At 56.7% G+C, this 52,726-nt stretch overlaps 2 protein-coding genes and 1 long non-coding RNA gene across 6 annotated transcripts; 1 reads left to right on the top strand and 2 right to left on the bottom strand.

The window, feature by feature from the left end:
• The first annotated feature begins 4,671 nt into the window (after nt 1-4,671).
• Nucleotides 4,672-22,695, top strand: LTBP3 (latent transforming growth factor beta binding protein 3). 3 transcript variants are annotated; one of them, XM_027579719.2, is made up of 28 exons: nt 4,673-5,514; nt 8,529-8,858; nt 8,997-9,199; nt 9,377-9,482; nt 9,699-9,791; nt 9,967-10,089; nt 10,597-10,755; nt 10,842-11,027; nt 11,579-11,595; nt 11,670-11,742; nt 11,892-11,990; nt 13,855-13,980; nt 14,080-14,211; nt 14,330-14,458; nt 14,689-14,811; nt 15,074-15,196; nt 17,936-18,058; nt 18,257-18,376; nt 19,231-19,359; nt 19,639-19,806; nt 20,196-20,279; nt 20,574-20,702; nt 20,807-20,944; nt 21,048-21,188; nt 21,350-21,511; nt 21,598-21,678; nt 21,785-21,916; nt 22,047-22,695. In XM_027579719.2, exons 1-28 carry the CDS (start codon nt 5,199-5,201, stop codon nt 22,196-22,198), a joined length of 3,897 nt encoding a protein of 1,298 aa, XP_027435520.1. In that variant the 5' UTR covers nt 4,673-5,198; the 3' UTR covers nt 22,199-22,695. The 3 variants fall into 3 exon arrangements, with proteins under 3 accessions (XP_027435521.1, XP_027435522.1, XP_027435520.1); XM_027579720.2 differs by lacking the exon at nt 15,074-15,196 and having other exon boundaries at nt 4,672-5,514; XM_027579721.2 differs by lacking the exon at nt 21,048-21,188 and having other exon boundaries at nt 4,672-5,514.
• LOC113914479 lies at nt 19,944-20,831 on the bottom strand. The gene is made up of 3 exons (XR_003517461.2): nt 20,691-20,831; nt 20,437-20,607; nt 19,944-20,229 (listed from the first exon to the last, which is right to left on the bottom strand). It is a non-coding gene; the product is annotated as an uncharacterized LOC113914479 (long non-coding RNA).
• SCYL1 (SCY1 like pseudokinase 1) lies at nt 22,563-34,590 on the bottom strand. Of its 2 annotated transcripts, none has more exons than XM_027579722.1 (18): nt 34,389-34,590; nt 33,899-34,039; nt 33,581-33,703; nt 33,275-33,501; nt 32,772-32,862; nt 32,540-32,695; nt 29,855-30,013; nt 28,875-28,982; nt 27,999-28,112; nt 25,843-25,998; nt 25,164-25,352; nt 24,967-25,042; nt 24,520-24,684; nt 24,132-24,274; nt 23,402-23,473; nt 23,098-23,310; nt 22,955-23,009; nt 22,563-22,828 (listed from the first exon to the last, which is right to left on the bottom strand). In XM_027579722.1, exons 1-18 carry the CDS (start codon nt 34,497-34,499, stop codon nt 22,704-22,706), a joined length of 2,424 nt encoding a protein of 807 aa, XP_027435523.1. In that variant the 5' UTR covers nt 34,500-34,590; the 3' UTR covers nt 22,563-22,703. The 2 variants fall into 2 exon arrangements, with proteins under 2 accessions (XP_027435523.1, XP_027435524.1); XM_027579723.1 differs by having other exon boundaries at nt 23,402-23,470.
• Between the last annotated feature and the right edge of the window lie 18,136 nt (nt 34,591-52,726).

Below are 52,726 nucleotides of genomic sequence, written 5' to 3'. Positions count from 1 at the left end.
TGGTGTAACCTCGGCCAAGTCCCTTGCCTTCTCTGGGCCTCAAGAACCCCCTCCGCACAAATTAGCCTTCCCTAACATTTAAGCAGTCCGAACGTTTCTTGGGTCTGGCTCCCCTGCTTCCTCTCTGTCCTATTCCAGCAGAGCTCCTCGTTGCCCGCAGGGCTCCACCCCACCTATCTTTAGGACATTTGTAGGACCCTTCCCTCTCCTCCCTTCCAGGAGCACTGTGTTGGTTCTGGATCGGGTCACCTGATGACCTAAGTCTAATCGTTTTGTCTTTCAAAGCCTCAGTCCCCCTGCTTTGCAGGGTCCCCGGAAGGATGATATACCATAACAGTGCCAAGTGCACAGTGCACGGTAAATGGCGGGCACTCTCGTGGTCTCACTCCATTAGGCAATCAACAAACTTCAGCACCCTCTGTGTGCCAGGCCCTGTGTTGGGATCTGGAGACAAAGGTGTGCCTTCCTGGGAGGGTGGGGAGACAGACAATAAGTAAGTAAACATACCTATTAAGAGGCATGTTTCAGGCTGTGATGAATACCAGTAGCAAACAAACAGGTGATGGGACCCAGAGGGCCAGGGGTGGCTTTAGAGAAAGACATAGAGGCGGGAACCCTAGACAAGAAGGCTCACACACCCCCACCCCACCTCCCAACCCCTCAGAGGCAAGAGGGGAGCAAAGAGAAGCCACTGGAGGGGTTGTGGTTTTTTAAAGATTTTTATTTATTTATTTGAGAGAGAGTTGAAGCACAAGCAGGGTGAGGGGCAGAGGGAGAAGCAGACTCCCTGCTGGTGGCGGGGGGGGGGGGGGGGAGCGGGGAACGACTCCATCCCAGGACTTTGAGATCGTGACCTGAGCTGAAGACAGATATTTAACCAACTGAGCCACCCAGGTGTCCCCCACTGGAGGTTTTTTAAGCAGGGGAGTAGCATAGTTGGAATCAGAAGTTTTTTGTGTGGTTTTTTTTTAAGATTTTATTTATTTATTTCTTCATGAAAGGCAGAAGGAGAAGCAGGCTCCCCGTTAAGTAGGGAGCCCGATGCGGGACTCAATCCCAGGACCCCGGGATCATGACCTGAGCCAAAGGCAGCCGCTTCACCATCTGAGCCTCCCAGGCGCCCTGGAATCAGTTTTGTTTTTTTTTTTTAAGATTTTATTTATTTATCTGACAGAGAGAGAGAGAGTTAGCGAGAGCAGGAACACAAGCAGGGGGAGCGGGAGAGGGAGAAGCAGGCTTCCCGCCGAGCAGGGAGCCCGATGCGGGGCTCGATCCCAGGACCCTGGGATCATGACCCCTGCCGAAGGCAAACGCCCAACGACTAAGCCACCCAGGCGCCCCTGGAATCAGGTTTTAAAAGGTGACTCTAGCACCAAGTAGAGGAGGGACCAGGGCAGGCACAGTGGCTGTAAGGAGACCTCTTAGGCGGTGGAAATGATCTAGAATGATGGAAAAGGGCACGGTCTCCTTGGACTTGCAGAAGAACTCCATCTAGGAGGCATGGAAGCATGCCTGTGGATTCTAGGGGGTGGGATGGCTGGGTGTGGTGACCCAGGAGATGAGGACAGACAGTGGGCAGGCCAAGGATACCTCGGGAGTTGGACTGTCACGGTCTGCCCTGCTAGTCCACTCTGCCTCCTTGTCCTCCCTGCTCCGTGGCTAACCTCGTGGGCTAAAGCCCCCCGGGGGCCCCTGTCCGCAGGCTTCCTTTGGGGTTCAGCCCCTGGGAGGCCTGGCTGGACAAGAGGAGACTAGGGTAAGATTTATTTCCCCAGCCCCTAACCCAGGCAGCAGGTGGACTGGTGCCGAGGGTCTCTGCTGCAGGCCACCACTCCAGCTCCTGTGGCCCGGGCTGAGCTTAGTGGGTCAATGGATCCCCCCCTCCCAGTCCCTCCAGTGGCCAGGTCTGTTGGCCCTGGTGGTCTCCGAGCCCTCTGTAAACAGCCCCTCCCATCTAGCCCCCTCGATCACCCACGTGAGGGTGCCCTCTGTTCCCTGCTGGCTCCCCGCTGGGCTGGAGGAGTTTGGTAATGACAACAGATAACATTTCCTGAGCACTTAGTATTTGCCGGCCCCGGGCTGGGTGCTTGCATTCACTGCCGCAAGTCACCCCCCATCCCGCTTCCAGCCGCGGGAGACACTGTTGGCCCCGCTCTCCTCCCAAAACACTCCTCTCACTCTTGCCCATCATGGCCCTGGTTTTCCTCTGTGCTCTCTCCATCTGCTCCTTCTGAATCGCTTCTGACTCTGCCTTCTCTCCCTGATCTGGGAGTGGGGACCTCCCCCTTCTCTCCCAGGCTAAGCCCATCCTTTCCCACGGCCACGGATGCCCCTGTATGCTGGGGACCCCGAGTCTATGTCTGCAGGCTAGACATGCTGTCTGAGCTCTAGCCCTCCGGGTTGAGATGTCTCTATTTGGAGGATACAAGCATCTCAAACTCAGCAAGCCCCAAACAGAACTCCAGACTCTTCCCCGTTGTCTCCCTCTCCTCTGCCACACCTTCCTCACCCACCCACAGGCTCAAGCCAGACCCCCGGAGCCATTTGTGCCACCTGCCTTTCCGGTCACTGCCACTCACCCAGTGTCTAGATTCCACCTCCCAAATACATCATCTCTCCCGGGACGCTGGCAACAGCACCCCCTCTTGCCCTGATACAGTCCCATTGCAATGAAAAGAAAACCCCAATTCCTCACGGTGGCCTCCCACCTCCATATTCTCTCTCCCCCTTCGCACTCTGTTGCTTTGCTTGCCTTCTTTTAGTTCCCAGAAGAACTGAATCTCTCTCCCCTCCCCTCCCTCAGCCCTGCATGCCCTCTGTAAACTGTCTCTTGACCCCTGGGCCCCAGTCCCTCAGGCCCCCTGCAGGCTTCCCTCCCGCTCGGCAGGGCTGTGAACTCCTGTTCCTCTCCCAGCCTCCCGCTTGCAAGTCCCTTTGCCAGAGGGCTTTCCTGGACCTCCAGGTGCCTGCAGGCTCTTGCTCCCAGTTCTTGTTCTTCTCTGTCACAGCACCGGCCTCTATTGTAGCCACCGTCATGTGTGAATTGATTTGTGTCACATGTCCGGGCTCTGCCCGTACAGAGGCTCCAGCAAGGCAGGGACTGGTCCTGTCTCTTAGCAAGAGCTTGGTAGGTGGTAGGTGCTCAGGCTGTTGAGTGACTAGATCCCCATTTCCCAGGTGGGAAAACTGAGGCTTGGAGATTAAGACTCTATCCCTGGTCCGTTTGTGCTGTTCCCAGGTGAGCCATAGCCTGCTCTGGGGTCAGAGGAGGGTCAGGTTCAAATGAGTGTGAGGAAAAAATGACTCTAAAACGCTCAGCCCTGCACCTGGTGGGTGGTAAGCACTCAGTATTATTCCCTACCCCAGTGGGTGCCCTGCACCCTGAGGGAAGGCGGGGCTGCCCCTCACACCCACTTTGGGATTCCAGCGGTAGGGATCCCCTGAGGATGTGGCCTCACCCCATCCCTGCCAACACCAGACTGTATGAACGGGTCAGAGCCCACGGAGCAATTCAGGCAGGGGCTCCACTTACGGGTCTCCCTCAGCCCCTCCAAAGCTACCCGAATAAATCCATCCTCCAAGTAAAAGCCATGAGTTCCCTGGACAGGTGTTCCTAAAGGCAAGGCCCCAAACCCCCTCCCCTCGGTCAGACTGCCACCCCTAGTGCCCAGCAGGAGAGGGTCTGGTGCCACCCTGACTTGGCAGTGTCCTGCTCTGGATACCCTGGTCACACCCACCCCCTGCTGAGTTCTCTGAGTCAGACACTGAGTCCTGGGGTCTCCTGGCCATGCCCGGTCGCTAGGGCTGGGGCCCCAGGACACTGCAGCCCTCCAGGGCCTCCCTTCCAGAGCAGTGGTCAGGCCTGGCCCCTCTGCAGCCTTATCAAGCTCAAGGCCCCTCCCCAGCCCCTGCCAACCCCTGCCCTGGGGCCCTGCTGTGCCCCTCCCCAGGCCCCTGGGCCCTCAAGCAGCACCCCCCTCCTCCCGGCTGTTAGCCTGGGAAGGGGGCCAGGCCCTGAGCTCAGACCTTGGCGATTCCAGAGTGTCTGAGGCCCAGAGCCAGCCCCGCCAGCCCGGCCAGACAAGGCGAAGGGGGTGGGGGCAGGGTGGGCACCAGGAAGCCATTTAGAGTCAGGGGTGGGGGGGGTGGGGGGGGTGAGGGGGTGGCGGTTGGCAGGGAAGCTGGGTCTCCAGCTTTGTTCTTTCTGCTCTCTTCTGGACCCCTCACGGAGTCCCTGGCCAAAGGGTGCCCTCTCCCTGAGCCTCTCCTCAGAGGGGAGTGGACCGGCACTAACGAGAAGTGACTCTGGGGTGGTGAGCCCCCCGCCTGCGCAAGGGAGGCTGGGAAAGGGCTGAGAGGCCAGGGTTCCAGCCCCACCTGGCCGCCCCGCGGCCGCGTGACCCGGGCAGAGCCCGGGTTCCTCCCCCAGCCTCGGTTTCCCGCTCCGACGCCGCCTCGCCGCCCCGCCCGGAGGAATCCGGCGGGCCGGCCGGCGTCCCAGGTGAGGGCCCTCTGGAAAGCGCCCAGCGCGGCGGCGGCGGCGGGTTCCGGCGGGGCGGGCATCTGGGGCGGGGACCGCCCCCCGGCCTCCGCCCGCCCGCACGCCCTCGCTCCTCCGGGCGGCCGCGGCGACGCTTGAAACAGAAAAAAAAAAAAAAAAAAAAAACTGTCTCCCTGGCCCGGGGCCAGCGTCCCAGCCCCCCTCGCCGCCGCCGCCGCGCCGCAGCCAGGGAAAACAACTGCTCACTTCTCCCTGCGTCCGCCCCGCGCGCTCCCTGCTTCCCGGCGGCCGCGGGAGCCCAGCCCGGCCGGGGGAGGCGCGGAGCGGGCCGGCCGCCCGGCCTTCCTCTCCCCTCGCTCCTCCTCTCCGCCTCAACTCGCTCGGCCTCCGCGCGGCCGCCTCAGTTTGGGGCCTTCGCAGCCCCCCCCCTCCGGCCCCGGCTCGTGGCGGGGCTCCTTCCCGGGGCTGTGGAAGTTTCCGGGCTCCCCGCAGTCCAGCCTCCATCTCTTTGCCTCGCACCGGGCCCCCCCCCCGCCCCGCCCGCGCCTGCCGTCCCCTCCCTGCGCGCTTCCTCTGTTCCTCTCCCTCGCTGCCCTCTCTCCCCTCTCCCGGGGCTCCCGGCTTGCTACCCCACCCCCCCGGGCGCCGCGACCATAGCCCCGGCCCGGGCGCGCCCCCCCGGGTCCTGCGGCCCCGGATGCCCGGGCCCCGCGGGGCTGCTGGCGGCCTGGCCCCTGAGATGCGCGGGGCGGGGACGGCGGGGCTGCTGGCGCTGCTGCTGCTGCTGGGCCCGGGCGGCGGGGCCGAGGGGGGGCCGGCGGGCGAGCGGGGCGCCGGCGGGGGCGGGGCGCTGGCCCGCGAGCGCTTCAAGGTGGTCTTTGCGCCGGTGATCTGCAAGCGGACCTGTCTCAAGGGCCAGTGTCGGGACAGTTGTCAGCAGGGCTCCAACATGACGCTCATCGGAGAGAATGGCCACAGCACCGACACGCTCACGGGCTCCGGCTTCCGCGTGGGTGAGGGCCGGGGGCACGGGCCGGGGGAGCGGGAAGGCCGGCGCCCCGACAAATGCGGGAGCCAGGGCGGAGCAGGGTATATGACACCGGGGGGCCGGGGCTGCAGAAAGCGGGGCTCTGGCGGCCTGGGGCCCCAGGGACAATGAGGGGCTTGGGAGGCTGGAGTCCTGGGGCCAGAGTCCGAGGGGCGGCCTGGACCAGGACTTCAACGCTTGGGGTTAGCGTTGAGGCCTGAGGTGTGGGGTCATGCTGGGCTCCCGGATGACACAGGCCTCTGGGAAGGCGCTGGGTCCTGAGAGGGAGTCAGGGTCAGCGCACAGGGGCTTTTGAGGGCCGTGAGCTAGGGCCAGGAGGTCGCAGAGAAGGGGTAAATATTCCCCTAAGAAACGGATTTGCTGGAAGAAACAGGAAAAGTCCTTTCAAAATGTCTACAGCAGGGCCTACCAGGGGTAGACACCTGCATGCCCTGGGAGGAACCAAGGCCAGGGCTGGGGTCCAGAGGTTAGATATTGGCAAGGTCCCGGAGGGAAGAGGTGCTGAGGCCTAAAGAGTGGAGTGCAGGCCTGGAGTTGGGGGCTGGTTTGGGTCCTCAGTCCCCCTTTTTCCTGGTGTCCCATCTCTGCCTTCCCCATGAGCTCTCAAGACCTCTACCTCAGAGTCTCCCCTCCCCAACAAGCCCTCCTGACTCCCCAGCTCCACTTGGAGTCTACCCCTTCCCCAGCGGCTCTCTTCAAAGGGCCTGGGGCTCTGCTCACCTCCCACCAGGGCCCTGTGGGCCAGGCTGGGGGAGGTGTCCCAGCAGTAATTATCCTCCTGGACAGGGTAATTAGGCTGGGCCCAGGAGGGCACCAGCAAAACGGCCCCTCTTACACATTCCTATACTCACATACCGACTCACAGACCCAAGGAAACCCACTGATACGGTTCATAGTTCTCGTGAGATGTGTGTGTGTGTGTGTGTGTGTGTGTGTGCATAGGCTTTAGAGTGACACTCTGTGATTAATTACATGTTTCTTTGTGTTGTCTTGGGTGCATGTCTCCAGTCACTATGGGAGTGTTTCTGTGAGCTTGTGTTGGTGCCAGAATGAATGTGTGTTTGTGTGTGTGCGTGTGTGTGTGAGAAAGAAAGAGAGAGAGACAAGATGACCACGCGTGTGAGTGTATGTGGGCCCAGCCTCCCAGACCCCCTGGCCATCCTGCCCAGGCTGCTGTCTCCATCCGTGTTGCCCACATCCCCCAGGCTTGGTGCCCAGGCCGCAGTGGGCGGGTGTCATTGAGAGGTCACCCTCACCACTATGGGTGACTCACTGGGAGGCAGGAAGGAGAGGATCCTGCCTCCCCCAGCCCAGGACACACCCCTCCTGCCCTGAGAGTCCTGGCAGGATGAACTGGGCTGGGATGCTCTTAGCCAGGCCCTGATGGCCATGGATGTGGGTTGTCCCTCTGAGGCCCTGCAGGTGTCCAGAAGAATATCACCCCCACCTTTCCATTCTGGGAAGTGAGGGCAGCCATGGGGCAGGCAGGAGAGGGGCTGGGTCTGGTGTGTGAGCTCAGGGCCCCAAGGCTGAATGTGGGATGTGACTCCGTGTCACAGAAAGACAGGTCCCAACCTCTCACTCAGTCGCTCCTTCATTTATCCCCCCCGAACCTCCTCTGGGACCCAGAGCTGAAGCAGACCCAGCCCCTCCATAGCCCCCTTTTACAGTGTGGGAGACAGACATAAATATAACCAAGTCAAGTGCCAGGCAGAGCTGGGCAGAGGGTGATAACTTAGGAGAGGGAACAGAACGGGGTGTGTGTGTGTGTGTGTGAAGGCTCCCTTCCTGGAGAAGCTGAGGCTGGAAGGATAATATTTGAATATGTAGAGGTGGGGGGACAGGGCCCTGAAGGGAAGGAAATGGCATGAATAAAACCATGGAGGCAGGAGATGTGATACATTTATAGGAGGAGGGAGAGGAGTCCTAGGGTGTGGCATGCATGTAGAAAGAGCAGAGGGGGATCGGCTTATAGAAGGTTCATTCTGGGCCATGGAGAGCCTTAAATGTTTGGGCAAGGAAGCAAGCAGTGATCGGGGGTGTGACACGCCAGGGCTCTGCCTGAGGCGGGTTTCTCCGGGGGGGCTGGGCTGTGGACAGGCAGGAGAGAGGCAGGAAGCCAGCAAGGAGCATGGGTGGCAAGGCTCAAGGCACAGGAGGGGCAGAGGGCGTGAGGAGGGGAGATGGACTCACGAGACTGTACAGAGGCCCGAACTGGTAGAGTGAGAACAGGAGAGAGGGAGTCTCTGAGACTCAGTAGAATGACCTAGGCAGTCAGGGATTTCCCAGGGGTAGTCCAAGGGGGGAGGGGGAGGGGGGGAAGCAGGATGCGGGTCTCCCCAGGGTCAATGTGCCCAAGAGAGGTCCCAGAGAGGTAGAAGCTAGAGATGTGGGCATCGCTGATAGTGGTGAGGTGTGGGCCCTGGGATGGCAAGACAAAGGGGGGGTGGGGAGAGCTCAGAGAGGGCTGAGGTTTGAATAGGGGAGAATTTAGAAGAGAGGAAGTGCCAGATAGAGATCACGTTCCCAGGAAAGTTTGGAGGGGAAAGCCAGAGGAGAAAATGGCTGTTCGGTCATCATCATCATCATCATCATCATCATCATCATCATCTGATACTACTTATTAAACACCCTCCTGGGCCAGGCACTGTGCTAACTATCTGAACAGGCATTACCTCATTTACTAGACACAACAAACATCCCTACAGATGAGAACACTGAGGCACAGAGAGGGGGAGAAGGTGCTCAGGGCCACACAGCTGGCACATGGCCTCCTGGCTAGGATTTAACCAGGACTTAAGACTCCAGAAGCCAACGTGGGTAGAAGGATGTTGGGGGACCTAGAGAGCCACGGGTTCCAAAACCCAGCTTCCCGAGGAGGACAGAGCCCGTGCATAGCAAGGAAGTAAGGAGGAAGGGAAAGAGACAGGATGTGGGTGAGGGACTGGGCCTGGTCCCTGATCCACCTCCCCTCCTCAGTGGTGTGCCCTCTGCCCTGCATGAACGGTGGCCAGTGCTCCTCCCGAAACCAGTGCCTGTGTCCCCCGGACTTCACCGGTCGCTTCTGCCAGGTGCCCGCTGGAGGAGCTGGTGGGGGCACCGGCGGCTCAGGCCCTGGGCTGGGCCGGGCCGGGGCCCTGTCCACAGGCGCGCTGCCGCCCCTAGCTCCAGAGAGCGAGTCTGTGGCCAGCAAGCACGCCATCTACGCGGTCCAGGTGATCGCGGACCCGCCCGGGCCTGGGGAGGGGCCCCCTGCCCAGCATGCAGCCTTCCTGGTGCCCCTCGGGCCGGGACAGATCTCAGCAGAAGGTACCGGACCACCGGGCGAACTCAGGGAGGCCGAAGTGGGCGGACACTAGGGTGGCGGGACCTCGAGGAGCCCCGCCCACCCCGCATGACAACCTACGGTCCGGGGCAGCCCTGAAGCCACCGTGCCCCGCCCCCCAGTGCAGGCCCCGCCCCCCGTGGTGAACGTGCGCGTCCACCATCCGCCCGAGGCCTCGGTCCAAGTGCACCGCATCGAGGGGCCGAATGCTGAGGGCCCCGCCCCCTCGCAGCACCTGCTGCCGCACCCCAAGCCCCAGCACCCCCGGCCACCCACCCAGAAGCCCCTGGGCCGCTGCTTCCAGGACACACTGCCCAAGCAGCCCGTGAGTGAATCCACAGTCCAGCTGGACCGGCCCTTGGGTCTTAGGGTTGCCCTGTTCCCACTCAACGGGGATTGCCCAAAACGGGTGTCCCTGGGCGGACAGGGGGAGGTAAAGGCCCCGAGGAGGAAGGCCGGGTGGGGCTGGGCGCCCTGTGACCCCTGTCCCAACTTCCCCTAGTGCGGCAGCAATCCCCTCCCGGGCCTCACCAAGCAGGAGGACTGCTGCGGGAGCATCGGCACCGCCTGGGGCCAGAGCAAGTGCCATAAGTGCCCCCAGCTGCAGTGTGAGTGCCGGGGCTCAGGGATGCCTGCCACCGCAGGGTGGACCCACACCCACCTCTTCCTCCCCTGCAGGGGGAGGACGCAACCGGTGCAGCCTGAGCCTCTCACTGCCCGCCAAATTCCCCTCAGCCTCCGCTCTGCTCCTCGGCAGCGCCCTCCTTTCCCTCTCTGCAGGACCCCCCAGTGTCCTCCCCTGCCACGCTCTCCTCTCTCTGCAGACACAGGGGTGCAGAAACCAGGACCTGTACGTGGGGAGGTGGGCGCTGACTGCCCCCAGGGCTACAAGAGACTCAACAGCACCCACTGCCAGGGTATGGCCAGCCAGGAGATTCTGTGGGCTGGAGGGACAAGCCCGTTGTCACTGGGGGAGGCCCCAAGGTGGGTGAGGGAGGAGGCAGGGCTGGGGCAGGACCCTGAGGTTCTTGGAGCAGCTGGCTGTCACCCTGTGGCCGCACACCAGAGGGATCACACTCCCGCTTACTGCAGACATCAACGAGTGCGCGATGCCGGGCATGTGTCGCCATGGGGACTGCCTCAACAACCCAGGCTCCTATCGCTGTGTCTGCCCACCTGGCCATAGCTTGGGCCCCTCCCGAACGCAGTGCATTGGTGAGAATGGGGGGCTCAGGTCCCTGGGAGGTCACAAGGCAGGGACAGGAGAGGTAAGGCTCCAAGCAGCAAGGATCAGAGGTCACAGAAGTCAGAGTGGGGTCAAGGGTTGACTGCAGGAGGAGTAAGGCCCAGAGCTGATAGGATCAGGGACCAGGGGGGTCAGATGTCACATGGGATCTGGTTGGAGGTCGCGCGGGGTCAGGGACTATATAGAGTGAGGGTCCTATGAGATCATGGGCTTGATGGGTAGGAGGAATGAATTCTAGAACATCCAGAATCAGGGGTCAGCGGGGCCAGTGGTCACAAGAGATTTCAGGGGTCACATGAGGCCAGAGAAACGCAGGTTCAGGGATCACATGAACTCAGGGTCGTGTGAGGTCAGAGGCCACATGAGGATCAAGAGTTGTCTGAGCCAGAGAGGCGAGGCCTGGAGCAGCTGGGAAGAGGGAGGACATGGGCAGTGTTCAAGCCCAGATGTCCATGCCTGCCCCTGGCCCCCCGCAGCAGACAAGCCAGAGGAGAAGAGCCTGTGTTTCCGCCTGGTGAGCCCTGAGCACCAGTGCCAGCACCCACTGACCACGCGCCTCAGCCGCCAGCTCTGCTGCTGCAGCGTGGGCAAGGCCTGGGGTGCCAGGTGCCAGCGCTGTCCCGCTGATGGCACCGGTGAGCCTGGGGTGTGTGGGGCTAAGGGGCCGTTTATGTGCCCGTCCCGGAAACACTCACTTCTCTGCCCCTTGCTCTGGCCGCAGCTGCCTTCAAGGAGATCTGTCCAGCCGGGAAGGGGTACCACATCCTCACTTCCCACCAGACGCTCACCATTCAGGGCGAAAGTGACTTTTCCCTTTTCCTGCACCCGGATGGCCCACCCAAGCCCCAACAGCCCCCGGAGAGCCCCAGCCGGGTGCCGCCACCTGAGGACACCGAGGAAGAGCGAGGTCTGGCCTGACCCTTTCCATTCCCTGACAAATGCGGAACGCCTAGACCTGGCCCCTTGACTCCTGATCCACAGATAGGACCTCAGAGTCTAAACCCTAACTCCTAATCCTTGACCTAACCACGGACCCCCAGAGCTGGCCCTCTCATCCCTAACCAAGGTTGTAACCCCAGGATTTGTCCCCTGATCAACAGGATCTGACCGTCCATTGCCCTCCAGATCTATTCCTCTGACCCTGGAACCCCTTTGATTTCCAGACCAGGGCATTGATCCAGCCCAAATGCTGTCCTTAGATCTGACCTTCTGACTCCTGATCCAAGGATTTTGACCCTAGCTATAACCTCCTAAGCCTTGCTCTATAACCCAAGGACCTTGACCAACCATTGTGCCCTATACCCGTTCCCCTGACCCCTGGATCTAACTCTTGACCCTTGACCCAGAGACATGATTTTTGAACTCTCAGAGACCCTGACCACAAATACCAACTGCCCATGCCAGTCTTAACTCCCTTCTCCCAGCCCTGCACTAATGCCCCATCTTCCTCCCTTTTAGGGGTGAGCACGGACTCAGTGAGTATGAGAGCCCAGGTGGGAGGAGCAGGGAAGCAAAGGCGACAGTGGGCTCATGCTGCTGTCACTCACAGCCAGTGATCGAGGAGCAGTCAGCTCAGCAGAGCCACCCGATCGCCACCACGTCTCCCGCCAGGCCCTACCCGGGTGAGCTGGGCACTGCAGGGAGCAGTCCTCAAGGGCTGTCACTGCGGGTGGTGGACAGCCCACACCATCAGGGGATAGTGAAGTTGGGCCTGCCTGGAGAGGGGTGGCTCTCCCATCCCCCACACCCCCTGACGGCTATCTGCCTACAGAGTTGATCTCCCGGCCCTCACCACCCACTGTGCGCTGGTTCCTGCCGGACCTGCCCCCATCCCGCAGTGCCGTGGAGATCGCTCCTACTCAGGTCACAGGTAAGACCTGCCTGCCTAGGCCACGACCCAGAGAAGCCACGTCCCTGGCTTAATTTTACTCCTCCCTTATCCACCCCCTCCAATCATTCCTGAGCGCTAGCACTTACCCGGGGCTTACTGGGTGCCAGGTCCTGGGCTGGGCTCTGGGGAAGCCATCATGTGCAGCAGAGACCCCATTCTGCCCTCAAGTGATCCAGGTATTGTGGTGCCCCACCCAGTCTGAAGGCACTTAATCATTCATTCATTCATTCATTCATTCATTCAACAAATATTTATTAAGCACCTACTATGTGCCAGGCACTGTTTAGGTGCTGGGGATAAGTGGTAAACAAAAGCCAGAACTTCTCTGTTCTTGCAGAGTAAACAGACAACAGACAGATCAGTGACTAAAAACCTAGTGTGTCTCATAAATGCCATGCAAAAATAAATCAGAGAAGGAAAGAAGTCTGGGGGGTTGTGATAATACATAGGGGGGCAATGAGAGAAGGCTTTCTGGGCCGGGCTTTAGAGCGTGTTAGAAATGAACAAGAAGTGCGGGAAGCAGGGGAGTGCAGGTTGGGAAAACGGACATTCCAAGTGAAGCTCAGGCAAAGGGCACATGAAACACTGGTGGAGGAGGGAGAACCACACAGAGACCAGTGTTTTTGAACCCAGGGAGGGCCGGACGCACAGAGCCTTGTTAAGAGGCTTGGGTTTGATCCCAAAGGCTGTGGGAAGTGTCTGTAGGGTTTGGGGCATCATGATAATTGCTAGCTATGGCTGAGTAATTGCCTTGTGCCAGGCACTGACTGAAGGGTTTTACGTACTAAATATCACTTAACCTTTTCATACTGTGAAAGTGGGTACACTTAGCTTCATCGTTCAGTAGCTTGCCCCCCCACCGCCGTCACACATCGGAGCCAGATTCTAGTCCGTGTCTGTGTGGACTCCAAAGCTACAAGGGAGCCACCAGCCTGATTGAAATCTAGGAGGCTCGATGTGCTCTGGGGGTGAGGGCCCAGGGGGAAGGTGGCTATCCTGGAGGCCTGTCCAGGCGAGAACAAGGCTGTCAGCCCTGGGGGCTGTGGGAATGTGGGGGAAGAGGCACCTGGGGAGGCTTCTCAGAGGAGGGGTTGTTAAGGAGGTCTAGGGAGAGATACTCTAGGCGAAAAGAGCAGCCTGCCCTGTGTGTTTAGGGTGGGGCAGAGCTCAGGATCAAGTCCTGGGCTGCAGGAGGGGGAAGGGGGGGGGCCTGAAGGAGGGAGCGGTGGGAGGTGGGAGTTCAGGACTGGTGACAGAGTAAAGGGGGTTTCTGGATCCGACCACTTATACATGACCAGGGGGCAAGCAGATGCCCAGGAAATAAATGAGCTCCTGCCTGCCTTGGGAGGGGGAGGAAATTGGCCATTCTGGAATGGGGGACCCGGGTCCCTGAGGTGAGGGTGTTGGGGTCACCGGGCTAGAGGATAGGGGAGGGGAGTGACTAAGGCTGCAGGGTTTTAAATACTGAGGGGATTGGAGGGGGTTGTCTCAGAGCCCATTGGGTACGGGGTATTGGGATGACCGGGGGGCCCTGAGGGGAGGTGATGGAGTTTGGGGTGACTGGAGACAGAGCATAGTGAGTAGGAATAGAATTATCAGGGATTGAGTTGAGCATAGGGATGGGACCTGGGGTCGCTATCTGGGGTCGCGACGTTGGGGTTATCTGCGATAGAGGTGTAGGACATCCTAGGATTGGGGTAGGAGTGTACAGGGACCGCATGGTGTGACCAGGCTCAGGTATCTGGGTCATTAAGAATGGGGCATCGAGGTCCGTCCGGGGAACGTGGCAGAAAGTGAGTGCTCCCTGCTGAGGCCCCTGCTCAACCACCTCCCCACCCCCCAGAGACAGACGAGTGTCGTCTGAACCAGAACATCTGTGGCCACGGAGAGTGCGTCCCGGGCCCCTCGGACTACTCCTGCCATTGCAATCCGGGCTACCGGTCGCACCCGCAGCACCGCTACTGCGTGGGTGAGCGCGGGCGGCCGGGGGGGGGGGGTGGCCCGGGGGTGGGGGGGGTCTTGGGTCCCAATGCCCCTTGACGTCTCCCCACCCGCGCGCCCTTCTCAGACGTGAACGAGTGCGAGGCGGAGCCATGCGGCGCCGGGAGGGGCGTCTGCATGAACACGGGCGGCTCGTACAACTGCCACTGCCACCGCGGCTACCGCCTGCACGTCGGCGCCGGGGGGCGCTCGTGCGTGGGTGAGCGCGGCCGGCGAGGCGCGGGGGGCTGGGCGGATGAGGGTCTCCCCTCCAGATCGCCGCGTAACCGCCTCCGCCACCCCCGGCGCCCCCCTCGCGCTCCCTTCCTCCCGCTCAGACCTGAACGAGTGCGCCAAGCCCCACCTGTGCGGCGACGGCGGCTTTTGCCTCAACTTCCCGGGCCACTACAAGTGCAACTGCTACCCCGGCTACCGGCTCAAAGCCTCACGACCGCCCGTGTGCGAAGGTGGGGGAGACCCCATCCAGGCCGACAGGGGGTCCTCAGCCGTTCTCGACCTGGGCTGAGGGCAGGGGTCCCGGACTCTGGGCCTCTCAGAGGTTGGGCTGCGGGAGCCCAGAGGGCCAGGGTCGCCTTGTTGATCTGTAAGGGAAGGAGGCCCTGCTGAGGACACTGAGCGCCTGGCCCGCCACCTTGTCCCCAAATGGATCTCCCTCCCTCTCCCCCCACCCGCGCAGACATCGACGAGTGCCGAGACCCTAGCTCCTGCCCGGATGGCAAATGCGAGAACAAACCCGGGAGCTTCAAGTGCATTGCCTGTCAGCCCGGCTACCGCAGCCATGGGGGCGGGGCCTGCCGCGGTGAGAGCGGGCCCTGAGTCCCGGATTGGGGGGGGGGGGGGCCAGGTTCGACGGCAAATGGGCGGGGCCCGTGCGGGCCCGTGCGGGAGTTCTCCCCGCGACCCGGCAGTGTCGGGGTCCGGTTAGGGCCGGGGCGGGGCTGATGGCGGTGAGAGGCGCCTGGCAGGTGGGGCCTCCCCCATCCTGGGCGGAGAAGACCCCCACCTCGGCACAGTGCCCGGTCCAGTGGGGCGGCTACCGAGGCGAGTCTTCGCCGCCGCAGACGTGAACGAGTGTGCCGAGGGCAGCCCCTGCTCGCCTGGCTGGTGCGAGAACCTCCCAGGCTCCTTCCGCTGCACGTGCGCCCAGGGCTACGCGCCTGCGCCGGATGGCCGCAGCTGCCAGGGTGAGCCCCAGCCCTCCCCACAACGCTGCCGCACCCACTCACGCGTGGGAGCTGGGGACCGAGTCACCCCGTCTGTCCCACGGTGGGCAGGAGATAGCTACTTCACCCTCCAGGTCTCTGACCCATTCACTCATCTTCTCAGCGAACCTGGCCGTTGAAAGGGCCACCAGGATTTCTATGTAGGAAGGGTCTTAGGGAGGCAAGGCTTGAAGCTGCTTTTGCAAAGCACGTTACCTAAATTTAAAGGGGAAAAAAAGACATAGAAGAATGGGGAGGGGCGCTAGTAGTCCCACTGTTCTGCTTATGCACCAAGAGGCGGGCTGGGGCTGGGATTCAGAGAAACTGAGCAACTTTACACACAGACTGGAGAGCGCAGGGCTGTGGGCCTGGCTGGAATGTGGGTGCAGGGCTGGGAGGAAGGGAGGCCTGAATTGACTTAAAGGACCACTAGGAATTAGCCAAGCAAAGAAAGCATCAGCGGACTCGGAGGTGAAAAACAGCTCAGGCTGTGCTGGAAACTGTAAGATGTAAGCAGAGGATGGGGGCTGAGGCTGGCTGGTGAGGGGCAGGGCTCCACCCCCTGAGAGGCCCCCTGAGCCCTGCCCAGGAGGTAGAGCTTCATCCTGACAGTGTTCTGAGGCACCTGAAGCATTTTAAGGGGAAAGGTGACAAGATTCACCATTTGCTTTGGAAAGTTTCCCGCTGCTGAGTGTGGACAGTAGCCGGAGGTCTGCTAGGGACTCAGGGCACAGATGGTGGCCATGATGGGAGTAGTGGCCTCAGGACGGTCATGGGATGATGTGATATTAGAGAAATGTTAAAGCGCATTACCTGGGCTTATTAACTGGACGTCCAGGTGAGAGAGGGGGCAGCGAGGGACCCTCCAGGTTTCTGGCTTGGGTGACTCTGTGGGTGGTGCTGCTCACTGGGATAGGGTCTCCAGGGGTGGTGCAGACTGGAGAAGGAAGACACCAAGTTTCATGCTGGACAAGTGGAGTGGGTGTCCCTATGGGCCTGGGCCTCTGGGCTGAAGATGCCAGCAGAGGGTGGGCTATACAGATTGGAAGCCTTGGGCCAGACACCACCCCCCCGGAACTGTAGACTGCCGGGGGCTGTGGAGCCTTGGGGTGCGCCTGCTCAGTCAAGGAGGGTGGGTCCAGTGAGGGGAGCCTCAGCAGAGCCTTGTGGGCAGTGCCACATCAGCAGAACGTAGGGGAATAGGAGTGGGAGATGGGGGAGGAGGGATGGAAGGAGGCCCAGGGAGTCCCAGCTGAGAAACCGGGGAGAGGTTTTCAGGGCAGAAGAGGATGAGCCAAATGTAACCAAGAGGTTCTTGAAAAGTAAGAACTGAGTGGTGAGATGAGAAAGTCCCTGGTGACCTTGGTAGGGTGGCTTCTGTGGCATGACGGGCCAGGAGATGCAGGCAGCAAGTGAGGAAGAGTGAGACATGGGGCTACCAGAATGGGGTTTAGGGTTGTAGGCTGAGGAGGTGCCAGGAAAGTGGGTGAGGGAATGACAGGGGCAGCTGGGGAAGGAGCCACGGACAGAAGGGACATCTCTTGCCCTAACGGATGTAATGATTTTCAGGAGCTTAAAGATTACCCTTAATTTTCTCAATGAGCAGTGAAGGGCCTGAGTCCAGTAGGGGACTTGCAATGACCAGTAGAGGGTTGGGACTGCCCAAGGGCATGGGAGCTGCCTAGGGGCTTTCCAGAAGTCCAGCCTGGGGAGGAGGGGCAGGGTGGCGCCAGCCACACTGAGGATCGGGTGGGGCCCGAGGCCAGAGGGAGTGGCTGTGGCCCAGGGTGCTCAGCCTGGCGGGTGCCAGCATCCCAATTCAGCACCCAGGATCTGGAGGCCCAGAGGCAGGCCTGGCCTCCTAGACCAGTGCGGAGGAGGGAGAGGTATTCGGGAGTCCCTGGGAAAGAAGGTGGGATAGGGGACTTGAGAACAGCAGAGGCAGCTGGGAAGGAAGCAGCCTCTGAGATGCCCAAAGTGGGGCAGATCCCAGCCCCTCGTCCTGACAGTGAGTGGCTGCCACTGAAGTGAAGGTCACAGAGACGGATCAAGGGTGTAAGGTCAGAGGCTGGGCTTGGCTGACCATATGGATGCTGAAAAGTCCTAGGGCAGGGAGCAAGACAGAGGAAGGGAGACTAGGGAGGTGAGTGCTGACAGCAGGAGAGAAGGTGGAGGCTGGCATGTGGGCTGGTGCACCTCAGAGACAGAGCGTGGCCTGGAAGGGCTCTGACGTGTGGCCAAGAACCAGCTTCTGCCAGAAAGAACTGCAGAGAAGCACGCTCTCAGGGGAAGGCCAAGTTCCTGTACTGCACAAGCAGAAGACATTATTCTGCGAGCAGGACAAAGACAGAGAGGGGCTTATTTACGTGGGAAGAAAGGGAGCCACGGAAGGTGGGGGAAGGATGAGAGCAGCTGGGGCAAGGGAGACCAGGGCGGTATTTGAAGAGGGGGTGGGGAGGGTGCCCTTGTTTGGTGAGGAGGGATGAAGGTTGGGGGGGCTTGAGCTCTTTGGAATCAGACGTGGCCCGGGGTCCCTGGCAGCACCTGGCCTGCTCCCCAGGGCATGGTGTGCCCCACAGAGAAGGGTGAGGGGCCCGTGCTTCCCTTAAGCTCCACTGGCCTCAGCTCTGGTGCTCCAAGCCATAGGCGCGAGTGGGAAAAGGGTAGCAGAGGACTGAGACCATCCCACGCTGGCCCTCTGACGCCCCTTGTGCCCCTCAGATGTGGATGAGTGTGAGGCTGGGGATGTGTGTGACAATGGCATCTGCACCAACACACCAGGCTCCTTCCAGTGTCAGTGCCTCTCTGGCTACCATCTGTCAAGAGACCGGAGCCGATGCGAGGGTAAGCGGGGCAGAGAGCTGGGAGTTAGCCTCTTCCTCCCTACCCCAGGACTTCCACTGCCCAGGCTCCAAGCCAGGCACTCCCCTGTCCAATCCCCATCCAGATTACCCCATTACCATGGGGTAATGGGCCTGACCCAGGGCTCTGGGGGAAGCCAGGTCAGCCCCTGAGATTCCCCACCTCCTTGCTCCCCTGCAGACATCGATGAGTGCGACTTCCCCGCAGCCTGCATTGGGGGTGACTGCATCAACACCAATGGCTCCTACCGATGTCTCTGTCCCCAGGGGCATCGGCTGGTAGGCGGCAGGAAGTGCCAAGGTATGGGGGGATTGGCTGAGAGTTCCTGAGGAGGGCTGGCAGGGAATGGCAGTAATCTAGACACACTGTTGATCTGTCTTTGCATCCATCCGTCCATCCACACATTCACTCCCCCTTCAACTCCTTCACCTAGAATAGCAACAGTAATAATGAAAGTATGTGCCGGCTCACCCTTTATGTGCGGTAGCCAGCGGGAGTTTACTGAGAACCTACTATTTACCAGCTTCTGTACTATGTGCCAGGTACGGAGCAATGACCCAGGGCCCCCACTAGGGGAGGCTGACATGTGAATTGATTCTTAACCGTTCAGGGTGCCAAAAGAGGTCTGGATGAGTGACTTATTGGCAATGGAGAGGTGACAACTGAATTGGAACTTGGAGCATGCATAAAGATGGTCCCCTAATGCATAAATAAGGTCCCTGCGCAGAGAGAAGCACGTGTGGTATTCCAGGCCCAAAGAACAGGGTGTGCAAACACAGAGATCTGGGAGGACTTAGTTGTGTTTTTAGGGGAGAATGCCCTGAACATAGAGTTGGGGGTGCCGGTGTTTAGAGTAAAGGATGAAACTGAAAGAGATCAGGAGGCCAAACTGAAAGTCCTCAGTTGCGGGGCTGAGAGTTGGGACTCCCTGTGTCACCAGTGACAGCTGTGGCAGGTCTTAGGAAGCAGACAGTGAATGTGCACACCTCTACCCACGTGCACGGACACACCCGAGTGGACTTTCTGTTGTGTGTACTTTGAGATCAAAATGGAAGTTTGGGTTCTGAACTGGTGTGAGTCCCTGGAGGCACACCCCCAGGGAAGGAGGGGCTGATTTCCTTGGAGCAACTCTTCCTGCTTCCCTCGCTGGCCAGACATAGACGAATGCAGCCAGGACCCCGGCCTGTGCCTTCCCCATGGGGCCTGTGAGAACCTGCAGGGCTCCTACGCTTGCGTCTGCGATGAGGGCTTCACGCCCACCCAGGACCAGCACGGCTGTGAGGGTGAGTGCCCTCTAGCTCCTCCTCAGATGGGACAACTTCCCTGAGCTGCAGCTGGGGTTCAGAGACGGACCCTGGTCCCACCCTCTGGAATCTGGAGAACAGGGAGAGATCCCTTTTGCCTGAGAGTCCGGCGGGGCTGGACCTTGCAGGAGGGCCCTGAAGGCCACATTGAGGGTGGAGCTTGGCTCTGACCGGCAGGCTGAGGGGAGCCAGGTTGGTGGGGAGCGTGGATTCGCAAGACTGTCTGCAGGACCCTGAGCTGCCCTCCACTCCCCTCAGAGGTGGAGCAGCCCCACCACAAGAAGGAGTGCTACCTTAACTTCGATGACACGGTGTTCTGCGACAGTGTACTGGCCACCAATGTCACCCAGCAGGAGTGCTGCTGCTCGCTGGGGGCTGGCTGGGGAGACCACTGCGAGATCTATCCCTGCCCAGTCTACAGCTCAGGTCAGGAGTCTTAGTTTCTTCATTTTGCTTTTTAATTATATTTTTTAAAAGATTTTGTTTATTTATTTGACAGAGAGAGATATAGCGAGAGAGGGAACACAAGCAGGGGGAGTGGGAGAGGGAGAAGCAGGCTTCCCGCCGAGCAGGGAGCCCGATGCGGGGCTCGATCCCAGGACCCCGGGATCATGACCTGAGCCGAAGGCAGACGCTTAAGGACTGAGCCACGCAGGCGCCCCTCAGTTTCTTCATTTTGGAAATGTACTGGGGAAAGGGCCCCTCCCGGGGTCGGTGGGAGATGAAGCGGAGAGCTCCCGACCTGAGCCCAACGGCTAGTGCGCACGCGCTCAGTCCTGCCTCCTTTCTTCCCCACGGCCGCTCTCTCCCCGCAGCTGAGTTCCACAGTCTCTGCCCAGACGGAAAGGGCTACACCCAAGACAACAACATTGTCAACTACGGCATCCCAGCCCACCGTGGTAAGCCCCAACACGGCTCCGCCCACCGGGCACGCCCCGCTCCGCCCACCGAGGTTTGGACCGCCCCGATCCCGCCCGTGCTCGTTAGGTCGGTAGCGAGCACTGGGGTAAGCCCCGCCCACACCTTCAGCGTCTGCCCCGCCCCTATCACGCTTACGTCAGCGCCCGGAAAAGCCTTCTCCCACTGAGTTTGCTCCGCTCCCGCGGTAAGCCCCGCCCACACTTCCCTGGCTGCGGGCCTGAGCCGCCCCGCAGGTAAAGGCCACGGGGCGCCCACGGCTTGTCACTCCGCAGACATCGACGAGTGCATCTTGTTCGGGGCGGAGATCTGCAAGGAGGGCAAGTGCGTGAATACGCAGCCGGGCTACGAGTGCTATTGCAAGCAAGGCTTCTACTACGACGGGAACCTACTGGAGTGCGTGGGTGAGCGCAGACGGTCCCAGTGGCCGTGGGACAGCGGCCGGGAGACACGCACAACCACCCGCCTTCGGGCCGGTTCCCTCCACTCGCGCCTTTCCTCCCCGCAGACGTGGACGAGTGCCTGGACGAGTCCAACTGCCGGAACGGAGTGTGTGAGAACACGCGCGGCGGCTACCGCTGTGCCTGCACGCCCCCGGCAGAGTACAGCCCGGCGCAGCGCCAGTGTCTGAGCCCGGAGGAGATGGGTGAGGCCCGGGCCTGCTGGCTGGGGAGACAGGAGGGGAGCGGGGAGCGGGGACCGGGCCGAGCTGTGACCGCCACCCCCACACATGCCCTCGCTACCCGTAGACGTAGACGAGTGCCAGGACCCGGCAGCCTGCCGCCCTGGTCGCTGCGTCAACCTGCCGGGCTCCTACCGCTGCGAGTGCCGCCCGCCCTGGGTGCCCGGGCCCTCCGGCCGCGATTGCCAGCTCCCAGAGAGCCCAGCCGGTGAGGGCGAGAGTTGTCCTGGGCCGATTCCAGGGCCCGGTCCGCTGTGTGGAAGCCCCGGGGTCGCGGCCCCTCTCCCCCGCGGGGGTGGGTGGGAACCGGGGGCCGACTGTCCTCCCCCACCTTCGGGCCCCTCGCTGATGCCTGGTCTCCCTCCTCAGAGCGTGCCCCGGAGCGGCGGGACGTGTGCTGGGCCCAGCGTGGAGAAGATGGCATGTGCGCGGGCCCCCTGACAGGGCCAACCCTCACCTTCGACGACTGCTGCTGTCGCCAGGGCCGCGGTTGGGGAGCCCAGTGCCGCCCCTGCCCGCCGCGCAGCGCCGGTGAGCCAAGCCCGCCAGGGACCCACGGGCGGTTGGGGCGGGAGCCTGGGTGCATCCACGTCACTCACCGCCCCTGTCCCTCCCAGGATCCCAGTGCCCGACGTCGCAGAGTGAAAGCAATTCGTTCTGGGACGCGAGCCCCCTGCTGCTGGGGAAGCCCCCTCGAGGTGAGCGTAGCGGGAGGACACAGCGGTGCGGGTCCCTGGCCATCCGCTGGCTGGCCGCAGGTGGTGGAGGTGGAGGCTGACGTCTGCGTTCTCCCCGCCCGCGCAGAGGAGGACAGCTCAGAGGAGGATTCGGACGAGTGCCGCTGCGTGAGTGGTCGCTGCGTGCCCAGGCCGGGCGGCGCCGTGTGCGAGTGCCCGGGCGGCTTCCAGCTCGACGCCTCTCGTGCGCGCTGCGTGGGTGAGCCGGGGCGGGGGCGGGGGGGGGGCGGGACCGCACGGGCCGCGGGGGCGGGGGGGGGTGCACACGCTAAGGGGGCTGCGTGCTCTGGCGCTCTAGCGAAGCCGGCACCTGTCGCCCCCACCTCCAGACATCGACGAGTGCCGAGAGCTGAACCAGCGCGGACTGCTGTGCAAGAGCGAGCGCTGCGTGAACACGAGCGGCTCCTTCCGCTGCGTCTGCAAAGCTGGCTTCGCGCGCAGCCGCCCGCACGGGGCCTGCGTGCCCCAGCGCCGCCGCTGATGCGGGGGCCCGGACCTTGGCCATCAGCGAGGGGTTTACGCCTGACCCTCCGGGCGAGTTCAGCCCCCATCACCTGCCCTGACTCAGGGCTCGGACCCGGGGACTCTCCAGGGCCCTCAGAGAGTTTCGAGTTTCGAGGGCGGCCGTAGCAGCGCTGCCCAGTTCACAGGTGGAGATCGGGTCTCGGGCACTGGTGGCCTTCCTCCCAGAGGGCATTTCCTGGACCCTGATAAATCAGATAGTGCCTCTTTACTCTTGGCTTTCGAAGCAAATTGATGTTCATGTCTGTGGCGGGCGTGGACTCCACAGGGCAGCGCCAGACCCAAGCCTCCTGGGAGGGGCTGCACTGAGCCCAGCACAGGGGTGTGAAATAGAATTTATTGTGGCTCTGATTATGTACACGTTGAGACGTGCCTGGCCGGAACTGGCCGGGCTGGCATGGTTTGTACAATAAATACATCCGCGGGGCCCGCTCTCCGCGGCTCCGAGCGCCCACACCGGCAGTTCAGTCCAGCTTGCGGGTTCCCAGCTTCATGGGGCCCTTGGCCGCCTTCTTCTCGGCGCGTTTGGCCTCCATCTCCCGCCGACGCTCCTCACGCTTCTTCCGGGCCAGCTCGGCCTTCCCTTGTCCTGGGAGCAAGAGGAGGAGGAGGTGGGCTGAGGGCTTCAGAAGCACAGGGGGCTCGGCTGCCCAGCCCGCACCTGCCCCAAGGTCAACAGCCCTAGCCGGTCAGCCCTCCGAGGGGAAGCACTTACGGCTCTCCGTCTCCAGACCCTCCCAGTTGTCATCACCCCATGAATCAGGTCTCAGCTGAAAGGCAAGTATGGCTGGAGTCGGGATGGACTCCCAGCTGAGGTCCACCCCAGGCTGTACCCTCGCCCGGACGGGTGCCACGTACCTGGGCGCCAGCTTCCCGTCGTGCAGACAGGGCAGCAAAGGGATCACCTTTGTCACCAGGCTCCGGGCCACCCCAGTTATACTCGCTGGCCAGCCGTGTGCCCTCAAGGGGTGGCTCTGGGGGACTTGGCTCCTGCCAGCCCTGCTCCCATGAGCCCTCAGCTTCCCAGCTGCTCCAGTCTGACTCAGGGGATTTGGCGGCCAGGTTGCTGGTCTGCAGAAGGTGGGGAGGTAGTGCCAGATGGAGTAAGGGTGGGGAGCTGGCCCCACCCCCCACAGAAACACCCGTGTCCCACCCTGCTTACCTGCCCGGCACGACTAGCCTGGCCCCCAGGACTCCAGTCTTCCTGCTGGGCCAACACAGATTCGGCCTCCTGCTGCAGTGTGGGAAGGAGAGGGCGGCCACAGATACTCCAGCCCCCACCCAAAGGGCAAGGAAGCCTGCCCGCCCCTTCCCAGCCACAGGCTCCACCCTTTCTTCTTTTGCGTTCCATCTCTTTTGCTCCTCAAGCCTTGTTTCCCATCTCTGGAGTGGACGTGCCATCACTCCTCTGAGGCTGGGGAATAAGATCTAGCTGGGCCACACCCCTCCCCACAGCCCCAGGCCAGAGACTGCTGTCAGCAGGTGGAGATATTGGGCCCAGAGGTCTGCCCCCATTCCCTTCAGGGTAGCCCCACTCCATCCTCAGCCCCCGCCCCGCCCGGTAGGCCTGGAAATGGCCTCTCCTTGCTGACCACTGGAGCTGGTGGGGGAAGAATGGGGAGCAGAAGAGAATGAGGAAGACCAATGGGCTGTCCCCAAAAGTGCCCACCTGGACTTCCATTTCCAGCCCTGCTCCCCAGGAGCCCTCGGAGTTTAGCGGGTGTCAGCAGGCAGCTCTTACCCGCAAGGGCCACTCCATGACACCTGCTCACCAGGGGTGCTGTGCAGATGCGGACAGACGTGACCCCAGCCAAGGCTACCGGAGCTCCTTGAAGGCAGCCTACGACCTTTGAGCTGGAGTTGCCTACAGAGAGCCCCTGCGCCCCACTCACCTCCAGGCTGCCCCAGTCTTCATCGTCCCATCTGTCGGCAGCACCGCCGTCCTCCGCTGTGTCTGTGCCCTCCTCCTGCGTCTCCCAGTGGCCTGGGCTTGCGGGTGTGGCAGGGACAGGGGTGGGGGCCGGGGTAGGGAGTCCTGAGGAGCAGAGGCTTACTGAGCCCCCATACACTGGGACCCAGGAAGGTCTCCAAACAGGGAGAGGTCGCTGGGGGAGAGGGGAAGGTGTAGAGAGGAAAAGCCCGGGAGGGGACTAGACCCTGCCCTGCCGCCCCCTCCACGTCCCCACCGCCACCCCAGGGGAAGCCAGACAGGGACAGCTCCTGGGTGCCAGCACCCCCGAGCCCTCTCAGTCACCAACACAGCCACTCTGGGACACTCACCCTCAACCGTGGGTCTCTGGGGGACGTTGGGCTCAGCTGGCGCGGCTGCCGGGTGTGCACGGATCAGCTTGGAGGTGAGCGAGGAGACCCCTGTCACAGCCCAGCCTGCCCAGCTGGCTGCACCTCCTCCCATCCCAGGGCTGGAGGCTGCATGGACATCCTTCTCTGGGCAGTGACAGAAGACAGCGACAGGGACGGTCACCCCAGGCTCTCATGGGGAAGGCGACAGGAAGGCAGGAACTAACACAGAGCAACTTGTAGTGGCCCCCCTTCTCCAGGCCCCTGCTCCCCGGTCGGCGAGATGGGGGAGGTGAGGAGCAATGGTGTCAGGTCTGCTCCCTGTGGTTCTTCTAGCTTTCAGGTACTCCAGGGAGGTGGGAGGGGGGCCGTGACAGGTGACAGTCAACGATGTGGGAGGAAGAGGGAACATGAGTGTGAGCCACTCACCCACTTCAGCCAGCTGGGTGGGGTCCTCTGACACAGACTCCAGTTTGGACAGGAAGCTTCGAATGGCCTTGAAGGCCTGTGGGGTAGTAAGGGGCAGAGCTGGGGCCTCCAAGGTTCCCATGAGCCCACCGGGCCAGCCAGGGCCCAGCTACCCCCCAGAGCCCCAGCTCCAGAGCCCGGGCCCAGCTGTGCTTCACCTGGTCTCGCACAGATTTCTCAGGATCCACGGTGAGGCCACAGAGCACAGGCAGGATCTTGTGGGCACAGTCGTTCATCGAGTAGAGGTTGTGGGTGGCAGCAAAGCCCAGGACACCCGCCACTCGGGAAGGTGCAAATGGGTCCTTAGTGGCCCGGCTGAAGGCGGAGATGAGGACCCTGTGCCTGGTCTGGGGAGGGGCGGGGGAGAGGGCTCCTGAGTGCAGGGTCAGTCCTGGGACCCAGAACTGCCAGACCTGCTTCCCAGAGCACAGCCATCCACGGGCCCCCCCACCCCCAAGTCGGAAAAATGTGAGCTAATCACTAACAAATGAGGAGACTTTTTACTTAAAACTCGATCTTGGCTTCTCCCCCCAGAGCAGTGGGTTCCTGCTGCCTCAGGACAGCGGAGACTGGGGTCTGTGCCTCTCTCCCCACCCGTGCGGCTGACACCTCTCCTTCCTCCCTCCCTCCCTCCCTTCTAACCATCTGGGCACTGCAGGCATCTGCATTTACAAACCCTGGCCAGGGGAACGCACTCGGGCCCCAGGGCCAAGCAAGCCTGGGTTCGGTTCCCAGATCCACCACCATCGGAGGATGACTGCACAAGGAGGTTGGCCCTGGAGGACGCTGCGGTCCGGAGGCAGCGACAGAGGCCCCAGCAGTGGGCCGGGCACTCACACTGGCACTGAGGTAGGAGCCGATCTTGCCCAGGCAGACCGTAGTGTTGCAGCGAATGGGGCCCTGATCATCCTTGGCCTGCAGCCGCGCGAAGTGCTTCATCAGCTCCACGTTGAGGTTGGCCTCGTTCAGCTTCGGGGCCAGGAGCAGCATGGACTGCGGGGTGGGGGAGGGTGGAAACTGGGGGCCACAGCCAGCAAAGGGCCACATGGAGGAGTGGCCTCCTGGGAGGGTGTGGAGGCCAACAGTGACACTGGGCTCTGACGGGACCCACCAAGGCTCTCTCAGACCGACCTCCCAACCTGATCCTGGCCCACACCCAGAACGCTGAGGAAGGGGACACTTCTCTGTCCCCTTGACCCCAAAACCTCCGAAGTTTGTTCCCACTCCTGTCTCCCGCCTTTCTCCTTCTGCTCTCTCTTGCATGCACCCGACTCAGACTTCCACAGAAACACCCCCCACCACACTCTACCAACTGGCTCGAGTGGAGGTCACCAGGGACCTCCGTGTTGCTAAATCCATTGGCCAATTCTCCATCCAAACCAAATTTGATCCCTCAGCAGCTGTGACACCCCCAAGTTCTCCTTCCTCCTCGAGACTTCCATCTCTGGCCCTCCAGGACCCCGCCCTCTCCTGGTTCTCCTCTGACCTCGATGGCTGCTCCTTCTCAGTCTCCTGCGGCCGAGATCTTACCGTTCCGACCCTCAGAGCTGCTCCCTGGGCCCCTTCTCTTGTACACCTCACCCCCTTTGTGGCTTTGAATGCCCTTATTAGCCGACGATGCCCAGGTGAGCACCTCCGGCCCAGGCTTCTTCCTTAAACCACACACACGTATAACCAGTGGCCGAATAGACACCAGCACCTGCCTAACAGACGTGGCCAAGAGCAGACCGACCACTTCCCGCAAAACTGTTGCTCCCAGTCTTCTCGGTAAATGGCAACTTAACTTTCCAGTTGCCCAGGCCAGAAACCTCAGAGCCATACTTGGCTCCACAGCCACCCATCAGCACATACCCTCTGCCCCACCTTTGGAACCTGGCCCCTTCTGTCTACCTGCTCCTACCATTCAGATCTGAGCCCCCATGACCTCTCAGACTCCACATCCCTGCACCATGTCCCTTCAGCCACGTTAAACTTCTTGCGGCTACTTCTCCACTCCAGGTACGTGCTGGCCTCAAGATCTCCGCAAATATTCCTTCTGCAGGGAACACATTTCCTCCCCATCTCCCCGTAGCCCGATCCCTTGCCTCCCTTCCTTAAATGACACCTCCTTAGCAAAGTCTTCCCTGATTGCTGTTTTTAAAACTGCAAACCCTTCTCTTCACGCTCTGTGACTTTTTTTTTTTTTTTAAGGGAAGAGCTTTCTTTTTTTAAGAAAAGATTTTATTTATTTGACAGAAAGAGAGAGACAGCCAGAGGGAACACAAGCAGGGGGGAGTGGGAGAGGGAGAAGCAGGCCTCCCGCTGAGCAGGGAGCCCAATGCGGGGCTCAATCCCAGCACCCTGAGAACATGACATGAGGGGAAGGCAGACGCTTAATGACTGAGCCACCCAGGCACCCCCACTCTGTGACTCTGTGACTCTGCGACTTTCTAACCTATCTTTTCTTTTTTTTTTTAAGATTTTATTTATTTATTTTATAAAGAGAGCGGTCGCGCGTGCATGTGAGCAGGGGAAGGAGCAGAGGGAGGAGCGGAGGGAGAGGGAGAAGCAGACTCCACGCTGAGCGCAGAGCCCCACGCGGGGCTCAATCTCAGGACTCTGAGATCATGACCTGAGCCAAGATCAGGAGTCAGACAGTCAACCTACTGAGCCACACAGGCAACCCCCTAACATATCTTTTCTAATTCTGTTTCCTGTCTGGCAAGCCCACTCCCCGTCACCTCAAAAAGCAGCTCCATGAGACACCCTGCATCCCGGCACGGGCCACAGGGCTGGGCACTGAGAGACCCTCAGCCAGTGTCTGCTGTGCGGAGGATACAGACCATGCCCATCCTGCTCCCCACCAGCTGCTGAGCTGCACCGGGAGCCTGGACCTACATGCAGGATGGTGCCTGCACCTCCCTTAACCTGCTCAGACACACAGACCCAAACCGAGGCCTCTGTGTCCTCGTGTGAACCCCCCACCAAGCCTTGGAAAACCAGGGCACACCTACCTTGACTGTCTGCTCTCGGATGGCAGGGTTGGTGTCCAGGAAGCCGTGTACAACGTGAGGAAAGATCTGCGTGTTGACTGTTGGCTCATCCAGGTACTGGATAAACTGTTCCATCTGTGGCCCAGTAGGTGTGAGAACAGTCAGCCCCTCCTTGCCTGACCACGGCCACTGGCCAATTTCGTGGCTTGGTTATTCCCCCTACACAGGCACTGGCCAGCCAGGTGAGTCTCCTGAGCCCTCCACCTCGCATCTGGCCTTTCTCTAGTCTTAGGACATTGTGGAGTGATGAGGAGAGGCCAGGAGGGTGCTGGGAAGAACTGAGGACTGGGAGCTGGAGGGTCTGGCCTCTGGTCCTGCACCATGCCCCTTCTTAGAGCCTCTACTGCCTCTTCTGTAAAAGGGGTTATCATCCCCACCCAGAAAGTGGCATGGGGAGGGCCTGCATGTTTGGCAGCTGGAGAGGGAATGATACCTGGGAGCCTCTAGGACTTCCTGGCTCATAAGAGGCCCCCGCCCTCAACCCCATAGATCATGTCTGATGCTCCCAACTGCCCTGGTGTTGGCAGGAGAGACACTATCCCCACTCTAAATAACTCAAGTGACCAAGCCAAGAGATTGGGTTGCAGGGGGAAGGCCTGCAGTTTGGGCAGGCTGTGCCTTCCCAAAGCTACCAATGAGCCCTGTGATGGTCTCGATTTCCTAAGAGCCTAGCCTTACCAGTCCCTCACCTGTGTGTGTTTGGGGAAAAATTCCGGGGTGCCAGGGCAGGGGCTCCGGCCACCTGCCTGGGGCTGGAGGTGAGGCAGGGGTCTCCCCACCAGCCAAGGTGGGGTCTGGGTGGGGTAGAGGGGGACAGGGTCTAACCATAGCCCCTACCTGCTGTAGGAGGCGGATGCGCATGGCCCGGTCAGTGGAAGAGAACATCTTGACCACAACAGGGATGATCTTCTGCTGATATTCCTCAGCATTGAGAAACTTGCCCACCTTCAGGAAAGAGCAGGAAGAGGGGGCTCAGCTACCTCCACAGAAGTGGGGTGACTTTACTGGGCTCATTTACTTTCCTTGGGCTCCCTGCTGATTTCCCAGGGTGGGGATGGGGCGATGGTGGAGGGAGTCAGGCACTTCTCCAGCAGCCCCTCTGCCCATACTCCATCTCAGGCAGCCCTGCCCTTAACCTTTCTGGGTCAAGGCAGCCTCTTAGGATGCTGATGAAAGGTCTATACCCCTCCGTATAATCAGGCACCAATACATTACGTGGACAGACATGCACAAAGAATTCTAACTATAATTCTACAATTTCTGGAGATTCCCAGCCATACAGGATTTGCTTGCTGTCTTCCCCCTTCAGGGAAAAGTGTTCTCCCAGGGTGGACAGAGTGGGGAATGGTAGGTGCCCAAGTAAGGGTGGGCTGGGGTCTAGGAAGGTGGAGAGGATCCAGGCCCTAGAAGTCCAAAGAGTAGAGTGCCAAGTGGTCAGGAGGGGGGATGAAAAGTGGGGTGGTGAGCAGGTGATCTCCTGGGCCTTGGAAACCGGGGTGCACAAGTCGGACCAAGGTTGCTGTCTTGGGGAAACGGAAGAAGGTCTATGGGCTCTGAAGTAAGGGGTCGTTGGAAAAAGAACTTTAGAGGCACAGGGTTTCCTCTCCCCAAAGACAGGAAGTCCCCACAGCCTCCCTGACAGCTGATCAGGTGGCCCTGGAGAGCTGAACCAACGGGGTATCAGCAGCAAGCTCGTGCGTGCGTGCACGTGTGCGTGCGTGTGGGTCTGCCTGACCAGGCTGTCCCTCCCCCAGAGCCTTCTCTCTTGCCAGTCAGGCCCACCCAGCCAGTGTCTGGGTCCCACATTCCCCACCCACCTTGAAGAGGGGGGTGAGGATGACAGCTCCTGCACTGCCAAACTCAAAGGCGGTCAGCAGCTGGGGCAGCACCTTGTGCCGGCAGAAATCCTCTGGGAAAGAGTCTAGGCTCTTGCTCAGCTCTTGGAAGAACTTTTGCTTCTCGGCCGGCTCTTTGATCTGAGGGAACGAGGAGAGGATACAGGTAGGAGACCAGCCTAGTCACGCCATTCCTCAGCTACGGCCAAGGAGCGGGGCTCACCCCCACGCCACCGCCTGAAAGAGAACTGAAGCTCATGGGCTCGGGAGCCCAACGGGGCTGGGTTCAAATCCCAACTCCCCCTTTCAGTAGCCATGTGGCCTTGGGCAAGGGCCTCCATCCGTGAAACGGGGTAATAACTATACCACCTCACAGAGCTGCTGTGCCCAGGAAAGCTGCCGGCTCAGTGCCTGACCCACGGTGGGCGCCGCGTCCGTCAGTGATCGTCATTCCCGTGACGGCGCTGACCTGAGGCTGGGAAAGCAGCCGCTTGGGGCACCAGGTCCTTTGTCAGCCTTGCCTCTACTCCCCACAATCACCCAAGGTGTGTGGACCATTAACCCCGGCACACAGATGAGCAAACTGAGGCTCAGAGAGAGAGGGTGCTTAGTCCATCCCCCGGGCCCTGGCTGGGTTGGCGTTCGTGGCAAGCTGTGGGCAAGGCAGGGATCAGGTCGGCCGACCCCAGACAGGCCAGGCTGTCAGCTCAATGATCCCCACAACCTCCCTCGGAGGCCGTCACCCTCAGAGCTCACATTTCCTGAGGACAGACTGCAGGCCAGCCAGAGTTCTATACTAAAACCTTTATGCTGGGGCGCCTGGGTGGCTCAGTCATTAAGCGTCTGCCTTCGGCTCAGGGCATGATCCCAGGGTCCCGGGATCAAGCCCCGCATCGGGCTCCCTGCTCCACGGGAAGCCTGCTTCTCCCTCTCCCACTCCCCCTGCTTGTGTTCCCTCTCTCGCTGTGTCTCTCTCTGTCAAATAAATAAATAAAGTATTTTTAAAAATAAATAAATAAAAAATAAAACCTTTATGCAGGTTAAATAATCCCCCCACAACTTTATGACATAGGTGCCAACATAATCCTCATTTACTCCACCAAGGAAGCTGAGGCACAGAGAGGGCAAGGAATCAGTCCAAAGTCACACAGCTAAAAAGCAGTCAGGGGAAAGTGTGACTCAGTGCTCTGGTACCTCCACAGTGCTGCAGAGAGGTGCTCATCCCCTCATGCACAGGCAAGGAGGCTGAGGCTCAAGGTCACCAGCCAGGAGTCACTGGGCAGGGATTATGACCTAGTCCTGTATGCTTCCAAAGTTCCTGTGCTCACTACTGTACCCTCGTTCCCCAAGCTGCTGCCTGGCCCAGAAGAGCTGACCTCTGGCTGGGGATGAGGAGGACCTGGTTGGCGCCTGAGCAGCTCAGTCGAGCATGGGAGGCGGGCTTCGTGCTCTGACAGCAGGCCTCATGGGGCGCTGAGGCCCAGAGGAAGACCCAACCACACCCCAGGTTGCCTAGCTGGGCTCTCTCCACTGGTCTGCCCAATGATGGGAAGAGGGGCCCCTAGGCGCTGCCCTCCCACATTCTCCTTGGGAGACAGCCCATCTCCTCTGGAACACATTTTAAGCAAGGCAGCCTGGCAGAGTCAGCCATGTGAGGAGAACTCCATGTAACAAAGCTCCTGCTGCCCCCACACTGCCCAGGAGGCACGGGGTTCAGCATTTCCAGCACTTCTGCCTCGAGATGCAGCTCAGGTTCCCCGTGCTCTGAAGAGTCCACAGACCCTGCTCCATCAAAGTCTGTGCCAGCGTCTGTCACTCCTCCAGATTCTCAGTCACCTTTCTGTGTGCCCCCCGCCAACAGCCAGGTCAGAGCAGGTATGCAGGGCTGAGCCTTCCTCCTTCATTCCCTACAACAACCTATGGGTCAGCAGAGACTATTATTATCCCCATCATACAGATATGGAAGCCGAAGTTGAAGGAGACTGAGCCAAGGATCCCTTCCTCACATCTTTCCATTTGCTCTTCCCCCTTCCTGGAACATTCTTCCCCAATTACCATCCCCATGGCTCCCACCTTCCCACTCTTCAGCTCAAATGTCAGCTCTGAGAGGGCCCTTCCCTGAGCACCCTTGACCCACTATTTTCCTTCCTGGTGCTTATCGCTGCCCTGGGGAGTACAAATTTTCTTTTATGTATTTTCTGTCCCTCTCTGCCAGCGAGAGTCCCCGAGGGTGGGTACCTGGTCCATTTACTCCCTGCTCGATCCTTCGAGGGCAGGATCCTAGGTCTGACTCTCCATCCCCACCCTGCTGCCCACAACACATTGCGACACTGAGCACGGCAGACATCAGGGTCAGGGCCAGCATGTACGGTGCAATCAGTGAGGTGCCAGGAGCAGTCACTAAGTACCTACTACGTGCCAGATGCTATACTGTGCACTTCAAACTCACTCCTCACCAAGCTCCTTTGAAGTAGGTACTAGTATTAGTAACGAGCGTCAGACAAGTCACACAGTAAGAGTTGGAGCCAGGGTTCAGGCCCAGAGAGCCTGGCTCCACACTCCGTGCTTGTTTCCCAGGGTCTAATTATGAGGGAGCCCACAAAGTGGGGAGGGAGGGCCAGGGTGAAGAACACAGAACCAAAGCCCAGGGTGGGCTGGGGGGCTCACCTGAATCTCTTCCAAAAAGAGGTTGGTCTCCACAAAGCGGTTGTTCATGAAGCCACCGGGCGCCCGGCAGTTCTGGAGGAAGCGGGCTGGATTGGGACGCACCTTGGGGTTGGCTCCCACTAGCTCGCAGTAATGGGGCACCAGCGATTTGGGGATCTATGGGAAAAGGGTGAGCGTCAGGGCAGGGCTGGTTGGCTGGCAGAGAGGAGCTGGGATTGGGTCAGACACTCACCTTCCCAGGGTTGCGCAGGGCAGCCGCCCGAGGTAGGGGCCCATTGAAGACTTCCCAGATGAGGCAGCCCAAGCGCCACATGTCAGCTGACCTGAAGCAGGGCAGTGACCAGAGCTGCTGGAGGTCTTGCCACCCACCAGCATAGGCTTCCAACCTGCCTTGGTCACCAGACACTAACTGCATGGCAGACACTGAGCTATGTCCCTCAGCTGATCCTCCCATCAGCCCTGAGACGCAGGGTTCATTAGTCCCGTTGGACAGATAAAGAAAGTGAGGCTCAGGGAAGCAAGAACATCCACCCCAGGTCACATATCTTTCAGATTCAGAACCACCAAAACACACTCAAAGCCTGTGTTTTTCCTGCCCTACCTCCCGGAGGACCCTGGTTCCCTCCCCAGCTGGGCAGCAGGGGACAGGGGGAGTGCCAGCTAGCTGAGGGGTCCCGAGGCCGCAGAAGCTTCCAGAATAGGGCAGGCTGGGGCATGCCGCCCCCAGTCACCCACCATTTCTCCCTGACTGCTCTGCCACTGCCATCAGCCAACTCCGGGGGGTCATACTGCTCAAGTTCAGGGACCCCCTTCCGGGGGGGCCCCCCGCCATTGCCCTGAGACGAATACATGTAGTCCAGGCCGCCCAGCTTCCACTCGCCAGCGCGGTCCACGAACACAGCGGCCATGCAGACATTGTTGTGGATGAGGCTGCAGTCATTGACCAGGAAGCTGAGGGCTTTCTGGGGGCAGAAGGAGCCGTCACACTCCAGCAACTCAAGTCCCCCACCCTGTGCTCATCACCACTGCCCCCCATCTCACCACAATCTGGTGTAGCCCCCAGGAAAGCTCCAGCTCCTTCAGGCCACCGGCCTCGGCTCGCTCCTTGAGGTACATTTTCAGTGGGGTCACTGCCTCTGTCACTACATGGAGGCATCTGTCTGTCTGAAGAAGGGGACATGGCGGGAGAGGAAGGGGCGATGAGAGGCACAGGGAGACAGACAGCTGGTGGCGGGAGAATCCAATCTGGGGGTGCTGAGGCAGAAGGGGTGGGAGCCGAGGGGCAGGAAGACAGAAGACACGACTGGGAGACTGGGAGAAAGCGAGGGGCAGAGATGGGGCAGCCCGGGCAGCAGGTACCTCCAGCCCATCGATGTAGGCCAGAATGTTGGGGTGCCGGAGAGTTTTGAGGCGCTTGAAGGCAGCTTTGGCCACCTGGGTCTGCTCGTCGGCACCGGGCTTCACATCATACACGAAGATGGACACCGGGCTGCCTGTGGCCTGGGGGGAGGGCAGAGGGACCTGAGGGATGTGGGCCGGGCCCCAGGCGACCACTCCAGCTCCGAGATGGTCCGCAGAGCTGGTAAGTGCGGGGAGGAAAGGGCCACCGCCGGTCTCTCCCCAGGTCAGCCCCCGGACACTGAGCCGGGCCCACGTGATCCCGGTTCCGTCCGCCTGTCGTCCCTCGGTCCTTCCGCCCGCCACGTCGGCCCTGCCCGGCCCCCTCCCCCGGCCCGTTGCCCGGGAGGCTCCGCAGCCACGTCAGGCGGGGCGCGACGCGGCGGGGCCGGCGGCGCTGACTAGGCGAAGCCGAGGTCGGCCGCGGCCTGCGGAGCCGGGCCGCGCTCACCTTCTTGCGGCCGCGGTGCAGGACCCAGGGCCCGGGCGGGCCGCCCTCGGGGGGGTCCGGGCTGAGCTCGAACGGGAAGTCCCGGACCGGGTCCCGGGCAAAGAACCACATCGTTTACGCCGCCGCCGCCGCAGGCTAGAGCGCCTCTGCTCCGGGTCCTCGGGCCTCCGAGCCGGGCGGGGCGGGGCGAGGGCGGGGCCTGGTTCGGTGGGCGGGGTAGACGAGGGGGCGGGGCATCGGGCGAGATCGGTGGGCGGAGCCGGCGGCGCGGAGACCGACTCGAGGCCGCGCGGCCCAGGACTTACTGGCCGGGCGCCACAAGTTACCGGGTGTGTGGCCCTGGCAGGTCACCCAAACTCTCTGAGCCTCTGTGTCCTTATATCTAAAATGTGGGTGATAGTAGAGTCCACCTCCCAGCGTTATTATGGGGATGAGAACTTGAGAAGGGACAGGGGATGGAGAAACTGAGGCTTAGAGGAAGAGAGCCAGGGAGACGGAAGAGGAAGTCATAGACAGACAGACGTGAAGGGGTGAAGTAAGAAGTGGGGTAGACAGAGGCTTAGGGAGGACGATCGTCCCGAAGCCAGATGTTCTCTCCCACCAGCCAGTGGGCGGCTCCAGGATCCCGTGAGGCATCAGTGTTGATGGAATGACTGAGTGACCAGGGAAGAAGCTCAAGGAGACAGAGCCCCTGAGAAGCAAGGTGGGGGAGGGGCAGAGAGTAAAGCAAAAGTCCAGGGGGCGTCCCGGAACCCTGTGGCAGGGAGGGAAGAAGCAGTAACTCCAGGAAAAGAGAAGAGTGGAGGAGGAAGGAGGAATAGCCCAGAACGTCCAGAAGAGGCCAGAGGGCCAGGAGGGGCCCTTGCTCACCTGGGCCCACAGAGCTGGCTGTCTGGTCTACAAGGCCGGCATCTTTTCCAGGCTCCCCATTTCCTGTGCAGGTAGGGGTTTTCTGTGGCAAAGTGGTGTCAGCAGCTCAAGTGCCAGTCACACTAGAGGGGACCTAGCCTCTTAGCTGGACAGAGCCCAGTGTCCAGGAGATACTGGGCTGGCAATGACCCCCCCCTTCAGGTCGGGTCTCAGGGGACCCAGGGTTGGCGACGGTCGTGCAGCCACACACTGTGGAGTGTGGGTGAGATCCTAGAACTGATTATGAAATATTAGTTGGGAGGCTTTTGGGAGCACACTCGAGAGCGGGGATGCCAATGTCAGCAGAGCTGGGTTCAACTTCCTGCTCACGCCCTCTCACTGGCTGTGGGAACTTACCTTATCCTCTGGAAGCCTTGCTTCCCTCATCTGTAAATTGGAACAAACAGTACCCTGCACCTCACCTGACAGAGAAGAGCCCTTCAGCACAGACTCATTGTGTCCCTTTCCTTGTCCAAGTACCTGTGAGGGACGGTCACACAGAGGGAGGGTTGCACAGGGTGTTGGCTGCTCAGAGCAGAATAGAAGTAACCACTAGAGATTTTCCTGTGAGCATCTATATGAAGACAGTGACAACACTGCAAACATGGAATTTGCAATATTGTGGGGCGGGAAGCTTACGGTCGCAGTGGGGGTGCGGGGAGCAAGTAGAGGTCTTGAATGCCAGAACACATAGCCTAGAATTTTATCATACCAGGGAGGTAAGCCAGAGCCTGAGCTGTGTGTTTGTGAGTGTGAAATGATGGAGATGACACTTTGGAGTCATGGTGGAAGGGGACGGTTTGAGAACATAGGGTTCATGTGGTGGCATTTAGTTAGTGGTACGTTCTCTTAGCACCTACTGAGTGTTTGGTCTGTGCAGTGCACGGGGGCCTTGCCTGGAGAGGAAACAGGTGCAGAAAGGAAAGGCCACTGGGCTGAGGGGGAGGAAGATCTGGGAGTCCCCAGTGCACAGAGGGACAGCAGGGAGGTAGGGGCCAAGTCCAGCACAGGCTGGGCAGGCCACACCGGAAAGCAGAGCTACAAATGAAGAACCAGGAAAGGGAGCCTTCCCTACAGATTCTCTGTTAACTAACCGTGCTTCTACAGTGGAACTGAACACAGAGAGGCTACCGTCTTAGGAAGGCGACAGCGTCCCTTTCCCCAGTTCTCTCCTTGTGCCCACCTTGCCCTCACATCGTGAGCCTCCATGTCATCAACTGCAAAATGGGGGTAATACCATTTCCCCATCGCTGCCCTAAGAGGGAGGACTGGTGTTCTTCCCATCTTACAAATGAGGAACCCAAAGCTCTGAATGCTCACACAGAGGAAGAGGCAGCCTGGGCCCAGTGCTGCTGGCTGCCTGCCTCTCCAGCCGGGACAAATCCAAGCAGCCCCGCAAGCCCCACCATGACCTGGAGACGTGGTGTGGCCGGCACGCATGCGTTCTGTGGGGCACCAGGGGCCCAGCTGCTCCCGAGGCGGTACAGTGAGATGTCAAGTGGGCGGAACCTGGAGGCAGATGCCTCGGGTTGAATCCCACGTCTATGGGATCTTGGGAAGTCACTTCACGCGTGTTCCTCGCCTGTAAACGGACGACTCTCAGAGTAATGAAGCATTAGCCCCTGTGGTTAACAGAAATACTTGGCCCCGAATAAGTAGCACCCTGCCAAGGGAAATGGAAGGCGTTGAAAAGGAAGTTGTAGACAAGCCTTGTGGTGTTTATACAAAATAAAGAGGGGGAAATTGGAAAGTGATGGAAGTGATTTATTAACCAGGGATCTTCAGAAGATGTCACTGGAGACGAAGCAACCCACCAAGGCAGGAAAACCAAACCCCCAAACATGGTGCCTCTGAGAAGGCAGAGTAGAAGGAGATAAAGCGAGGGTCATAGTCAAGGTTAGGACAGTGTTTTCAGTCCTGCAATACATTAAGGTAACCAAATATTTTTATTTTTTTCACAGGAAACTGAGGGTTCTTTATTCTCACTGTACTTTTCTCTCTCTCTCTCTTTTTTTATGAATGGGAGAGTATTGTTCCTCTCCTTTCATGAAAGAGAAACATTTCTGTTACCAAGTTGATAAGGAGCTGTAGAAATCCTTTGGTTTTATGTATTCAGGTAATATTCTGCCCTCAAAGTGTCTGGAGTTGGGGTGAAGAGAACTTCTGGATTTTAGGTGCTGCTGGTGGGAATTGATTGACAGAGCTGTAGTGAAGGACAGCTTGGCAACACCTGTTAAACTTCACTCCAGTAATTCTGCTTCTAGAAATGTATGCTTCACAAACCCTCATTCTAGTATGCAATGATTTATACAAAGTTGCGTAGTTGAGAGAACGTGGATTTTGGAGCCGGACTGCCTGTATCCCAGCTCTGCTCTTTACGAGTTGTGTGACCGTGGGCAAGTTACTTACTCTCCTTGTACCTCGTTTTTTTCATCTGCAAATGGGTAGAATAATAGTATTTATTCCACAGGTGAGGTAGGCTGAATAAAGTCTGTTCACATGTCCACCTCTTAATCCTAGGACCCTGTGAATATGTTACCTTACATGGCAAAAGGGACTTCACTGTTGTGATCAAGTCAAGGATCTTGGGCACCTGGCTGGCTCAGATGGTTGAGCGTCTGCCTTCGGCTCAGGTCATGAATCCGGAGTCCCGGGATCGACCCCGACCCCCGCTCAGGCTCCCTGCTCCGCGGGAAGCCTGCTTCTCCCTCTCCCACTCCCCCTGCTTGCATTCCCTCTCTCGCTGTGTCTGTCAAATAAATAAACAAAATCTTAAAAAAAAAAAAAAAGAAGGGACACGGCTTTGCCAACACCTTCATCTTAGATTTCTGACATCCAGAAGTGTACGATAATAAAGGAGTGTAATTTTAAGCCACTGAATTTGTGGAAACTAATACAAAAGGCACGTTGTGAGGATTTGTGAGTTACTATAAGTAACTGCTTCAGTGCGTAGCGTGTAGCTGGTGTTCAGTAGATGTGGAACAGAGGGCCGCTTGTACTCTTGGAAACGTGGAGTAATCCACATGGCCTGCAGGAGTGGAGGGATTCAAAACTCCACGCATACCACGAAACCACGGCAATGGCTGATAAGAGGCTGTTCTATAGGTACTGGCGAGACAGGATGGTGACGAGGACAGGGATGATGACAATGACGTCACTGCTGTTTTCTGCGTCCTCTCTGCCTGTCAGGCACTGAGCTAAGTGCTCTCCCTCCTTCCCATTCTCATAAGGGATATGTGGGATCTGTTTCAGTCTGAGAGAAACCACAAAGTGATTTGAACAGGAAAAGTCTAACATAAAGAATTATTAACTGTAGGGCGCCTGGGTGGCTCAGTTGGTTAAGCGACTGCCTTCGGCTCAGGTCATGATCCTGGGGTCCCGGGATCGAGTCCTGCATCGGGCTCCCTGCTCAGCGGGGAGTCTGCTTCTCCCTCTGACCCTCCCCCCTCTCATGCTCTCTCTCATTCTCTCTCTCAATAAATAAAATCTTTAAAAAAAAGAATTATTAACTGTAAATACACAAAATCTTTAAAAAAAAGAATTATTAACTGTAACAGGGGACTGGAGTAACAAGGTATTAGCTAGTAAGAAGTAAAGAGGACTCTTTTTTTTTTTAAAGATTTTTATTTATTTATTTGACAGAACAAGCAGGGGGAGCAGCAGGCAGAGGGAGAAGCAGGCTCATGGCATCATGACCTGAGCCGAAGGCAGACACTTTTTTTTTTAAGATTTTATTTATTTATTCATGAGAGACAGAGGGAGAGAGAGAGAGAGAGAGAAGCAGAGGGAGAAGCAGGCTCCCAAGGAGCAGGGAGCCTGACGCGGAACTCGATCCCAGGACCCTGGGATCACGACCTGAGCCGAAGGCAGACGCTTAACGACTGAGCCACCCAGGCGCCCCCGAAGGCAGACACTTAACCGACGGAGCCACCGGGGCACCCCAGAAGTAAAGATAACTCTAAAGAATATTTGAAAAGTAGATATAAGGAGCAGCCCTCATCCCCAGGGCTGAGATAGATCACTTCCTCCCCCAGCGAGAAGGGCCCCCATCCAGCCTCAGGTCTAAGCTCCAGGCCTGGTTAGAGATGGAACAGCTGTAGCTCCTTGGATGGTAGAGACGTTGCTGAAGTCCTGTGCAGGCCCCATGGAACTTGCTGGAAAGCCATGCTTTAGGGTGCTGGGGAAGAGGCACTCCACTGCTCCCAGGGTGGGCGTGGGATGCTTAGGGGAAGCAGCTGATGGTGGGTGCTGCTGGCTACCTTCGCTGAAGGAGCCTGTACCTGGGGCAGGAGCTGAGCTGGAGAAGCTGGGCGTGCTACCGAAGCCAGATGAGAGGTGCGCATCACAACCAGGAAGCAAAACTTCTGCCTCAAGAAATAGCTGTCAGCGCCCTCTACCGGCAAATTTTAGCATTGTTCCACTTGGCAAAGGAAAATATTTAAAGGGCCCAGATCCATTTTTCACAGAGCAGACAAATACCATTGTATTTGGAGCTGAGAGGCAATAAATAACTGGCATGGAACCATTAGTTCCATGTTCACAGATAAGGAAATGGAGACCCCAGAGAGGGGAACAGCACAAGCAGTCCGAGGATTTGCTTTGCTCTACGAAGTGTTTAGAAAGCAGGTTGCAACATCCGGGCTACATCACTGTGGTAATAACTCCGCTGACCACGAACATGCACAGACATACTCTCCAAGCCTGGAGAAATACACACACCAAATGCCACTGATTCCCTCCAGGGCATGCAGATTACAGGGAATTCTCCTTGCTACATTATTAAGTTGAACAGTATGAAATTGCTGTGTTTGTAGGTCAAAAAAACAGTGAAGTACTGGAAATTTCATGCAATTCAACATAGTATTTTTTAAAGATTTTTATTTATTCATTTGACAGAGAGAGAGAGAGAGAGCACAAGCAGGGGGAACAGCAGAGGGAGAGGGAGAAGCAGACTCCCTACTGAGCAGAGAGCCAGTCGTGGGGCTCGATCCCAGGACCCTGAGATCATGACCTGAACTGAATTTAGATGCTCAACCGACTGAGCCACCGAGGCGCCCCTCAACATAGTATTTCTGTGATGTAATGTTTGAAGTTTTGATCAGTGTGAATTGCTTTTATAAATAGAAAATTATATATATATATGTACGCATACACATATACTTCACACACACATATATACATAATAAATGTATGAATTACGTATGTGCTTTGGAAAGTCCTTCCTCTGTCTTTTGCCTGCAGTGGTATCTTTCCCTTCAATAAAATAGAAAATTTAAGCTTAGCTAACAGGGACCTAAAGACTTCAGGAGAAAATATTTGTTGTTCAACCCACTGGGAGGTTTCAAGAGCTACTTGCTAATGGTCCAAGCTTTATTTCGTTCCTTTTTTTTTAATTTCTTATTTTTTATTCAGTGTGTGTGTGTGTACATGTGTGTAATTTTTTTAAGATTTTATTTTATTTATTTGAGAGAGAGTGAGTGAGAGAAAGAGTATGAGAGGGGGAAGGGTCAGAGAAGAAGCAGGCTCCCCGCTGAGCTGGGAGCCTGATGTGGGACTTGAACCTGGAATTCCGGGATCATGACCTGAGCTGAAGGCAGTCGTTTAACCAACTGAGCCACCCAGGCGCCCATTTCCTTTTTTTTTTTTTTTTTAAGTAGGTCCCATGCCCAGCATGGAGCCCAATGCAGGATTCAGACTCACAACCCTGAGATCAAGACCTGAGCTGAGACCAAGAGTCAGACGCTCAACTGACTGAGCTACCCAGGCGCCCTCATGCTTTATTTCTTGACAGCTTACCGTATGGAGAACCTGTCATTTGTGATCTTTCTACTTATTTTATGATATTTAAGTCATGAAACAGAAAAGCTGCTGTTAAACAATGGCGGGTCTTATGTGATAGTTAACCACATTTCATTTTAGAAAGTATTTGAATTGAGCTTTGTCCTAAGTCTAAAATATTGAGAATTGGGGCATTTGGGTGGCTCAGTTGGTTAAGCGTCTGCCTTCAGCTCAGGTCATGATCCCAGCGTCCTGGGATCGAGCTCTGAATCAAGCCCCGCATCGGGCTCCCTGCTCAGCGGGGAATCTGCTTCTCCCTCTCCCTCTGCTGCTCCCCCATGCTCCTGCTCACTCTCTCTCTCAAAAAAATAAGTAAAATCTAAAATTAAAATAATTCAAATATTGAGAGTTAAAGAAGACACTTCAATGTCTGCAAAACCATGAGAATAACTTTAAGGCAAAAGTTACTTTGCCTCGGGGCGCCTGGGTGGCTCAGTCAGTTGAGCGTCTGCCTTCGGCTCAGGTCATGATCCCGGGGTCCTGGGATCGAGCCCCGCATCGGGCTCCCTGCTCCGCGGGAAGCCTGCTTCTCCCTCTCCCACTGCCCCTGCTTGTGTTCCCTCTCTCACCATCTCTCTCGGTCAAATAAATAAATAAAATCTTTAAAAATAAAGAAAGAAAGAAAGAAAAAGAAATAAACAAATTCACATAGAGTTGCAAGGGATTGGATTCAGAGAAGCTAAAACAGTCTTGAAAAAGAACAAAGTTGGAGGACTCATTCTTCCCGATTTCAAAATTTCAAAATCAAGACAATGCAGTATTGGCATAAGGATAAACATATAGAGAAATGGAATAGAATTAAGAGTTCTAAAACATCTTGACTGTGGTAGTAACTACATGGGTACATACATTTGTCAGAACTCATTCACCTGTCCACTTAAAAGCTATGAATTCTATTGCTTATAAATTATACCTAAGTAGAGATTTTTTTTTAAGATTTTATTTATTTATTTGACGGAGAGAGACACAGCGAGAGAGGGAACACAAGCAGGGGGAGTGGGAGAGGGAGAAGCCGGCTTCCCGGGGAGCAGGGAGCCCGATGTGGGGCTCGATCCCAGGACCCTGGGATCATGACCTGAGCCGAAGGCAGACGCCCAACGACTGAGCCACCCAGGAGCCCCAAGATGATTTTTTTTTTAAGAAACATGGCTCCTCACTCAAAGAGTAAAGCCAAAACACAATGGCATCCTGACAAAGTACACACATGTGCTCTCAGAACACTGTGTTGTGTGAAAACGTGACAACTACTCTGCTTTTGGTCTATCTGATGACACTTGCTTGTAGATAAAATCTTTCCCAACCAATGATTCCCGTGGGGAGGCTTGGAAAACACCCTTGGTTTGAGATGGGGAAGGTGGAGCCAGGAGAGGGGCAGATATGCGAGGCCCCTTGATCAGGTTATGGCAGTTCTGGCAGAAGGCAGGGACCATTGAGGCGGGGGCACAGAGTGCACATTATAAACATCCATCAGGCTGCAGCCCGGGAAAAGACTAGAAGGAATAATAGAATCTTCTAGAGCACAGTCAGGAGGGATTGTGGAGGTCCGGTGCAGGGAGCATGGGCAGTGCAGAAGCTGTGTTGGGGGGTGGAGAGTCAGGAATGAAAACAGAGGGCAAAACAGGTGTTTCTCACATACGTTCCGATTATCGACCCCTCAGAAACTCTCGCTGAAAGAATTTTCAGAAGATGTGCCTTACCAGGAAGGGCCTTGAGCCCAGAAGGAAGGAACAGGATTCAAGAAAGCCATGGTGAGCAGAGAAAGGGACCAGAGTGGGTCAGGCAGAAAGGACAATGATTAGCACTCACATCGGGACATGGGAAAACAAGGTGGCCCTGGGTCTTCCGCAGTAGCAGGCAGGGATGTGCTGAGGTTCTTGAGCTCGGGCTGAGGGTACAGAGCCCTCAGGTAGCTGTGTTTCTCAGTGCCCCGCTTCCACATGCAAGAGGATGTCAAAAGATTAGAAACAGTGTGAGTTTCAAAGCAGTGGAAAGAGAAACAAAGGAATCAGGAGAAGGTGAAGGTAGGGAAGGCTGGGGAAAGGAGGCAGGGCAGGGAGCTGGAGGGATCTACACCTCAGCGGGGGCGTGGAGCAGCGCGGGACAGAGGACCATCTGGAGTTGAGAGTGTGACCCCACAGACAATAGCCTTCTGGGCTCATGCTGTGCCCCTTCCTTGGGGTGATCTGTCCCTGCATGTGTGAGCCCCAACATTTCACTAAGGCCTAACTCAGATGCTTTCTCCTCCAGGAAGCCTACCCTCCTTCCAGCCCACGAGGCCCTTGTCCTGACTCCTGGGCACCCAGCATTCCTAAGTGCGAGTCAAGGTGGATGGCATGGGCCCGTGTCTGCTCTGTCACCGGCCTGGGCCCCAGTTGGCTGGCGGATGTGTGCAGAGAGTGTGGCTGGGTGTATGCCCGGGTACCTGGCTTCAAATCTCAGCTACTGACTATGAGTAATCTGTGTGTTACTGTTATGAGCGAAGGAGCCGGCTAGCGCAGGATGTGACCGTCTGGTGGGGTGACCAGTGCTAAGGCAGGGCTTGGATGGGAAACCGGAATACAGGCCTCCGGGAGGCTCAGGGAACATGCAGGAGGATGAGAGATGAGGGCAGAGGGCAGTTAGGGAACGCTTCATCACTGCGGGAGCTTCTGAGCTAGACCTGGAAGGAGTGGGATTTATACACGGAGATGAGCAGGGCAGAGAATACTCCAGAAAGGGGGAAAGGCATGAGGGAAGGCCAGAGATGGGACAGTGAGGGGCTGTGTGTGGGGAGAAAGTGGTTCTTTTAGGGGGAAGGAAGGAGGGGCAGGTCGAGCAGGGATGTGGGTGTCAGAGGCTGGATGGAGGCAGGAGAAGAGGGCACAGAAGAATCTGGATGGGAGGGTGCCTGGGTGGCTCAGTCGTTAAGCGTCTGCCTTCGGCTCAGGTCATGATCCCAGGGTCCTGGGATCGAGCCCCGCATCAGGCTCCCTGCTGGGCGGGAAGCCTGCTTCTCCCTCTCCCGCTCCCCCTGCTTGTGTTCCTGCTCTCGCTGTCTCTCTCTGTCAAATAAATAAAATCTTTCTTAAAAAAAGAAAAAAGAATCTGGATGGGAACCCTGCCGGGGTCAGTGACAGTGGACGAGCAGGAAGCAGAGGAGGGTCTTGGTAGCCCGCTGGGTCTGGAAGACACCCTGGCAGCCATAACGTAGGGACGATGACAGGGAGGGCAGCCTGGTGGCAGCGCCCACAGTGAGCAGGGCAGGACACTGACGGGGGAGGCGAGTGAGAGAGAGGAGGCGGGACGGGCCCGCGGGACCCGTGATGAGATGCCGGGGGGGAGAAATGGAGCAGGCGGGGGGTCACCTGGCGCGGGGAGGAGGGCACCCACGAGGAGGTGTCCAGCCCCGAGCTGAAATGCGGTTTTGAGACTCTCCAAGGGGGACACATCACCTGTCAAAGCTTCCGGCAGAGGGAGAGAGTGAGGTCGGACGGTCCTTCCTCTGCCCACCTCCCAAGGCTCCCTTCCGAGCCCCGGGGCCGGTGACCGTGGAACAGTCTCTGTCATCTGGTCGTCCCTCAGGGTGCCGGCTCCTCGAGGGCGCAGACCTTGATGGCTGCTTCATCTCAGTATCTCCAGGCCCAGGACGGTGCCTCGCTGGCGCTCGGTCAGTATTGGCTGAATGAGCGAATAAATAAATAAATGCATGAAGCCGCCTTCAAGAGGCAGGAGGAAGGGCACCTGGGTGGCTCAGTTGGTTAAGCGACTGCCTTCGGCTCAGGTCATGATCCTGGAGTCCCGGGATCGAGTCCCGCGTCGGGCTCCCTGCTCGGCGGGGAGTCTGCTTCTCCCTCTGACCCTCCCCCCCTCCCCCCCTCATGCTCTCTCTCTCTCATTCGTTCTCTCAAACAAAAAAGAGGCAGGAGAAAGAGAATGCAGAGCCTATTGAACTGCACGGAGAAGCCAAAAAGCTCCGCCCACCCCCCCACCCCACCCGCTGTCCTCAGGTGCCCCACCCCCCTCTGACGTCACCGTCGGGGCGGTCCCTGGTAGCTGGCCCCTCCCCCCAAGGCCTAATTCTGAGCTCCCGCCCATCCCCTCTCATCACTCGGACACCCCCTGGGCCTCTCAGACACAACCGTCCAGCAACACTCGCCTCCTTGTCTTCACCTGCCCCAGAACCTCCCCACCTGCCCGGCTCTGTCCCTCTCACGGCCGGCACTTCTGTGCCCTCCATGCCTGAAGCCAGACACCAGGGGCCTTCCTCAAAGCCACTGTCTCCCTCAGTCCCAGCCTAAGTGTCTCGCTCCCTCAACGCCCTGGTCTCCAGACCTCCAGTCTTTTCCTCACTGACATCGCGGCCAGAGTCGTGTTCCATCATCTGCTCTCCAGGGCAAAACCCTAACTTCTCTGGGGTTCCAGGGCCTTAACCACCAGCCACTCCAGCTTCTCCTTCTCCCCCGCTTCCAACCTCCCCCCTCCCCCCCCAGCCACCCTGGGTCCCAGTGCCCTGCATTTTCCTACCCTCGAGCTGCCCACGCTCTTCTCTCCAGATGAAAGTCACCCTTCTCTTGTCTGTCCTACAAACTCCTATTCATTCTCTGCGGCTCCAGCTACATGCCCCTCTCTCCAGCCCTCCCTGAACTCTTGGGGATGAGGGCACTGCGTCTGTGCCCCCCTAGTGCGCGCTGGATATATGATATACCTAGCCTGATCTTTGTGACAGCATCCTGGCTAAGATATTATTATAGCCATTTGACAGGAGAATAAAACAAGGCTTAAAGGGGTGAGTAACTTTCCCAGGTGCGCGCGGCCAGTGGGTGCAGGAATCTGCAGGAATCCAGCAGGACTGGAGCTGGAGTTCCACACTGCTGTATGGAGGTGTATGATCATTGTTTCTTTAAATCACTCTGCGTCAAGACTTGGAGCTGCTGAAGAGGGTCCATTATTTTCCTGTGCATCTTCACCATCTTCTTAGTGTTTGGGCAGAACACAGCAAGGTGTTCAAAAGGTGTTTTTCCTTGTATGTGCATGTCCTTTCTTTGACAGCTTTACTGGTGTACAACAAAGTATCTCAAGTGTCTAATTCGATGAGTTTTGACATCAGTGCATATCTATGAAACCAACACCGCAATCAAGGCAATGTCACCCGAAAGCTTTCCTTGTGGGGCGCTTGGGTGGCTCAGTCGTTAAGCGTCTGCCTTTGGCTCAGGTCATGATCCCAGGGTCCTGGGATCGAGCCCCACATTGGGCTCCCTGCTCGGTCGGAAGCCTGCTTCTCCCTCTCCCACTCCCCCTGCTTGTGTTCCTGCTCTCGCTGTCTCTCTCTCTGTCAAGTAAATAAACAAAATCTTAAAAAAAAAACAACTGCATACACCTATCATACAACATACCAAGAAAAAGGAAAGCATATGTCCACACAGACTTTTACACAAGTGTTTATAGCTATATTCCTAATTTCAAAAAAAGTGATAATAAATACCCATACAATGGAATACTAATCAGCAATAAAAATGTTTGTTGAACAAACATTCAAGTGTGTCACGAACTATTCCAAGGACAGTGCCTGCGATGCTGCATTCATTCACTAGATGGCAGCAAAAGCCCACTCATTTCCAGTTCCATGACTATGTCTTCCTTACCACAGCAGGCAAGCAGATGGCATTAACCCCGTTTAACTGGTGGGGAAACAAAGGCCTGGGGAGAGTAGGTGACACCCCAAGTTTGCCAACCTGCCAGAGCCAGAAGTCAGGATTTGACCCACATCTCCTAGACTTTCTGGGCTTCTGAATCGACAACCCAGAGAGACACTCCCACACCTTGGTCAGTACACCCCGTCCCCGCCCCGCACCCCGGGCCCCACCCCCTCAAGTTCTCTCTCTCCTGTCACCCCTATACCGAAGTCAGAAATCTGGTGCCCAGGTCCTACCACCTAGCACAGGGCCTGGGAGGCCTGAGGGGAAGCTTGTGAGGCTGAGAAATGGGGGCTACGGCTTGAATTCAGGTGTGTTTTAGCCACTACTAGGATTATCGGGATGAAATCCGAAACCACCGGTATGAGAGCCCTTTGTACAGCTGGAGGGGTATATAAATGCCTGTGGTTTGTGTTATGACCCAGCCCCTTAACTTGGACATAATCTTTGTGGGAACTTCATGTTGGCCTCCTCTGCATTCCCTTTTTGTGCTCAGAGGGTAAGAAGTGGCTTCCAGGCTGCTTTTTTACCTTCCTGTCGCTGACTCTGTGTCTGGTCTTTGCATTTCCAATCCTGGCTAATTTAAAACCTGCTCGGGGCGCCTGGGTGGCTCAGTCGTTGGGCGTCTGCCTTAGGCCCAGGTCATGATCCCAGGGTCCTGGGATCGAGCCCTGCATTGGGCTCCCTGCTCCGCGGGAAGCCTGCTTCTCCCTCTCCCACTCCCCCTGCTTCTGTCCCCTCTCTTGCTGTCGAATAAATATTTAAAATAATAAAAATAAAACCTGCTCAGCACCAGGAACCCTGTAGCCCCTAGCAAATACATGCGAGGCCTTCCTCTCTTACTGCTTTGCTCTCCAATGAAGTCTTGTGCTTCCAGGGAGCCTTTCAACTCTGGAAAAACACCAAAGACCTTTGTCCAAAAGACATTAAGACAGCAATTCAGAATAGGCACTTAATCAGGCTCAGGGACCATGGCTCAGCCTCCCCCTATGCCCTGCCTCTATTAGATCACAAGGGAAGAAAAAGTCACTCTGCCTGCACAACGCTGCGTAGGTTGGGGGCTGCCTGCTGCTGACCTATCTGGACTGTGGTTTCGTGTCAGATGTTCATGCGCAGAACAAACAGCAAGAGTTGAAGTGCTGGGAGACTGACCAGGGATCAAATCCCCGCCCCGCTGCCTTGGCAAAGTGACCCAAAGCCTGCTTCTCCAATAACACCTTCCTCTGAGTTTAGAGTACAGTAATGTATAAGTGAGTTCTGTTCGCTGAGGCCCCTGCACTGGCCGAAGCGTGACCATCGGGTGGCCCAGGATTGGAGGCCTCTGCTGGGTCGATCTTCTTTAGCCCTGGGCCCCCACCCCTCCTAGATCTAACTGGGTGGAATGAGCCTCTCCCACCCCTTCAGGCAATAGGGTCAGTTAGGAGTAGAACCAGGGACACACCTCAGGGACTTAGCAGCCAGGCTAAGAACTGAGAGTATTTCACTTAGGGCCGGTGTTGTGTGCTGTGCGTGCACAAAGGCAGATTTCAACATTTTAGTTGCAACTGAGGGAAGATCACATGTTATCCAGACCATTCCACAGAATGGGACCACAGAACCAGCTTGTTTTGGGAACTGGGAACGGATTAAAGATAGGATAATCTGGAGTAATATAAGACTTCAGAGAGACCACCACACAGAGCTTGCTTTATTAGCACAAAGCGCCCCTAGGCCTGCAAGAGCTTTTTCACAGAAGCAATGGTCTTGTCTTCTTCTGTCCCCCAGCTGTTTACACCCTGGCCCAGCTCACCAACTGCTCCACAGTACAAAGCAAGCTGCTTTTTCTGTGGGTGAAGTTAACTGGGTTCTTTAGGTTGCTGACCCTGTAGCACTTTCCAAGTCCCTCCCACTAACTGAAGATCTTGCTGTTACCATGGTAACCAGCATCAAGGTGGAGAAACCCCCCAACAAAACACCCCACCTTCCCTTAACTGCTCATGGACAGAAGTTTGGTTTATACACAAAAGAATCACACCAATGAAGAGCTTTTCAATTTTATTTTTATTAATACAAAATCTTAAGTTTTCTATGGTAAGGCTTCTCTAAACATTAGATGCATGGGGACTACCTGAAAATTAGAGATTAGGTTCCCACATAAATAGATATGGATTTAGGTTTCTGACAAATTCAACAAAGTTCTTTTCCACCTCCCCCAAGCCCCAAAGACTAGCTCCTATAGAGGAGGGGAAAATGGAAAGAGGCCGAAGACAGATGACAGTCAAGCAAAGACGCCGCAGGGATTTGAACCCTGTCCCGGAAACCAGGAGTGCCAACCACCAGCATCTTTTGCTTTTTTTTAAGCTAGCAAAAGGCCAAAAAGCAAAACCTGAGAGAACAAAAACTTTTGTTTTCTCAGGAAAAGAAAAACCTTTATGACCCTACTGAAGAACACTGGAGAATCTGCTTCAGCTAAGATGCTAGCTTGGCCAAGTCTGTTATGTTCACCTGAAAAAGTCTTAGCAGAGAATTTTTGCAATCCCACCCCAACAGTCCTCAAGACTAAAATTTCCTATCTTCTTCAGTTTGTAAGTAAGGTGTATTTTCCCACCCAGCATTACAGCCTCAAACGTTATTTCTCCATTCACTGGCTTAAGTGTTTTAATCATGGGATAAGGGTGTTACATATTTAAACATCGTAGAGCTTTTAGTTGTGGTTTTAATAACATTAACCATTTTCAGGCAAATTAATGGCCTTCTCTAGTAGTGCAACCCACCATAAAGACCTCAGCACCAGTTACCTTGAAACCGATTATGGATCATGCCCTCAAGGATCCAAGCTACTGGCAGCATCGAGGTGAGGGGTGAAGGGTCTGCGCTAGGCCAAAGGCAGGCAGTGGCGATGTGGCAGAGAAGTCACTTGTGGGGAGACCTTGCTTTTTAACAGGTTTCTGGAAAAGCTAGGGAAAAGTGGTTGCCCGCTTTCCCCGTTTCCCTCCCCTTCAACCATCACTTGAGGTTTGGGCTTTTTGAAGAGCTGCTATAAAAGCAGCGTAATTAAATGTCAGGACAGGACAAGCCCAAGGACATAGGAAGTAACTCAAAAAAACATTCCTTTAGATGCTCCATTCCCCGAAGAGAGCCTCAGTGCCAAGGGTGTTGAGGCAAGTCCTCATTTCTAGCAGAAGATGGGGTTATGAGGCCGACACCATTTTTATTGACCTTAGTATAATAGCGCTTTGTTGTCTCTCTTGCCACAGGAAGGCTCCGTGGTTGTCCTACTTTAAGCCTTCGGTGCCTTTAGGGAGGGGTACCTGAAAAATCTTAAAAAAAGGCTTAGCGCCCACCTCACCCCTCCACCCCCAGGCCAACAAACAGCTTGCTCACATGCTATTTATTCCAGCATAAAGCTGAAAAGTCTGTTTAACACTAGATTATCATAATGGATCTGACTTGGTATGTAAATACATAAAAAAGCTTGTTCACCTGTTGTCCTCATTTTGTCCACTGGTGAATTCAACTGGAAGCTCCTTCTATAGTCTGAAGAATACCATCTGAAAGAACTAGTGGTTCCCAATCCCCACATTTAAAATGGAATGTTTATTTAAAGTAAATAAGCTATTTTTTTCCTTACTGGTCTGGCTTCTCTGGCCCTTCGCATACGTCTGCTGTTTTGAATGTTCCTGCGTATAAGAATTAAGACCAAGGGAGGGGAGAGAGAAACCCACACAAACAATGCACTAAGACCACTGAACTGGTAAACATTTCCACTTGCCAATTTCTTGAAGACTGTTGCTTGTTTGGAATTTATTTCTTGTCACTGATTTTAAGGTTGCATCTGGAAAAGACTAAAGGCTTCAGTGCCCCCCCACCCCCCTACCAGAAGTGAACAAAAAGCATTTTACCTAAAGAAGCACAGCAAAAGGTACTTGGCTTCAATCACAAACACGAATGCTTAAAGCTGCAGAAATTTCCTCAACACTCAGCCTTTATCACTCAGCTGGATTTTCCTTCAACAATCACTACTCCAAGCATTGGGGGAACACAACTTTTAATCATACTCCAGTCGTTTCACAATGCATTCTAATAGCAGCAGATCAGAACAGTACTGCATTACTTGCCAACAGAACAGACAGACCTGAGGTCAAGACAACTGCATTCTCTGTGTGGTCTGTAAAAAAAAAGCTAAAACAAGTAAGCCCCACCCCCTCCTCCCTTCCCTCCAAAATCAGGGGGAAAACTTTACTTGAGTATTATGCTGATACACTGCCAGGTCTCACACACTCACTAGGAGAACAGAAGGCAGAGCCAAGCGCTTATATGCAAGTCAAAATCCTGAACAGCTTCATGAAGAATGTGAAATGAAGCCTCTGCAAAGGAAAATTCTTTAAAAACCCACACGCCCCCCACCAAGTATAAAGGCCAATTGTGTAAACATTGGCTAACACCAGGAGATGATTATTAGCATTTAAAGTTAACATGCAAACTCTGGAAATGTGGACAGTATTTTATTACTCTACCACTGTCAATTTATAGACCCCTAACTTTCTGGAAATAGTGTAGGTGCAGTTACCTGTTATTCTGATCATAATCTCCCACCTGTCTAAGAGGTATTTATTCCTTATTTAGAGGGCCTCTATTGCCATGTGCCTGGAATTATTAAATGCTCATCACTTTACGAAGGATAAAGTATTTTTCCTGCCTTAAAGTTAAATTCGTTCTTCCGCTCAATTCCTGATCTTGTCCGTTAAAGAGTGTTCGCAGACAAAGTTTCTGAAAGATCAGAGAAGAATCCCCCCAAGATTGCCCAACACTAACTACAAACAAACAATACTTTATTTAAATAAGGAGACCGCTTTCTAAAAGCATACATTCTCTATATTAAAATGTTTTATTTTGCATGATTTAATGTTTTTCTGCACAACGTATACATCACAACACATTTAAAGTTTTATCAAGATTAACAACATCGGATTCTTGTTAACAGCACAATAGGCTATCCTTTTGTAGGATTTAAGAGAGTCAGTGCTCAACAAATTATTAGTTTTATAAACACTGTCTTATGATTATTAAGGTACTATCTTTCAAGGCTTTTAACGATTACTTGGCCTGAGTGAGGTATGCTATCCCATCATGCAAGCCACAGGTACAAGTCCTGTGTAATTTTACAAAGGCTAGATAGGAAAATCCCTCACGACCCTAGAATCCCTCAGGAGAGGGAGCAGGAAAAACAGCCATGTTCAATACTTAAGACCTCCACAGCTCTTATTAAAAGTAAGCACTTAGCCCTAACATGCAATACTGCATATTCAAGTTCAACTTATCTGTTAACAGCTGCCTGCTGTTTTCTGCTCCCAGATGAAATGAAGCAACTCTTCTGATAACGAAGAGAAACCTGTCTGAGGCAAACGAAAGATTGGCAAACAGCACAGCCTCCTTATTCCACTTGATCCCACTCTGAATTACTTCAGCTTCTTTTATTCCAGGATTAATGTTGGTATTATTTTCATTTTTTATTCTGCTTTTGTAAAAGCAGTATTTTGAGATGGACATCTGATCTTCGTTGTATTTCTCATCAATTCATTATATTATTTCTCATCAATTCTTTTTTTGGTGGGTATAGCTTGATAGGCCATAACTTTTAAAATGGTAGATTCCATTATCTTTATTTTTTCTTTTTTTCCATTAACTTTAAATTGGTAGTTTCATTTGCTTAATTTTTTTTTTTTTTTGCATATGCAGACAACGCGTTCATCAGTAGTTAAGGATCTCAGACTTATGCTTTTTCCCCCATGGAGGTATGAAATATAATCTTTTCTGCCTTTACTTATCATTCACCAAGGAGCTGTTCCCTCTCCATCTAGGCCATCATATTGCCAGGCTGGTTATGACCTCAGAAGTTGTTATCTGAAAAAAGGCTACAGAAAAAAAAAAGGTTTCCCC

This window comes from Zalophus californianus, chromosome 11 (genome assembly GCF_009762305.2).
Source record: "Zalophus californianus isolate mZalCal1 chromosome 11, mZalCal1.pri.v2, whole genome shotgun sequence".
NCBI classification, from domain to species: domain Eukaryota; kingdom Metazoa; phylum Chordata; class Mammalia; order Carnivora; family Otariidae; genus Zalophus; species Zalophus californianus.
This window is presented reverse-complemented; position numbering and strand designations above follow the sequence as displayed.

What these genes read in the sequence shown, in the direction of transcription:
- LTBP3 (XM_027579719.2), top strand. Translation starts at nt 5,199, where the DNA reads ATGCCCGGGCCCCGCGGGGCTGCTGGCGGCCTGGCCCCTGAGATGCGC. An exon ending in TCCCGCCAGGCCCTACCCGG is followed by an intron (nt 11,743 to 11,891) that starts GTGAGCTGGGCA and finishes ATCTGCCTACAG; the next exon opens with AGTTGATCTCCCGGCCCTCA. An exon ending in GAACCTACTGGAGTGCGTGG is followed by an intron (nt 20,703 to 20,806) that starts GTGAGCGCAGAC and finishes TCCTCCCCGCAG; the next exon opens with ACGTGGACGAGTGCCTGGAC.
- SCYL1 (XM_027579722.1), bottom strand. Translation starts at nt 34,499, where the DNA reads ATGTGGTTCTTTGCCCGGGACCCGGTCCGGGACTTCCCGTTCGAGCTC. An exon ending in GCATCCGCCTCCTACAGCAG is followed by an intron (nt 28,113 to 28,874) that starts GTAGGGGCTATG and finishes ACTGGGCCACAG; the next exon opens with ATGGAACAGTTTATCCAGTA. An exon ending in GACGGGAAGCTGGCGCCCAG is followed by an intron (nt 23,010 to 23,097) that starts GTACGTGGCACC and finishes CTTGCCTTTCAG; the next exon opens with CTGAGACCTGATTCATGGGG.